Source organism: Mauremys reevesii, linkage group 9 (assembly GCF_016161935.1).
Source record: "Mauremys reevesii isolate NIE-2019 linkage group 9, ASM1616193v1, whole genome shotgun sequence".
Classification (NCBI taxonomy): domain Eukaryota; kingdom Metazoa; phylum Chordata; order Testudines; family Geoemydidae; genus Mauremys; species Mauremys reevesii.
The window spans coordinates 51,384,975-51,453,670 of record NC_052631.1 but is presented as its reverse complement, the minus strand read 5'-3'; the positions used below and the strand labels follow the sequence as shown (position 1 = coordinate 51,453,670).

Genomic DNA, 68,696 nt, shown 5'->3' with positions numbered 1-68,696 from the left:
AGCATGTGTCTGGTTTTAAATTCCCCTGGCTTGGCTGTTATGCTGAGCACATAAGTGAGGCCATTATAAATTAACCAGTCGGGTTATCTGGAGAGAGATGCAATCCCTTTTTACTTCTAACCTCTAGCAAAGGAAAGCAAATGTAAAAGGTTACCTAAAGAGGTTGTGGAATCCCCATCATTGGAGGCTTTTAAGAACAGGCTGAACAAACTATCAGGGATGGTCTAGCTATACTTAATCTTGTCTCAGCACAGAGGGTGGACTAGATGACCTCTCCAGGTCCCTTGCAGCCCTACATGTGGCTGGAACTGAATTCCTCTCACAGCCCCCTGGATGCCATGGTACTTAAGAAACAGAACTCTAAAGGACAGCCCAAAGTGGCACAAAAGGGACAGCAGGAAGAAGTGAGCTGGCCTATGTGGGGAAAGGACTCTCAGGGACTGTCAAAATAGACAGGCATGCATGAAATATGTACTAGTCTAGATAACAGAGTTGCAGTGAATGATACTCCAATAGAAAAGAGAAACTCAAATCCAGGGAACTGTTAATCCATCATCTCCCTAATTAGCCGTGTCTGCAGTTTAGGGAAGCTCTTCTGATTTAATTGTTGCATGAAAGGATTCCATGGTAGAGCTAGTAGGAGTAAAGCCAGTGCTGTTGAGGCCAGCACTCTGGGACTGCTTTTTCTCTTACCACCACTGGCTACAGCATTAGCAGAATGTTGCAAGACTAAAAAGCAGATGTGGTGCTGCTGCAACTGCTGCCCGTTATGAGCAGAAGTTTGGAAGTCCCATGGAAACAGAATGACTTAGAGAAGAAAAAAGAAGAGGTAATATTGATCATCTTCTACTTTCTTCACCTGGGAGTGGGCAGTTATTCTAAATATCTTGTATTTCCATTGGGCATAGGGTGCGAGGTAGCATATTCCAGACGCAAGAGGTGTGCCTTTGATGGTCACCACCCACTTAAAGTTGGTTGCATTTGATACAAGCATGACCCCACTCAGAGCCAGATTTCAAGTGGTGCGGTGTATATCTCTTCTCCCTGCCCCCATTAAAATCACATCTATACACTGTGAAAACAGCTACTGTAGATTTGGGGAAAATCATCTCAAAATGCTGAGGCATCCAGTGAGACCCAGCCTTCCCTCTGCGACTATCCTAACTTCAGCAGTGCCAGTGGCACAAGAAGAGACAGATGTTAGAGAGACAAGGTGCAGGAGGTAAGATCTTTTATTGGATCAACTTCTACTGGGGAGAGAGACAAGCTTTCAAGCTACATAGAGCTCTTCTTCGTGACAGCTGTCAAGGTCAGGGAAGTGTCATTTGCAGCAGGAGAGGTGCTGATAGTAATGGGTAAGGAAAGAGCAAGGGTGACCTCAGCGCTGACAACTAGCATACCTTTTCATTTCTGAGTGTGCTACTATTTTCCCTCCCAGAGGAGAGGGCATTGATGCTCGCAGTGGCTCTAGTAACTGGAAGACTTTTCTGATAGGAATAAGATAAGCCTGTAGGAGACTCCTCAGATATCTAGGAGAACATCTGAACCTACTGTGTGGGTGATGGAGTGGAGGTCAGCTTTTTTGGTCCTTTGGATGTGGTCGCTGTGGCCTGAAATGAACAAAAGTAAAGAAGAGATTTCTGCAATATTCTCACAAGAGGATCTGGCTGCTGAGCTTAATTGGCTTAATTGATTACAATCTACCTTGATGCTGTTGGGGCTGAATCGCTTTTAAAACTGAAAATCTTGGTTCTTTCTGGACCTAATTGTATGATGGGGATAGCCATGGCCCATCATACTGAAGCTACCGCAGTCCCTGCCTATGTGACAGACAGCAGTTGTTGCTGTAGCTGCTCTTGCACTTAGCTGTACTGAAGTAGCTCCTGCAGGAAGGTAGCTTCTCTTTGCAAGGTGTTACTATGTGTATGCTGTTGCTGGGCAGCTCAAGGGCTTTACACTATGAATAATGAAGAAAATTGGGTCTCTGAGATTAACCTACTTTGCTAAAACAATAGCCACTGTTGAGCTAGAGAACTGGCTCCTCAGGGGTTCAGAGCGATGGAGATCAATTCAATATGCAATATCAGCAGTCATAGGTGGCTGGTGCCTGCCACGTGGCCAAACTCAGAATAGTAACCAAGTGTGGAGGGAAAACCCACCAAGTAACACATAAATCACAATTTAAAACAATGGAACATCAGAAAATGTTATTGAAAAAATTATACGTTGGGAAGAATGTTGAAGTATTTTGGGGTTGTTTTTTATTTATTTATTTATTTTGATGGAAAATGTCTTTTTGATTAAGGAGAAATTTTCAATAAAAAATTTCAGGTTTCTTTGGAAAAAATGTATGGGTTGTCAAAAAACCAAAACCCTAGGTTTTCAGTTTCACAACAACCTTCCCTCCCACCGTCAGATGTCAGTGAAAAATCTCAATGAAAAAGAAGAAAAAAATCTTTTCATCAGATTTTCCGCCCCCCAGTTAGCTCTAGTTTTGGGCTCCATGGCCACAACAGTTATATTTTTCTGGTCCTCAATTCTTTCCTTTCCTATTTGTCATTGAAGTGACCACCCTTACACTCTGGGTACTCCAGAAGTGGCTGGGGGTGGGAAATGAGCTGTTGCCAGTGGTTGAACAGTTCACAAACTGAGGACCAGGAACAAGGAAGAGGAGAGAGGAACGATCCTGGGTGTGCCAAGAGACTTGGATGGAGATCAGGAGACAAATCTTCTGCTGATGTAACTCCACTGTTGTCAGTGAAGATATACTAGCAGAGGATTTGGCCCTAGGACCACATTTACCATCAGTGTTGCCCGCTCTCACAATTTTATTATGTGTTTGGTGTATTAGAGACCCAACAGGTTGATGCACAATCAACATATGGAACTCCTTGCCAGAGGATGTTGTGAAGGCCAAGACTATAACAGGGTTCAAAAAAGAACTAGATACATTCATGGAGGATAGGTCCATCAATGGCTATTATCCAGGATGGACAAGGATGGTGTCCCTAGCCTCTGTTTGCCAGAAGATGGGAATGGGTGACAGGAGATGGATCACTTGATGATTACCTGTTCTATTCATTCCCTCTGGGTACCTGGCATTGTCTGCTGTTGGAAGACAGGATACTAAGCTAGATGGACCATTGGTTTGACCCAGTATGGCCATTCTTATGTTCTAACTTCCTGACTCATTTGAATCTGAGAGAATCTCATTTTTATTTTGAAAGAAAGCAAGTTTCATGGTTGTGCAGGAAAGCTTGACAATATGACCCTAGAGAACCATAAAGTGAATCAACTAGAAGGTAAATAAAAATAACTTACTCTCTAGCTCCATCTCAGCCATATCCCAGTAATTTGAGTCATTCTGTTTTCTTAAAAAAACTGACTGTGTGTAACTCTTACATTGAGCATATGGGACTTCCATGTCAATCCACCAACATTGATTCATGCTTCCATGGTCACTCTCACCAAAATGATTCCAGACCCATTAATAAAGCATGAGATAATAAATGCATAAACCCATCCTGAGTGTATTCCTGCCACCTCGAAAGCACATAAAGGCATGTCATAGCAGTAACGGCCAATAATCACTCCCCTATTGATACACCATCACTTGTCTTCCATAAACTTCCTCAGTATACTGATCAACAGATTGGGATAATTAACTAAGGTTACATGAAACCTACCCCAAACATAGCTGTAAATGACTTCTAATTTTGTGTATATATATATATATATATATATATATATATACACACACACACACACACACACACACATACTATGCGCTAACCAATTGCACCACTGGAGCTCCTATTCACTAATTCATCCAGTGTTCCCCCCTCTCATTCTGAAAGTGTGTACACAGACCGTTCCTGATTAGGGCAGTATGCTAACTGCAGCTCTGCTAACACAACCAATAGCCTCCGTTGCAACAGCTTGTCTGTCTGAGCATAAATTGCTGTAAGTCTCACAGCCTTCTCACTCTGTTGTCCATAGAAAATAACACCTTTCACATATTATGCAAAATTCAGTCAGAAGATGTTTAAAAAGATACTTTAGCCACTGAACTCTTGCTATGGGTCATCAGACGTCTCTATTTTGCTTTCAGTCTCACACACTTCACCACTCCCCTGCACCTTTGGAGTGTGTAATTGAATCAGTCGCAGAGCTAGCCGGGAAACTGAATTTCACTTCCATGAAAAATGTCAAATATTTGGAATAATTTTCATCCTGAAACAGGCAGGCCAAAAAAAAAAAAAGGCAGACTCTCGAAATATTTTGTGGAAGTGAAATCCCCCAATATTGCATTTTAGAAACATTGGAATGTCCCCACAGTGGTAGATATGGTGCTTCTGAAACACTACATTCTCCCTGGACTCCCAGCTCCCTTGTAGCCTGGAAGCCCTGGCTTTGCAGCCTACCAGGTGAGCTGTGGGGGATCCTGGAGAACCCCAGCTCCCAAGCTCCTTGCAAGGCAGGCTGCTGAGAAGCCAGGGAAGCAGGCACGTGAACTGGCAGGAAAGTTTAATCAAAACTGACCCATTCCCATGGAACTTCTCAATTTTGACAAATCAGCATTTTCTGGTGGAAAAATGTTCAGTAGGAAAATTTCCAGGCAGCGCTAATCTCTGGGTTTGTGCAATCTGGCAATAGTTTTATTAGCCACGGTAAAAGTGGGTGTGTGGGGCTCTCCAGACTCACAGTGGGGATGGAGACATAATTAACACCAGTGTCGCTTGGTGGAAGCAGAGTCCCCCTTCCACCTACCCATGGAAAGTCCAGAGTTTGTGAAAATTCTAGAACCATGCACTATGCCCAGGGGAGCTCACCACCCTCATCCTTCCTCATTCAGAAGTTATGCAGCCCCTGGCTCCCACAACATCTCAGCCCTACTGGCCAGAGGTTGTGACCCAGACACAAAAGTGGTCCTCATGCATCCCTGTGTGCCAGCTGCACTAAGGTTACAGAGGGCATGACCCTTGCCACAAAAACTCCCTAGACTGCTGGTTTCAGTCTTTGACTCTGTTCAAGTACCACCATTACATGCTGCACTACCTCTTCTGAGACTCTCTATAATTGCTCTTAAAAGCTTCAGCAGAAACATTTCTTGCTGAGCAAAGAGTCAGAGTTAAATGTTCATCCTCAACTCTGTTTTGAGAGAAGCACTGGTAAATAGTATCCAAACTCCTGGGACTTCTGGGAATTTCCCAGGGATTGATCCATTCCCCTGGGTTCCTTGAAGTGTCCCAAAAGGCCTTTCAATTTCTCCCAGATGCTAGTGCATCAGGAAGCTATGCTGGGAATTATGTTATAGGCAACCAGACGGCAGTGCAACTGCAGTGACATGGTAGAACACAAGAATGACTGCAGGGCAAAACTGCAGCTGACCTAGCATGGCTCGTGTGGATGTGCTGCACCTTTTGACATGTACATGGGTGCTTCCCACCCATTTGATAGACAATGGTTCACCTCTCTAATATGGACATGGTGGTAGGATTGCCAAGCCTCATAGAGTCTCCAGGAATTAAAGATTAATCTTTAATTAAACATTATGTCATGTGATGAAGCCTCCAGGAATACGTCCAACCAAAATTGGCAATCCTATGCAGCAGTAGGCAGAGGAGGCCTGGAATTACTTCAAGTCAAAGTTCCAGAGACTATCAGAAACCTGCATTCCAAGAAAGGGGAAAAAAATTCATAGGCAGGAATTGTAGACCAAGCTGGATGAGCAAGCATCTCAGAGAGATGATTAAGAAAAAGCAGAACGCCTACAGGGAGTGGAAGATGGGAGGGATTAGCAAGGAAAGCTACCTTATTGAGGTCAGAACATGTAGGGATAAAGTGAGAAAGGCCAAAAGCCATGTAGAGTTGGACCCTGCAAAGGGAATTAAAACCAATAGTAAAAGGTTCTATAGCCATATAAATAAGAAGAAAGCAAAGAAAGAAGAAGTGGGACCATTAAACACTGAGGATAGAGTGGAGGTTAAGGATAATTTAGGCATGGCCCAATATTGAAACAAATACTTTGCCTCAGTCTTTAATGAGGCTAATGAGGAGCTTAGGGATAATGGTAGGATGATAAATGGGAATGAGGATATGGAGGTAGATATTACCACATCCGAGGTAGAAGCCAAATTCGAACAGCTTAATGGGACTAAATCGGGGGCCCAGATAATCTTCATCCAAGAATATTAAAGGAACTGGCACATGAAATTGCAAGCCCATTAGCAAGAATTTTTAATGAATCTGTAAACTCAGGGGTTGTACTGTATGACTGAAGAATTGCTAACATAGTTCCTGTTTTTAAGAAAGGAAAAAAAAGTGATCCGGGTAACTACAGGCCTGTTAGTTTGACATCTGTAGTATACAAGGTCTTGGAAAAAATTTGAAGAGAAAGTAGTTAAGGACATTGAGGTCAATGATAATTGGGACCAAATACAACATGGTTTTACAAAAGGTAGATCGTGCCAAACCAACCTGAGCTCCTTCTTTGAGAAGATAACAGATTTTTAGACAAAGGAAATGCAGTAGATCTAATTTACTTTGATTTCAGTAAGGCATTTGATACTGTTCCACACGGGAAATTATTAGCTAAATTGGAAAAGATGGGGATCAATATGAAAATTGAAAGGTGGATAAGGAACTGATTAAAGGGGATACTATAATGGGTCATACTGAAAAGTGAACTGTCAGGCTGGAGGGAGATTACTAGTGGAGTTCCTCAGGGATCGGTTTTGGGACCTATCTTATTTAATCGTTTTATTACTGACCTTGGCACAAAAAGTGTAAATGTGCTAATAAAGTTTGCATATGACACAAAGCTGGGAGGTATTGTCAATACAGAGAAGGACCAGGAAATTATACAGGAAGATCTGGTTGACCTTGTAAACTGGAGTAATAGTAATAGGTTGGAATTTAATAGAGAAAAGTGCAAGGTCATGCATTTAGGGATTATTAATAAGAATTTTTGTTATAAGCTGGGGATGCATCAGTTGGAAGTAACAGAGGAGGAGAAGGACCTCGGAGTATTGGTTGATCACAGGATGACTATGAGTCGCCAATGTGATATGGTTGTAAAAAAAAGCTAATGCAGTCTTGGGATGCATCAGGCGAGGTATTTCCAGTAAAGATAAGGAGGTGTTAGTACCATTATAGAAGGCACTGGTGAGACCTCATCTGGAATACTGTGTGCAGTTCTGGTTTCCCATGTTTAAGAAGGATGAATTCAAACTGGAACAGGTACAGAGAAGGGCTACTAGGATGATCCGAGGAATGGAAAACCTGTCTTATGAAAGGAGACTCGAAGAACTTGGCTTGTTTAGCCTAACCAAAAGAAGACTGAGGGGAGATATGATTGCTCTCTATAAATATATCAGAGAAATAAATAGCAGGGAGGGAGAGGAATTATTTAAGCTCAGTACCAATGTGGACACAAGAACAAATGGATATAAACTGACCATCAGGAAGTTTAGACTTGAAATTAGATGAAGGTTTCTAACCATCAGAGGAGTGAAGTTCTGGAACAGCCTTCCAAAGGGAGCAGTCAGGGCAAAAGACATATCTGGCTACAAGACTAAGCTTGATAAGTTTATGGAGGGGATGGAATGATGGGATAGCCTAATTCTGGCAATTAATTGATCTTTGACTATTAGCGGTAACTATGCCCAATGGCCCGTGATGGGATGTTAGATGGGGTGGGATCTGAGTTACTACAGAGAATTCTTTCCTGGGTGTCTGGCTGGTGAGTCTTGCCCACATGCTCACATGCTGATTGCCATATTTGGGGTTGGGAAGGAATTTTCCTTCAGGGCAGATTGGCAGAGGCCCGGAGGGTTTTTCACCTTCCTTTGCAGCATGGGGCACGGGCCACTTGCTGGAGGATTCTCTGCACCTTGAAGTCTTTAAACCACTATTTGAGGACTTCAATAGCTCAGACATAGGTTAGGGGTTTGATACAGGAGTGGGTGGGTGAGATTCTGTGGCCTGCATTGTGCAGGTGGTCAGACTAGATGATCATAATGGTCCCTTCTGACCTTAAAGTCTATGAGTCTATGAATAGGAGTTGTGTGGGGAGATCTTGGGACAGAGCTGGGTGAAGCGAGGCTGGCTTGTGTCTAGTTTCTGCCTTAGCAAAATGAAGCATCTTTTACAAAAAGAACAATCCTGGCTGGTTAATGAACAATCCACAGTTCACAATAGCAAAGTGCTGAGTGCCATCAAAGGCATCCTGAAGTTAAAGCTATGACTGCTTTAATAATCAATGACTGCAGAGCGTTTAAAAAAACAGCTAAGCTTTCAGGGGCTTAAGACTTATTGCTTGCATTTTCTCAGCTTTCTTAAAGAAAAAAGGGGTGTTGTAGAAAATGGTCAAATTTATCATTTATAGCAAAATATTAATGTAGCAGCAGGAGACATGATGTGGCCATCTATCTATAAGCATTCAGACTTCAAAGGAAGCATAAACACGAAATTAATGGTTTGTCTAGTGTAAGGGAAAAATAAATGCAAATGCAGCCTCATTAATATCAAGTGGGTGACTTCTTGGTTTATGGGGTTTGGATTGATTTTGTCAAAATCCAATAGATTTATTAAAAATGTCTTTTAAATTTAGCGTCCATATACCCATTAGTTGAATGAAATCAAACCCTCAGCAATTGCCACCATCTCTCCTCCTCCTCCTCCCCCGCTCCCGGATGTTGTTTTACCTAAATAAAGTTCTTGCATTAAGACTCACTTTCATACTGAAATATGTCTCTTGTAGGAGCTGCTATAAACGTCAGCATTTTCCACAACATTAGTTTATGGGCAGAATGAATTTTAATGGCATCGTAATCTTACTGCAATCAATTGTGGTGCGGGGGGTGGGGGGGAGCTATGGGAGTGTCCATTAAATAGAGCTTTGCATCACTTTTAATGTTCAAAAGCCTTCAAAGGTTTGGTGGAGGGTTTTTTTTGTTTGGTTTGTTGTTTTTTTCATCAATGTCTCTTGTCCAAATATTTGTTCTTGGGTTTTTTTGCTGTTTTTCGTGGCCAACAGTGGATAACGGTGGATAATTTTGTTCTTTTCTTTTTCCTGCCACCCGCTCAGTTTGTTTAAATGCCTCTTTTGAATGGGACTGTCCCTGGAACATAGGATCACACTCATCTTTGCTTCCTCATTCTCACATGGACAATGACGGTGGAAGAGGGAGATAAATTACTGGTCCTCAGGGGTGTTTTATCCAACTAAAGATTCTGGGATGGCCCCTGAAGCTTATTCAATTTCCTCTTGCCTGTCCATAAATCTCGGGACTTTCCCAAAGTTTCTGTAGGCTGATGTAACTGGACCATTTGCTGTGCTCATTGTGGCCTCCTCTGTCCATTGCTCTGACATCCCAGTCCTTCTCAGATCCTGTCCTCACACAGTCATGGCATAAATGAGTCTAGAATGTACGGTAATAAAATGTAGAGCAAAGCACACTAGATCGGCTGCTGACTGATAATCATTGAATGGGTTAGCAGAATGCTCTGGGCAGATGTAATGGCCCCAACCATGGGTCGTCAAGCACGGGAGTCTTCAACATGAAAGTACAGACTGCTATGATTTGAGTTAAGGGAACAACTCTCTTCACTGGTAGCAGTAGTAGGGCTTTATCCTCTAGTTGAGGGGAACATGGAAAAATAGGCCAGGAAGTTATGCATTCCCTCCGTCAGGTCCACAGAAGGGAAAAAAAAACACTGTATGAGCTCACACTATGTAATGATCCCTTTTCATCACATATCATTAGAGGAGCTGGACCTAGGACCTTTCTGCACCAGAGCACAGACTTCCATCAAAAGAGATAAAGGAGTAACATCAGTATCTGTTCCAAGTTTAGACTCTTATCCACTCAGTGGACCACCCACTAGCCAGGGACCTGGCAAGCTTTGCCAATGCATTACAGAGAGACTTGCTGGAGGGTGAGGGAAAGAAATTTTTCTGTGTCATGTGAAATTCCATTATTTCAATTTTTTCCCCATTCTCAAACAGAATGAAAAAAAAATCTATATTTCCCATGAGATGAAATTCTGAAAAAAAAATTCAGGTTAATTGAAAAGTTTTGTTTCAATATTAAAATATTTCATTCTGATTTTGACCTATTAAAATTCTTAAAATGTTGTTGTATAAAAAAAATTCAAAACTCATTGTTAAATGAAAAATTGAAATATTCCATGACAAAAATATCAAAAATGGGACATTTTATCATCAAAACACTTTGTTCCATTATTTTTTAAAACCAAATTTTATCAAAATCAGTACTTTTTAAAACATTTTGATTTAGATTAAAATTGTATTTTCCATCAATAAATTGTTTCAAGGAATAATTTCTGACCTGCTCTACTTAAAAATCTTTAGAAAAAAGTGAAAGTTGAACCCTGCAACACTGCAAATTTTCTGTTGTTGTGGTGCTTTATGCCACAATCTACAACTCAAATCTGCAGCAGAGTTATTTTTAAACACCACTTATTAATTCGAATGAACATATTCAGATGAGTTTGGAGTAAGAATTCACAATATACGCCTTATAATGTTGTATGCTTTAGCCCAAGCAGTTGGTATAAAATTACTGTAGAGGACAGAAGTGGGGAAGAAAAAGATCTTCAAGATATTTTGGGACCATTGTTATACCTGGTAGATGTAAAAGATGAGATAAAGATAGGGTCAGATTTTTAAAGTGCCTAAGTCAATTTTAAAAATGAGACTTAGGCCTCGGCTACACCTAAAACCTAGGTCAACCTAGCTACATCACATCCCTGAGTGATATAGTTAAGCTGACCTAATACACGGTGTAGATACCGCTAGGCCGACAAAAGCTGCCATCTCACAGAGGTAACAGATAAACCCCTTCTGTAACTGTAGCAAGTGTCTATACTACAGAGCACAGAGCTGCAGCTGTACCAGTGTATCATATATAGTGCAGACATAGCATAAGGCTCCTAAATCAGTTAGACGCTGCAACTCTGAGCAGAGCAACTCCTAACTACCTTTAAAAATCTGAGCCATAGTGACTAACGTTTGCCAGATTCAGGCTTAGAATAGGCAGTGAAAATGACAATGTAATTACCTGAGAGGAAAACAGTGATATCTTCTTCAGGCCACTAGAAAGTATGTCATTCTTGTGGTCAAATTTCTGGGTGTAGATAAGAAAGCAGTGAAAAAACAGGTGCCCAACAGCCTTCCGTAATGTTGCACTCTATATGATTTTATGAAAATATGCTAATGAGTGTGAATATAATGTAACTGGAATGTGCTTCATGCAAAGGGTCTCTTGTAAGGTATCATTACAAAGCTTATAATCTACTGAGTGCGGTCATCCTATTTGTATGTATGTATCATTCTTGTATCTGAAACTAGAAATATGAAATATAACTGAGGTCCTATTGTAACTATGCAAAATGTGGGCCATTAATGGTGGTTTGGAATCTTGATGGCTCCCATTAACCAGGACAATTCACTGTAGATGGCTCCGTTTACGTGTAAGTCTTCCTGAATACTTATGTGCTGGCAAGTGGGTAATGAAGTCTTACAGTGACATGTGTTCATGTCACCTGAACTGGAATCCATCTTTAACCTGGTGCTTTTCCATTGAGAAGGAGGGGTGGGAACCCAGAGAGGGACAAAGGATTCCCGCTTTGTGCAAAAGATATATAAGGGGGTGGAACAGAACAAAAGTGGTTGCAGTCATGAAAAATCCCCTAGCTACCACCTGAGCTGGAACAAGGGCTGTACCAGGGTAAAGGATTGTGCCCAGACTAGGAAGGCATCAAGTCTGTGAAAGAACCTTATTGAAACATCTCTGAGGGTGAGATTTTAATCTGTATTCAGTTTTCTTATTGTATTAGGCTTAGACTTGCATGTTTTATTTTATTTTGCTTGGTAATTCACTTTGTTCTGTCCGTTATTACTTGGAACCACTTAAATTCTATTTTTTTGTATTTAATAAAATCACTTTTTACTTATCAATTAACCCAGAGTATGTATTAATACCTTTGGGGGGGGGCAAACAGATGTGCATATCTCTCTATCAGTGTTATAGAGGGCAAACAGTGTATGAGTTTAGCCTGTATAAGCTTTATACAGGGTAAACCAGATTTATTTGGGGTTTGGACCCCATTGGGAGTTGGGTATCTGAGTGCTGGAGACAGGACCACTTCTTAAGCTGTTTTCAGTTAAGCCTGCAGCTTTTGGGGGACGTAGTTCAGACCTGGGTCTATGTTTGTAGCTGGCTAGTGTGTCTGACTCAAACCAGGCAGGGCACTGAAGTCCCAAGCTGCCAGGGAAAACGGGCTTAGAGGTAGTCTCATCACATCAGGTGGCAGTTCCAAAGGGGTTTCTGTGATCCAACCCATCACACCCTCCTGTTACATCCCTGTGTTAACTACATAAAACTCTCTATGGAACACTCCCATGCCAGCATCAGCTTCCTGGATATCACAATTAACTTCAGCAATGGAACCATACAGACAACTATATACAAGAAACACCTGGATCACCACACCTACCTTCATAGGTCCAGTAACCACCCCCTCTGGGTAAGTTCGGAAGCTTGTCTCTCTCCCCAATGTAAATTGGTCCAATAAAAGATATTACCGCACCCACCTTGTCTCTCTTAACTACATAAATGCAGAACTTCCTCAACTTACTTAAAAAAATTTACAAAAAATAGATAAATGAGGGGCATTCTGTTTAATTTACTGATTGATTTGATTTCTCTGACACCTATCTTGTGATCTGAGCACCCCCTATATTTTAAAAACACACAATGGAGAAGTCACTTTTTTATACTTTGATTCATATAATGTACAATTACAAATTTTGCAAACAAGAAGACAAAGGCACTCTACCCAGCCACCCTACATTAGCCTCAGCTAAATCCTCGTGATTTCCAGCCTCTTCATTTATGTAGCTATGTAAATGAAAACAATTTTTCACAACATATGCTTTGCACTGCATCTTTAAAAATGCAGGAGTCCCTGTTCTGCCACTGGGGCAGCCACCATTTTGTGTTTCAGTGCAGATAAATATGTTAACAGTGGGTTGGTTTGTTCTGTCTCTCATAGAGACTCTATATTTCTTCTTTCTTTGTTTTCCTTCATCTTTACTAAAAGTCACTGAGGGTATGTCTACACTGCAATAAAAGACCTGCAGCATGGCTGAGGCTTGCCTGGGTTAGCTGACTCGGACAGATGGGGCTCAGACGGCAGGATTCAAAATTGCAGTGTAGACATTCAGGCTTTGGCTGGAGCCCAGGATCTGAATCCCTGGAAGGAGGCTAAGTCTCAGAAACTGGGCTCCAGCCGGAACCTCAATGTCTATGGTGCAATTTTAAGCCCCGCAGCCTGAGCCTTGTGAGCCTGAGTCAATTGACCTGTGTTCTAAGACTTGATGCTGTGGCTGTTTTACTGCATTGTAGACATTTTGCTTTTTGGGTATCGGGAATCATAATGAAACTTGCTCAGAGAAATGATTGATGTGTCAAGTGGTCTACAGAGCACAGCTGGAGACCTGCAAAGCTAAAGTAATATTGTGGCTCATATCCCCTATTGACCAATTACTAGTAGGTGACATAGTCACTTGCACCTGAGCAGATATGATATTCTACCAAGCAGGTCACACACACACACACACGAGCCAATCAGAAAACAGCAAATATTTACCAGAACAAATTTTGAAAAAAATACCTAGAGGTCTTTTTTCAAAAGAAAACTGAAAACAGCACATTTGAGGGGCTTCAGATACCAAACCCCAAAAAACTTATTTTTCAGTTTCTGTTTTTAATTAAAAAAACTGGACTTTTTTTTCCATGCAAATGAAGGAATACTCAGCTGACTGGAAGGCTAAATTGTACTGAACTGATTCCTCCTTCAGCACACACCTTAAGCCCACCATCACCGTGTGAATACCTGGGGGTGACTATCAGGCAGGGGAGGGACAGTTAAAGGATTACAACTTCCACCTGAAAATCAGTTCAAAAACACATAGGAAACCTGCCTAACAGGCTGGAAGCTGAGGAGGAAGGTTCAAGAGGCAGTCTGCAACCTTACCCAAGTAAAAGTTGGCCTTTCTGCTTGTCTTGCTTCCATATACAAGTGCAGGAACGTTATTTCTCTAGGCCAGGCCGGAAAGGGGGCCGGGGTTAAAACAGAAATGAAAAACAAAAAAATAGAAAACAAAGCAGGAAGCAGAATTAAAGCAGGAGTCCTCTCTCCCTCTTTCCCCATCCCCTCTTCCACTGAGCCTCTTTTGTCCCAGTTTTGGAGGGTAGGAGATTTAGAGTCTCTGCTACTATGGAAGAATCCAGTAGTGAGGAAAATCTGAGTCTTTTCTGATATGCCAGATCTAGAGTTACCAGATGTCCCGATTTTACAGGGACAGTCCTGATTTTGGGGGCTTTTTCTTATATAGGCACCTATTACTCCCCACCCCCGTCCTGATTTTTCACACTTGCCCTCTGGTCACCCTAGCCAGATTCCTTGAGGTAACCTAAGCAAATTAACAAACAGGACAACTGAAAAATAGGTGGAACAATCCCTCATTTTAAGCAGGCTGCTTTCTGGGCTATGGGCCCACTAGAATGTCACTCACAGCTCAGTATGCTTGAGTTTAGCTTGGCTCAGTGAGGAAGAATTGGGCCTAATCTACAGTACTTTGCTCCTTCTCATTCTACCTCAGCAAAAGCCTAACTCATACACAAACATTAACACTATTCTTAGCGCTCCACTCTATCAAAACCTATGAGAAGGTGGCTACCTTGTTGGCAAGTGAGTGCAGCCAGCCCTTTTTTTTTTTTTTTAAACACCAATGCAGGCAATGCAGACAGAATGAAAATATGGGGGGGGGGGGGGTTTGCTGAGGGAGTTGGCTGATGTGATTACAGAGCCATTGGCCATTAGCTTTGAAAACTCGTGGTGAGGTCCTGGATGATTGGAAAAAAGTAAATAGAGTGCCCATCTTTAAAAAAGGGAAGAAGGAAAATCCAGGGAACTACAGACCGGTCAGCATCACCTCAGCCCTCGAAAAATCATGAAGCAGGTCTTCAAGGAATCCATTTTGAAGCACCTGGAAGAGAGGAAGGTGATCAGGAACAGTCAACATGGATTCACCAAAGGCAAGTCATGCCTGACCAATCTGATTGCCTTTTGTGATGAGATAATTGGCTCTGTGGGTATGGGGAAAGCAGTGGACGTGATATACTTTGACTTTAGCAAAGCTTTTGATATGGGTTTCCCACGGTATTCTTGCCAGCAAACTAAAAAAGTATGGATTGGATGAATGGATTATAAGGTGGATAGAAAGCTGGCTAGATTGTTGGGCAAAATGGGTAGTGATCAACGTCTCGATATTTAGTTGGCAGCCAGCATCAAGCGGAGTGCCCTGGGGTCAGTCCTGGGGCCGTATTATTCAACACTTTCATTTATGATCTGGATGATGGGATGGATTGCACCCTCAGCAAGTTCGCAGATGACACTAAGCTTCAGGGAGAGGTAGATATGCTGGAAGGTAGAGATAGGGTCCAGAGTGACCTAGACAAATTGGAGGATTGGGCCAAAAGAAATCTGCTGAGGTGCAACAAGGACAAGTGCAGAGTCCTGTACTTAGGATGGAAGAATCCCATACACTGCTACAGGTTGGGGGCCGAATGGCTAAGCAGCAGTTCTGCAGTAAAGGACCTGGGGATTACAGTGAATGAGAAGTTGGATACGAGTCAACAGTGCTTGCTTGTTGCCAAGAAGGCTAACTGTATATTGCCAGCAGATCAATCAACTTTTTTTTAAATTTCAAAATAGTATTTCCATTGAAAAAGAACTATCATTTCAAATAAACAGCATTTTACATCATGAAAAAAAAAAAGATTCAATGAAAAATTTCCAACCAGCTCTACTATTACCCTTCCTTTTTCCCAGCATCTTAGCTACTTCTCTAACGAAGCACAGGACAGAGTTCTGTCTTTTCTGGACATATCAGAAAAGTATTACACAGAGTTAAACCTCAGAGCTCTGGGATGCATAACCCTGAATGTTAATAACAGGTGCCAGTTGGACTCAGAGAGAAAGCAATGTAGAATTTCATAGTGAATGAGCATTTAATACCTATACAAACGTTTCCAAACAGTATTTGGAATACTGTTGAATAACGTCTTGCACAAAGCTATTAGATAAAGAATCTAGAGCTAAGTGGCTATTAGCCAGGATAGGCAGGGATGCAAAACCATACATCTGTTTGCCAGAAGCAGGGAATGGGCAACACATGATGGATCACTTGGTGATTACTTGTTCTGTTCATTCCGTCTGAAGCACCTGGCATTAGCCACTGTCAGAGGACAGAATGCTAGGCTGGCTGGATCATTGGTCTGACCCAGTATGGTTGTTCATATGAACTCAGTGGTGCTCTTCATTTAGATGGCCCCATTTTGTTGCTGTTACATACATTTCAGTGCCAGGTTTCAACAGAGCATGGGTACTTTTATACTTTAAGATATATATATGCAGACATCCACCCCTCTGAACATCTCCCGGAGCAGTTCCCTCTCCTTCTCAGTCTCTACAGCGTGGCCTCAATGTATGTGTGTGTGTCACCTAGATTCTCCAGAGCCTGCGAATGGCAGCCTTAGCTCCCCTCCAGAGACTTCACACTCTCCTTAGCACACTACAGTCCAAAGATTTTTGCAGCCAGCAGCAAATTTCAGTCCAAAACTAATAGCAAGCTGTCTCCTTGGTTTTGAGCAAGCCAGGAAATCAGCAGCCTGTACCCAAAGTGGTACAGGTATTGTACAGCCCTCACAGTGCACACATCCCTGAGTCTCGCACAGGGCCGGCTCCAGGCACCAACTTATAAAGCAGGTGCTTGGGGCGGCCACTCCGGAGTGGGGCGGCACTTTCAGCTATTCGGCGGCAATTCGGCGGAGGGTCCCTCACTCCTGCTCGGAGCGAAGGATCTCCCGCTGAATTGCCGCAGATCACGATCGCGGATGTTTTTTTTTTTTTTGGCTGCTTGGGGTGGCAAAACCCCTGGAGCCGGCCCTGGTCATGCATCAGTCAGCTGCTAAGTCCACAGGGTTGTCTCCAACTCCCATACTTATAACCATTGTTTCTTGAGCTCCAGTTGGCTCAGTTCTCAGATTATGAATGCATGGAACCTGCAAGACTGCTTGGCCTTAATGTAAACTTTCTGTACAGCTTCAGAAACAGCTATTCAGCATGCCTAGCAACTACCACGCCCCCTCTTCTAGATGTCTCTGGGCCCTTCAAACTAAATTGCCCAAAATTTGAAAATTTGAAAAGACAGACAACATTTTGAAAAATGTTTGCAAAATTTCCCCCTCTTCTTCAACCTAATTCTAATATTCACCATTCAGCATATTGAAGTAGCTGGAAGACTTGCTATGGAAAGCTCTTCAATAGATGGAGTTTGTGCAGTAGTTGAACCTTGGGTGCTGATCCTGTGCCTGCATAGAGCTGCTTGCAGGATCGAGGCCTTAATAAACAGCTAGCTGAAAGCCAGCTCTCTTTTTTCATATGGGGAGTTTTCCAAGTCCATAAGCCAGCTGACATGGCATGCTTCATGTGTCACATGAGGAGCAGATAGCCATGCTTTTCTTGACAGTGATGCTATTTTTATTTCCTTCTTCTCACTTGCATTTTGTGCTTACTGCAGGCAAGTTCAGTTCTTTGGAGCTAATGTACATGTGCCAGCTTTGTTTGAGATAACAAAGCTTTTTGATAAGCTAAGTACAGGTAAAAGAATCAAGCATAGAGCCTCTATTTACAATAGAAACCTACACATAAAAGGCATGTGATTCTTAAGTTCAGAGGGCTCAAGAAGATTTAAAAAAAAATCCTGTCAGGCTGTATGCTTACTAAACTAAGAAAAAACTATTCAATACACTAGAGAGAAAATGATCAAAATTCAGAATGATTAACTATCCAAGGTTCAAAGAAGTTGTGTTGAAAAGGTAGGGTGCAAAGTAAGGAAAAAGCATATGAATCATATTGTTAACATTGTTTTTTAAATGTACCTGGGAAGTCTACCTAGGTATCCCAGCACACTCATCATTAGCATGTTAACCTAAAGTGAGATCTTGCTTTCCACATTAATGAGATTTCTTGATCACAGAGTGTTCAACAAAGTCACTATGTGCTTCTACTGCTACCACTAGTAACATTCAATTTCTACCAGTTATGTCATGCAACTAGGGAGATCATGATGCAATGGGCATTGTTGGTTTTATAGTTCTTGCCCATGAAGTAATGGTTGTAGCTCGTGCTTCCACAGTATGGCTCTCTGTCTCCATCTAGTGGCTGGCCCACATAAAGAGTCCCCTTTAGTCTTTCAGATAACATGGCCTTTAGGCTCAGGCACTAGAGGCTTGTGATTTTAGCTCCAGAAGTCCCAAGTTCAATCCCACCTACTGATCACCCATCCGGGGGTGTCGCATTACATACTGATTTAAAGGGATTTTCATCATTCCCCATTTTTTTCCTGGAATATAGGGCTGAGTGGGGACTCAATAAGCTAGGATCTCCTTCTTCTCCCTTCCCAGAAAATAAAACTATACTTCTTTCTGTAATGGCAAGCCATATGAGTCCCCGGTATAATTTATAAGACTCACAAGGGACCAGTGGAACCTCAAGGAATCAATCTTTAATTAGAGATAAAGGAGAGGGTTATTCATGCCAGTCAAACCCACACAGCAGTCTACAGAGCCTAAATATATAAGGAACACAAAAAAAATTTTCCTTCCTTCCTTCGTCTTACCTGAAATCTAATTCCTTTGAAGTGCCTCTCCCCCATGCCCTCCGCTCTGTTATCCCCTGATCTTTCCTAACTAGTTAGAACTGTTCAAAAGGGTGACCCAGGACACCTAACCCACCACTAGCCCAGAACAGCAGGTCCACAGCCTGCATGTGTCAACATGAGCTTCAAATAAATAATCGAGGAACAAAAAGAAGAGAGAAATCATCAGGACTGTTAATTTGATACCAGCTCTTTTGATCTTCTCTTTGGATCACAAGGAAAGGGGAAGTGGGCCTCCTTTTAATCTTCACTCCTGCTCTTTAAAGGCCTTGATAATGTTCCCACCAACCAGCTCATTTTCATTTGCAACTCTAATTAATCTGTGAATAAATATACTTTGGAGAGGTGGAGTGATTTAAATGAGGGCTGTCTTCCCACCTTTAATCTATAACACTACATTTCTCTTGAGAGAAAATAGCTCCTAGCTCGCACTCTCTTTCTTTCTTTCACCAAGTTCATGCATGACTCTCTCTCCTCTTTTTTATTATTATAAAATAATGGCCTCAGTAGGTGAATAAAAGGTTAGGCAAGTTTTACAAAAATGGGAGGCTATTCACCCTTGCTACCTTTAATCTACTACATTCTCCTCCTAATGAGTGTAAATTACCCATGCTATTTCACAGAGTCTTTATACTGTACAATACCAGCTGGCAAGCCATTCTCAGAAGCGCATTCTTGTATTATAGGTATTAGTATTATCTTCAATCTTTTGTGGTGTGAAAAAGGAGGACAACACGAGGCTTGACACAAAGCAGCAGCCAGGCACAGATGAGTTCTGTAGGCTCCGGAGGGATATGTAAAGGAATGGTTTGGCATGGACCTCTGCCAGGACTGTACAGGGAGGTGCGTGCATTTGTGTCTATGTGGGGAACAGATATAAATCATGGGATGGGTGGACCAGCTGGGATCTAACTTGAACCTTTGCTCAAAGCTCAAATTGAACCCGAATGAATCTGATGTCAGGGTTTTGGTTTTGTTCACCTTTGTGCTTCACGGCTCAGGCCAGGATTGGGAGGGGAAGAAATAAAATTCTTCACTGTCTTTTCTTCTGCAATTTCTAGCCCAGGTTTGCACAGCCAAGATCTAGGCCCTGATACTACAGAGACTTACACAAGTAGGTAACTTAAAGCATCTGAGTAGTCCCATACTTCCACAGAGGGGGCTGAAGAAGATTCCCAGGCCTTTTAGCTGGTGATGCAAGGACCTTGCACAATAGCTGTGCCTGTGATCTCACCTGAAAGGGTCTGGGAGGGGTAGAGAGGAGTATTGGAGCCAACTCACCTGCAGGGAGCAATTTGCACCAGTCCAATGGCTGATAGAAAATGCAGTCCTCTTCTCCCTCAACTGCCTGCCAAGCATGGGAAGCAGCACCTGGAAAGACTGGGGCTGCATGAGGAACCCCAGGGCATAGTAGCTCTTCCACCTTCTCTGTAGAATCACAGACATATAGGGCTGGAAAGGGCTTCGAGAGGTCATCTAGTTCATCCAGCTATGCTGAGACAAGATCAAGTTAACCTAGACTGTCCCTGACAGGTGTTTGTCCAATATGTTCTTAAAAACCTTCAGTGAGGGGGAAATCCACAATCTTCCTTGGAAGCCTGTTCCAGAGTTTAACTACCCTTACAGTTAGAAAGTTTTTCCTAATATCTAACCTAAATCTCCCTTGCTGCAGATTACACCCATTACTTCTTGTCCTACCTCCAGTGCACATGGAGAGCAATTGATCACTGTCCTCTCTGTAACAGCCCTTCACATGTTTGAAGACTGTTATTAGGTCCTTGCTCAGTCTGCTTTTCTCAAGACTATACCCTGTGCATAGGGCAGGGGTGGCTCCAGGCCCCAGCATGCCAAGCGTGTGCTTGGGGCCGCAAGCCGTGAGGGGCGCTCTGCTGGCGCCGCGAGGGCAGCAGGCAGGCTGCCCTTGGCAGCTTGCCTGCGGAGGGTCCGCTGGTCCCGCGGCTTCAGTGGACCTCTCACAGGCGTGCCTGCGGAAGGTCTGCCGAAGCCGCGGGACCAGTGGACCCTCCGCAGGCAAGCCGCCGGAGGCAGCCTGCCTGCCGTGCTTGGGGCGGCAAAATCCCTAGAGCCACCCCTGGCATAGGCCTACTATAAAAGAGCCATGGTCTAGTCCCCCAGGGTAGAAGAACACAGCAGAGGCATGTACATAATAGTTTGAAGAAGAGTCAGTTGCAATTTATAAAACATTAACCTTGCTAGGCAAACTCAATAGCTTGGAGATCAGGGTTGGATTTTAGTAATGTGTCTCACAAACTCTTCACTGAACAAAATATTCTAATTGGCTCTGAAGGGAATACATGCCAGATGGACTGGAAACTGGCTAAAATACTGTAAAATAAATAGTTTTGGTAAATATCAAGGACCAAGCTGGGGGACATGTATAGGGAAGCATCACAGGGATAAGTCTTATTCATGTCTTTGTTAGTGAGCACCCTAAAAGATACCTGCTGATGGGACAAGATTGAGGAGGAGCTGTGTATACCAGTATGGGCAAAGAAATGAAAGGGACCTAAAGATATTGGGCAGAAAATGAGATCCTGCAAGGCACAGCAATATATCTGAAACACGGATATTCAATGGGAAAAGCAAGAAGCTTTGGGATTATAGTGTGCAGCAGATCAGACATGAGTTTGCAATAGGATGTGGATGCAAAACAGTTCTACACAGTTTTGGGCTGCACACGCAAAGGCATATGATCTTGCCATTGGAAGGTAACAGTCCAAGTGACCACAAGTGGAATATTGTGCTGAGCGAAAACTCTATGCAGAGACTTTTATGACCAATAAAAAGGACATAAAAGACCTTCAGGTGTTGTAACTCAGCATAGCTATATAGAGGTTAATATGCCAGCTCTCCAATTGGTTTAAATCCATGTTGCTCCACTGAAATCAATGGGCCAGATTCCCACCAGGTGTAAATCGATGTTGCTCCACTCAAGTCAAGGATCTAGCCCAGAGGCTCCATGAAATACACTAGGGACTTTACTGATTGACATGGAAGACACTCAGATACTATGATGATGGGTGGCAGGACACATCTCTGAAATAGATGGCTGATATCTTTCTGAAGTCTGGCTGGTCCTTTGTTAAGAGGTGAGAAAGTTGCATTTGAGACTATAGAAAGGTATCAAGTATCAGAGGGGTAGCCATGTTAGTCTGGATCTGTAAAAGCAGCAAAGAGTCCTGTGGCATCTTATAGATTAACAGATGTATTGGAGTATGAGCTTTCATGGGTGAATACCCACTTCATCGGATGCAAGAAAGGTAGTGACAAGCAATATATTTTGGGAGTAGAAAGAAAACCTTGATTTTCTTCTCTTCTCTGTAGGTTGTAACTAGGCTGTTTGCTAGACAAGGCCACTCTAATCCCCTCCAGTTATTCTCTGTAGTCACAAGTTGATTGAGGTCCCTGCGATGTCTATTATATTACATATCTTCCATTTTTAAAATTTGCCACTCGTGCTTATTATTCTCTGCTATAAGAATGCCTCATATTCAGGGATTTCTTTGTTTCATTCTTATTATGCACACCATCTATGTTCAAGGTCGCTAGTTACTCTATTATTCAGGCGGGCACTTTTTTTTCGTTATTTTTTTCAGAACAGTCTCAGTTCAAGGTCTTATATTCTCCGTTTTTTCCCCTAAGTTTTGCCATTTCTTCTTCTTATAAAAACATTTTCCCTTGCCTCACATTCTTCAGCAGTTTCCATTCAATTCAATCTCGCTGAGCACATATCCACAAGGAACTGAGGGCAGCCTCAAAGTCAGTTGCTTCTGCTATTTTAAACGAAACAAAGGCCACTTTTTATTTTCATAGAATCTTCAGCAATTTACTGAGTTACAAACTGATTTACAAAGCATTCTTAGAAGTAGCCAGGAGATTTTCATACTAATATAGCCAGCATGGGCTAAATCTCATTCTGTGCTGCATGGGGACTGAGGCGATAATCACAATAGAAATTGAGAACTTTAAGCCCATGCACTGCCTTCAAATTTAACCCTACTGGTGATTAGCTCATGATACAGTAGGTAAAATAATAATGGAACATCTATCAACCAATCAGGGTGAGGTTTAATTCTGAATAAATGACAAAAATAAAACTTTAGCCCATCAGAAACCAACATGCTTATAAAAATACAATGTACTTATCAAAAACTAGGCATGTCACCAGTCTTTTATTGGTAGTTATATGGGTCTATATTTATGTAGCATCATTCATGCAGAAAGGACCCAAATTGCATTACAAACTCTCTCAACAGTGCAGAGGACTGACAATATCCACTACCTAAAGAAGAGCTCTGTGTAAGCTTGAAGGCTTGTCTCTCTCCCCAACAGAAGTTGATCTAATGAAATATCACCTCCCTCACCTTATCTCTCTAGTATCCTGGAAGCGACACAGCTACACCAACACCACATCCAATATCCACCGCTGAAATGCAGCCAACTTTGGCAGGAGATGTGGCAGCTATTTCACAACCAACCACAAAACACAGCTGTCTAAGAACTGAAATGAGGATTGTCTTATCCAGCTGGAAGTCAAGTAGGTGCCAGATCCACCCCTGTTGAGGCAGGGTGGTGTAAACTAACCCACCACATACAAGCGGGAGTCACTGCACTTAGAGAGCTTTAGTTTCTGAAAGAGGCTCTATAGGAACCTCAATGGCAGAGGATACCAAGGAGATGCCTAATGGCAGAGGGGAGATGACAGCTGCATTATGCAGATTTGTGGAAGTGTTGAGTAGAGCTGGGTGAACACTGGATTCTTTGGCAATTTTGGAAAGTTGGGGAAAATAATTATTTTGGGTCAGACCAAAAAATAAAAGTTTTCAAAATTTCCAGTTAATTGAAAAAAGTTAAACAAAAAAAAAAAATCGTGTTGGGTCAAACAAAATGTTTTATTTTGACAAAAAATCACAATCTTGATTGCAACCATTTTTACACATTTTTTCAAATAAAATTAAAGGACATTTTGAAATGGAAAATTGTTTTAAACAGTGATTTCAAAATATTTCTTTTTGAAAATGGCAAAACAAAACTTTTAGATTTTGGGAGGGTTCAAAATGCACAATTTGCAAATTCGACATGATTTCCCAAAGCATTTCAGTGTCACCAAATCTGGATTTTTTTGTCAAATATATATGGCTGAAAATTTTCACCTAGCATGCACAGCTGCTCCTGAGGTTGCTGAGAGCTGGACTTTGAACATCTAAAGTACAATATAATGCTAAGCACTCTGAAAAATCAGAAACTAGGTGGCACCCAAAATTAGTGGATATGTCTGACCTTAATCTCTTTGTGCTTTAATCGCCCACCTGTAAAATTAGGATACGATTCCCCTTCATCTCACAGGGATATTGTGAAAATAAATTCATGAATGTTTGTGGAGCACTCAGGCCAAAATAGGTACTATTGTGATCATAGAATCATAGAATCTCAGAGTTGGAAGGGACCTCAGGAGGTCATCTAGTCCAACCCCCTGCTCAAAGCAGGACCAATCCCCAACTAAATCATCCCAGCCAGGGCTTTGTCAAGCCTGACCTTAAAAACCTCTAAGGAAGGAGATTCCACCACCTCCCTAGGTAATCCGTTCCAGTGCTTCACCACACTACTAGTGAAAAAGTTTTTCCTGATGTCCAACCTAAACCTCCCCCTCTGCAACTTGAGACCATTACTCCTTGTTCTGTCATGTTCTACCACTGAGAACAGTCTAGATCCATCCTCTTTGGAACCCCCTTTCAGTGATGAGTTCGAAAGAAAAGCCCCAGGGAAATTAGTGATTCGGTCTTCAGAGCAGAATACTTTATTTGGTCAAAACACAGCTTTCACTGACTTCAGTCACTGCTGTTTGTGCTCAGCACTTCTGTAAAATCAGACCCCAGGGTCTCAAGTCAGGCACCCAAAAAATGAAGGACACACAATTAGTGACCACTTGTGAAAAGTTTGGTTCAAGTGACTTGCCCAGAATCACAAACTCCATGGCAGAGGCAGGGACAGAATCCAGTTCTCCAGAGCAGCATTCAACTGCCTGAACCATGAGATCCTTCCTTCTCTTCCTGCAAACCCCTGCCTCGTTCACTACTTGCCTTCTAGATTCTGCAGTAAATGAGACAGGGTCCTACAGACAACAGCCTCCTTTACTACAAAACCCTGCTCAGACAGGTCCATCCTGCGCACTGAATGATGCTGAGATCTCATCATGATCATGTAATTAAAGTCTGTATCATAATACGTATGCACAAGAAGGTCAAATTATGGTTGCACATACAACCTTAGTCCTGGCATTGCCTAATGTTTGAATGCTTGACTTTGCACTTAATGTTCTTTTAACTTGGCTTTTAAGTATAATTTCCTAATTTTTCAAAAAGACTATCTAGAAAAAAATAGAAATTCTAGCATGTGGCATTGGACTGGAACCCACATCATGCATCAGCAGGGTTGGAATTTTTAGATCTACTGCCCAGACCTGAGTTTGAACTAATAGAGTAACTGATAGCAATAATAGGTTGTCATCTTTTAAGTGCACACTATGCTAGTGGGTTTCAGAGGTATTTGCTTTCACCTCAGGAATGAGGAGACTCAGGAATCAGGTTCTGGAGGGGAGTGTGCTCTAGTGGTCACAGATCCTTCTGCTTGTTTCCCCCTAATCTTGGTGTCTTCTGCCCCATTCCATCCAATCTGTCCTTCTCCCAGTCCAGTCTCTTCCCAATCCCTGGTTCTTTATTCCAACGCCAGCCTCCTCAACCACCCAGTCCGAGTCTCCCACTTTGGGGTCTCCATCTAAAGCCCAGTCTCCCCACAGACTCCATGTCTCTCCACCTCCCCACACCCAATTCCAGCCTCCTTGCCCAGGCAGTGTCAGTTTCCTCCTCCTGCCTCCATGTCTAATCCTTCCCTTCCCTCCCGCAGCCTTCAGTCATCTCCTCAAACCCCCTTGTCTCCTTATCTCAGTTTTCCCCTTCCCAGTCTCCTTGTCCCAGTCTTTTTACCCAGCTAGTCCAATTTCTCCTCCTGCCACACCCGTTCCTCATTAGATCTGTCTCCCTCTTCCAGACTACTGTTCCTTCCCCACTAGTCCACTTGTCTAGCCCATCCCAGTCTCTCCTCCTCCCCCTAACTCCTCATCTAACCTCACTGTTCCTCTCCCTGCCCAACTGGATCCCAGTATCCACCCCCTCTTTCTTTCACCAGCACCCAGGCTCAGTCTCTCCCCATCCCATCCCCAGACTCCTAATCCCATTCTCCTTGTCCAGCCAGTACCAGCCTTCTCTGTTCTCACCTCCCAGTCCCAACCTCCCCTCTGTCCCACCAACTCTCCATCCCAGTCTCCTTACCCTGTAACAGCCTCCCTTCCTGCCCCCAGCCCCAGTCTCCTTGTCTCACCTCTCCACCAGCTCCCAGTTCCCCCTCACATCTCCTGCCTCTCCCCCATCTCCCAGTCTTCCTGCCTATCACTCCAGCCCTAGTGTCACCTACGGTTGCCAGGTGTCCCATTTTCAACCAGAACACCCAGTCAAAAAGGGACCCTAGTAGCTTCAGTCAGCACTGCCAACCAGGCCCTTAAAAATCCGGTCAGCAGGGGCCCGGGTCTAAGGCAGGCTCCCTGCCTGCCCTAGCTCCATGCAGCTCTGGGAAGCGGCCGCCCGCTCCCTGCATCAAGTAGGCTCCCTGCATCCCTGCCCCTGTCCTGAAGACCAGCTATGCAGTTCCCAGTGGCCAGGAACCATGACCAATGGGAGCTGCAGGATTGGCACTTGTGGTTGCAAGGGCAGCATGTGAAGCCTCCCTGGCCACCCATGCGCCTAGGGGCTATAGGGACCTGGCAGCCACTTCCTGGGAGCCGCAGTAAACGCTGCTGGGACCCTGCTCCCCGAACCTCCTTCCACACCCCAACCCAGACTCCCCTCCTGCACCCAAACTCCCTACAGGAGCCTGCATCCTTCACACCCCCAACACCCTGCCCCAGCCTCCTCCTGCACCCCAAACCCCTCATCCCCAGCCCCACCCCAGAACCTGCACCCCCAGCCAGAGTCCTCACCCTAACCCTCTGCCCCAGCCCAGAACCCTCTCCTACATGCTGAACCCCTCGTTTATGGCTCCACCCAGAGCCCACACACCCCCTGCACCTCAAGCCCCTGCCCTCTCCCACGCCTCAAACCTCTCATCCCTGGCTCCACCCCAGATCCCACACCCCCAGTCAGAGCCTTCACCCACCTACTGCACCCCAACTCCCTGCCCCAGCCTGGTGAAAGTGGGGGAGAGTGAGCAACAGAGGAAGGAGGGATGGAGCGAGTGGGGGTAGGGCCTCGGAGAAGGAGCAGCGCAGAAACAGGGCCTCGGGGAAGGGGCAGGGCAGGGTGGTTTGGTTTTGTGTTATTAGAAAGTTGGAAACCTTTGTCACCAGGCTCCTGGACACAATCTATGCCCTTCTCTGCAATAACTCTAGTCCCCTCTGCATTTGAGTCAGGCAGCTTCCTCCTCCAAACTGGCATAGAGCTGCAATTACAGGTAAAGTCTAGCTCAGGGGTAGGCAACCTATGGCACATGTGCCAAAGGCAGCATGTGAGCTGATTTTCAGTGGCACTCACACTGCCCGAGTCCTGGGCACCGGTCTGGGGGGCTCTGCATTTTAATTTAATTTTAAATTAAGCTTCTAAACATTTTAAAAACCTTATTTACTTTACATACAACAATAGTTTAGTTATATATTATAGACTTATAGAAAGAGACGTTCTAAAAACGTTAAAATGTATTACTGGCACGTGAAACCTTAAATTAGAGTGAATGAATGAAGACTCAGCACACCACTTCTGAAAAGTTGCCAACCCCTGGGCTAGCTACTCCCCTCTATCCATAGGCTGGAACATGCTCAGTCACTCTGTGGGGATAGTGCACATGCTGTCTGGCCAGTATGAGTAGTCATCAGGCACTGTAGCAAGCTCAGTGAGGATGGAATCTTCAGAGAATTTAGCGACTAAATTTTAAGAAGTCTCTATTGAGTATGTGCAAACTGTGGTTTGTCAAAGGCTTATAACTGGCTGCATTTTGACAGATTTTTCAAAGAAATATCAAAAGGCACATCCCTGTCACAAAAGCCACCTCCCTGCCAAATTTCAAGGCCCTGTTACAAAGCATGGGGGCATTAGAACTTTGCAAAGAAAGCGTCGCCAGATTTTTTTTTTTTAACCTTGCAAAAACAATCCATTTTCTCAAGTCTCATTCTCAGAGATGGTGGAACACTTTTGGCTGAAACTTTCCAAAATCATTCAGCCTCAAGCAGATGTTTGGCATGGAAAATTTCATCTTAACAATTAAAGTTTGGCAAAGTTATAAGCAATTGAAAAAGGGTTTTACAGGGGGACATGTCAGGCAACCATAATTACAGATGGTGCTATCAGTCCTGCCTATTATGTATAGATAGATAAGATAGTGACAGATTCAGACCAGAAGAAAATGGTCCTATTGGGTACTGGGAAGTGGGTGGGCGGAAGCCTGCCCACAGCTAAAGGCCTCTCCCCCAGCCTGGGGAGGAGCTATTGAGCCCAGACTTCAACTGTAGTCGTGAGACAACGAAGGGGGAAAAAAACAAAACAAAACAGGGGGTCAAAGGGCCGTAACTAGAGAACTGGAAAGGGACACTGAGCAGAGAACTCCGGACAGTGCCCACTTCTCCTCAAAAGCATCCAAGGAGCCAGAGGATACCATCCAAAGGAACTCCTCCCAGATGCGTGAATGGATGAAAGAATGAAAACTGGCCCCACAGTCGCAGCCCCTCCCCAGCCAACCTTCTCTCCCTACTGTTATAAATGGCCACTTTGGCCATGGCTAGGAGGAGGTTGATGTGATGGTTCCACGACTTCATGGGGTCATGGATGGGGTGAGCATATAGAACAAGAGGTTCTGGAGGAGCTGGAAGAGAGGTGGCAGCCTAGCACACTGCAGATAGACATGCGCCAGGGTCTCCCTCACACTGCAAAAAAAGAGCAGGCATTGGGAAGAGGGGTCAACAAGGCCAGGTACACACCCGTGCTCAGGCTCCATGAAAGAGCTGCCAACTAATGTCCCTGGCAGGCCGTGGAACCAGGATGGAATACACGCTGGACCACCCGGTCCCTCATGCTCTACAGGTGGTAAAAGGTTCCGCCACTTAGTATTGGGGTGGGATGTGATGGTGGGGAAATGAAGAGTGCGGAGCACGAGTGTGTAGAGATGGTCCTGTGGCGTGGTTCGGAAATGAACTGGCTGCAAATCACACAGACAGCTCGGGGTACAAAGGGGTTGGGGTCTTGAAGGCTCACGGGGCAGGAGCCCGATAAAGAGATCCAGAGTGCCCGGGGTAAGGGGTAGGCGGGGAATACCCTCTTGCAGGACCCAATTGAGGAAACAATGAGAAGTGGGCAATAAGGCTATCTCCACCTCCCAAAGTATGCGCTGGGGGTGCCAAGGGCAGAGAGCCCCAGGCGCCTACCGAGCACATAGGAATCCACCGAGTCCCCCCGGTCATAGTCCAAGAGGTCTCTTATCCTGGTAGCTTCCGCCAGGACCAACATCTGGCACACCAAGGGGGACTCTACCACCTGCACACGAAAATGGGGATTGTGTAGCAGGGGAGGAGGAGGTCTGCCCCCCCCCGGTGGCCGTCATGGACCTGGTCACCAAGACAAGCTTCCAGGTCCGGAGGAGGTCCTAGTAGAAGACCGAAAGCTCAGAGAGATCTCGCAGAAGACCCCTCAGGTGGAGATAAAAGATCTGCCTGTCATATCGGAGCCCTCTGAGGTAGTGGAGGAAAGCGTGCGCCAATGTACTCCACGCCGAGCTACCTCTACCCAGCAGAGACCCAGTGCAGTCCTAGCCAAAAGAACTCCAGAACCAACTTCTGGAGAGATTGGCCAGGAACCCCGGGGCTGGGCACAGGGTGTTGAGCTGGTGCCAGAGCATAGACAGGACTAGCTGGTTCAGCACCAGTTCCCTCCCCTGAAAGAGAAGGCACTGGAGCAGTCCTGCCCATCTCCGCAGTTGCTCAACCACCCTGCACTCCAAATCATGCCAGCTCTCCGGCGGCGAAGGATGTGTGGCGTTTTATCTTTCTGCCAAGTTAGAGCAGTGGACCCACACCCCACCACATGGCCTGAAGCACGGGTGGGAGGAGCTCGCCTGCCACCCAACCCCGACCATCAGGCCAGAGCTCTTGACCCAGTTGGCCTGGGCAGAGGAGGCTGCCAAGTACACAGCTTGACAGGCCTCCACCCGCAGCAGGTTGCCCGGGTCCTGGACCATGAGAAGCATGTTGTTGGCGTATGCTGACAGGACCAGCCACATCCTTGACTCACAGAGCACCATCCCCAACAACCTCTTCCAAAGGAGACGGAGGAAGGGCTCAATGGTCAGAGTATACAACTGGCCTGACAGCAGCCAGCCTTGATGCACTCCTCACCTGAAGCTGACAAGTTCAGTCAGGGTCCAGCTGAGCCTGACCAAGCACTTGGCAGAAGCGTACAGCACCTGGAGAAAGCCCACAAAACTGGGCCCAAAGCCAAATGCCCACAGTGTGCCCAGGAGATACCTGTGGTCCATCCAGTCAAACGCCTTCTCCTGATCCAGGGAAAGGAGGGCAAATGACAGAACATCCCTACACCCAACCTCAAGGAGATCCCGGACCAAATAAAGATTGCCGAAGATGGTATGGCCTGATGTAAGTATGGTCAGGATGGACCACGTCTGCCAGCATGGACCCGTTGCAGCGAGATGGCCTTTGCCATGACCTTATAGTCCATGCTGAGGAGCGAGATGGGACACCAATTCCTAAGGTCACAGAGGTCCCCCTTTTTCAGAAGCAAGGCGAGCACTGCTCACCTGCATGATAGAGGGAGGATCCCGCTCCCCAAGGACTTGGCCCAGACAATGGCAAGGTCCGGGCCGAGGACGTCCCAGAACACGCGGTAGAACTCCTCGGTCAGCCTGTCCATGCCCGGAAACTTATTAGTGGGCATGAGACAGAGGGCATCTGAGAACTCAGCTGGAGTGAGAGGCAGCTCTAGCCGGTCCCAGTCACCCGCACTGACCACTGGGAGTTCGTCCCAAAGTGCCCCACAGGCATTCGCTTTGGTAGGATCCAGAGAGAAAAGGCGAGCGTTGAAGGCCCTGGCCCTCTCATGCATCTCCACCGGATCTGCAAGGTGGGTGCCATCCTCTGCCAAAAGGCAATGGACGTGCTTTTTCACCCCCCTCTTTTTCTCCAGGGCATAGAAGAAGTGGGAGCTGCGATCCACCTACCGGAGGAGACGGATGTGAGATCAAACAAAGGCACCCCAGGCCCAGAGATAGTCAAGGACCCAGCATTCCTCCTGCTTCTCCCGGCACACTCTGCAGAGGGATGGATCCCTGGGGCAGGCGGCCAGATGCCTCTCCAGCTCTAAGACCTCCCGTTCCAACTGCTCTATTGCCACATCCTTCTGCCCGCTGGCGTCCCAGGTGTAGCTACAGCAGAAGAGTCAGACGCGAACCTTCCCCACATCCCACCACCATTGAACCAAGGGAAAGGCCTGCCTCTGTCCATGCCAGGCCAGACAAAACTCCTGGAAGAATACCACAAAGCCCACATCCTCCAGCAAGCTGTTATTAAAGTGTCAATAGGCCGGCCCTGGGCTCTCTGGAGTAAGAGAGGCCTTCATGGCCACCAGATGGTGGTCTGAGAATAGGGCCAGCCGGATGCTGGAGGAGTGGGCCTGCGAAAGATGGTAATGAGATAAGTAAATGCGATCCAACCGGGAGTGGCATGACTGAGCAACCTCAACCGGGTCACACGTAAAGGTGGAGTCATCATCTGGGTGGTGGTCGTGCCAGACTCCACCAGGAAGTGATGATCTATAATCTCCCAGAGGACATCTGTGGCAGTCTGACACTGCTTGGTCCCCATGCAGCCCTGCTCCTCGAGGGTAGCATTAAAATCCCCACCCAGGACCAGACACTCGTGAGGATCTAGAGATCGAAGGAAGGCGGATGCCTGCTGGAAAAAACACACCCGCTCCGTGCCAGATATCGGGGCATAGACATTGACTAAGTTCAATGTCAGCCCTTCCACCTGAGTCTGGAGGTGCAGCAGGTGACCTGGCATGACCTTGGCTGTCCCCAGCACCTTGGGCTGTAGGTCGGGGGAGAATGGGGTAACCACCCCCACCTGACAAGATGAAAGGTGGCTAAAATATACCCTGTCCCCCCACTCCAGCCACCAGCTAGCTTTGGCAGTCAGATCCATGTGGGTCTCCTGTAGGAAAATTACTGAGTACCCCCCTACCCGAAGGAAGGAGAGCACCTGATACCCGCGAAGACCCACCCTACAGCCCCGGGTGTTCAAAGTGGCAAAGATGGTCATCGGCATAAGGAGGGCTGGGGAAGATCCTCACAGGCAGGCACACTAGCAGTCCCCATTGTTCCCTGCAGCAAACCGTGACCTACCCCGAAAGCCATCAGGGAGTCACAGAAGCAATAGGTCCACTGGTAGGCCCTTTGCCCCCCCGCCCCCCAAAATGGCCCTCACTGCCCCGAGGGTAAGATGAAAGTCCCCTCAGCACTGGAGAGCGAGCTGCACTCTATTTCTGGAACCACGGGAATCCAGTAAGAGCAAGTGCAGCTCATCTCACAGTTCCTGGGGGGCAGTGGGCAGAGATACCTGACTGTCCCCCAGATGGGTCCCCGTACCAGCCCCGCAGCTTGACCCCAGCACAGGGGACTGCGATGGAGAGAGAACTGCAGCCCCAGATGGGCCAGGAGAGGGAAAAACAAAAGCCGCCTCCCAGGGGCCCTCATAAATGGAAAATGAGGCAACCCTGGGGGCAGCAGCAACAGGAGGAGGGAAGGAAAAAGGGTTAAGGACAATAGCAGGGGCTGGAAAGGGGTCAGTGGCAGGACACAGACCAGGGACAGGGTTGAGGCTGGGGTCAGGGACAAAATCAGGGACCCGAGTGGCAAAGCCACCGGGACACAGCCCCCCTCGACAGAGCACGGTGGTTAGAAGGGCAGCAAGGGCTCAGGGTGCCCCCACAGCACTAGGCTCAGGTGCCTCACTAAATGAAGCACCTATGATTACAGCACTGGGGGGTGGCGAGGGCTGCTGCCCCACCTCACAGGGAAAGTCACCTTTGGGTTCAAAGCCCAACCGCTCGGCGTCAGCCATTGCCACACTGGGCACAGTGGCCTCCGCCGGAGTACTGATTGTGGCCAGGCAGATGGTCAGGTCCCGGGGCGCCACAGAGGCAATAACAGGGGCAACAGCCTGAGGCAGGGGAGAAAGTGGGGGGGGGCGACAGATTACAATCGCCCTGACTGAGGCCCTCTAACAGGGGGGCATCCACCCCCTTGGCGATAGGGGTCAATCCCAGGGCCTCAATCTCATCAAAAATGGAACCAAAGTCCCCACCCACCTCTACAGGGGCCCCCTCAACAGTAGCTAAGGCAGTAGCCACCTCGGCACCTACAGGGGGCACAGATGGCAAAGGGGCGGGGGGGCACCTTTCAAGACCCCCTCAGGCAGGGACTCCATGAGAGAGGTGGTACTACCCACTGCCGCAGCTACAGCAACTTCGACTGACTCCAAGTGGTGAACATCAATAGGGGAGACAATGGAAAACCCAGCATCAGCAACCCCCTTCATAGTTTTACAGGGGGTTCCTTTCCCCTCGCCAATGAGAGGGGGGTGCTGGGCCAGCATGCCTCCTCCCCATGGCACTTCCCTCGCACAAGCTCCCAGCTCCATGAGGAGGGGGGCTGGCCAGCCGGATCAGAGCCAGGGAGATGACGGGAGGGTAAGGGAAGACGAGGGCAGGGCAGCGGGGAAAAGGACAGACTCCCCCTGAGGCAAGCCCCACTTGATTTCCGCCACCAGCCCTGCCACCCTCTACTCCATGGGCCCTGGTCTACTACCCACCACAGCGGTGGGGCCCGCTCACTCGTCTAGGCACACTAGGGGGGGCCTTCCCCAGGAGCCGAGTGGAGTTGACAATGGTCACAGATGGAGGAGGGGCGACCTCAGGGACCAGGCAATCAGGGCCGCCAGTGATGAAAAAGCCAACATCCTTCCTGGTTTCAGAGGTCCCAGACACCCCTCCGGACATGCCACGCCACCCGGCAGAGAAAGCACTGGGCCTCCTCTGAAGAATAGTAAACCCGGTACTGAGCCCCTTGGTGGGACACCAGAAAGGACCCTCCAGAACCTCCCTGTCACACACCGCCTTGAATCTGCACCTGCCAGCGGAACGATAAAACGTGGCGGAGGGTGGAGTCCTTATAGCCCAATGGAAGGGGGCTGAGGACAGACAGGGGCTTCCCCAGGGTGGAAAGGAATGGCAGAAGGGCGGCATTGGGGAGGAAGAGAGGAACAGAGAAGACCACCACCCATTTGCCCAGGTCCTCCAAAGCGTCAAGGGGGACATAATGCCCCCCACCACCAACCCCCTCTCCACCGCCTCTGGGGAAGCAGCCTCCGATGTCAGGAAGAACACAACTTTCCCAAACATCTTAGAGGCTGCCACCACGGCCATGGGCTCCACCATCACTGGCATGGTAGGCTTCCACGTGGAGCGAGGCCGACACCAGGAGGCAACGCATCCCGTGCTCTCTGGTGAGGGTGGGAAAGGGTCCCTGGCCACCAGGAATGGTATTCCAGGGGGCTGCTGGAGCAGATGACAAGACGGCGAGCAGAGGGGTCGCAGCCACCTGGGCGTACACCCTGGGGGCTGAGGGAGCAGCACTGCTAGGGCTGGTGGAGGGAACAATGGGTCAGGGAAAAAGTGGGGCTGTGGCAGTTGATGGGGCCGCAGCAGGAGAAGGAACCACTGCTATGGGGAGTTTCACCTTCAGGGCAGGGCCCTTGCCCTTCTTTGTCCCCCAGCCCTTCCCACCGGCCAAGGGAGCAGTCTCAGAAGTGGAGGCGGCAGAAGTTGCGGCAGCAGCAATGGAGTCTTGGGAGTCCTTTCCTGTGCTGCCACCAGGGCAGGCAGCAAAGGGAAAGGGGGCAAACAGCTGCAATAACAGGATAGTGAGCGAGGCAGAGGGGAAGAGAGCCCACTAGCCAAATGCAACAGGGGAGGGAGAGCAAGTCCAAGGAAGGGGAAAGGGAACGTGCACCTATGGGGACCCGAAAAACAAGTGCCTGCTCGCTGCTGCTACTGTCCCAAGATGGGAAAAAGGACACAGCAAACTGCTGGGCTGGGGAGTGGAGAGCAGAGCCAGATGGTAATTGGGAAGGTGGTGGTGGCAATAGGGGAGTGGACAAACCAAGGGAAGGGCTCCATGCCACTCTCTCAGCTCCCCACTACCACGGCACCTACCACTACAGAAGCAAGGATGTTACAAACCCCCTCCACAAGGCAGAGCCTTCTCCACTCCCTCCTCAGCTCCAGCCACACTAACAGGCTCCCTAGCAGCATCAGCAAGGGCAGCAGCAACCCAGCCAGGGAAGGCCCTAAAAATGATGGAAAAAGGGGGGCTTACACTCCTCTCTGAGGGTCAAACCAGAAGGATCCTCCCCACAGCAGCAGCAGCCAGTCAGGGCAACTAGCCAGCAGGACAGCCTCAAAAGAGTAGAAAACAGGTAGATCAGCCTTCAGAATGAGCAAGTCCCTGTTCCCTGGGTAGCCAAACAAAGGCTACTCCAGACCAATTAAGACACCTGACACCAATTAACCACTTAAGGCTGTTAGGCTAATGGAGACAGCTGGAACCAATCAAGGTCCCACTTACACTGTTTAAAAAGCTCTCCTTCCAGTACCTAGCAGAGGTGAAATGAAATCAGAATCCTGAGGCAAGGGTGAAGTTAGGAAAAGGGGGCCACAGGGGAAGTAGCCCAGGGAATCAAAGCGTATCAATGGTGAAGGGAAAGCCACCAATAGCTGCTACTATGAGGGTCCCTGGGTGGAACCTGGAGCAGAGAGTGGGTCTGAGTTCCCTCTCCCCCACCCCCAATACTCTGTCAGAGATCCTCTAGAGAAGGGAAGTAGGACTTGGTCTAGTCAGGAGGCTGAACTGTGCCTAGTGAGCTCTGTGGAGCAGCTGACTCTGGGGTATCCCTCCTTCCCATCTCCCATACTGGCCAGGGATGAAAGTAACTCAGTAGGCTGTGGCTCTTGCCACTACACTGAGAAAGGGGGGGTCATATTGGGGCCTTAATGAGTTTGAGGCCACTGAATCTGCCCAGAATCATGGGACCCACCAATATAGGCTTGGAACTTTGTCACAATATATATGAAGTGCAGTGGGTTACTCCATTAGCTTTCCCACATGGAGATCTTGGGTCTCATATTAGACTAGAAGTGACTGTAATGGCAGTGATTTTATCCTAGTCCTCAGCTGGCCACATCACTGGACTATCACACACTTTGGCACAAATCAACATAAGTAACCATCTCTGAATGAAAGAGCCTTGGTAATAAGCAACAGGTGTGTTTCAGGATTGATGCAATGTGCACTGTGTGGAATTTGCCTTGCACCTGGCTCCAGATGGTCCTATCATTATCTCCAATTCATAAATACTAAACTCACCCACAAACCTCCTTCCCCTTCTCTCACCCCTGAAATAAAGCATAGACTTGAACACAACAGACCTGAAAATCTTGTTGGACTGAACCATAAATAAGATTTTATAGAGTCAAAGAAATGTAGGGCTGGAAGGGACCTCAAGAAGTCAGCAAGTCCAGCTACCTGAGCTGAGGCAGGGCCAAGTAAACCTAGACCATCTCTGACAGGTGTTTGTCCAACATGTTCTTAAAAAACCTCCAATGACAGGGATTCCACAACCACCCTTGAAAAACTAATCCAGAGCTTAACTACCCTTATAATTAGAAAGTTTTGCCTAATATCTAACCTGAATCTCCCTTGCTGCAGATTAAGCCCATTTCTTCTTGTCCTACCTTCAACTGACATGGAGAGCAATTGATACCTGTCCTCTCTCTAACAACCCTTAATATGTTTGAAGACTATCAGGTTCCCCCTCAGTCTTCTTTTCTCAGGACTAACCATGCCCAGTTTTTTTAACCTTTCCTCATAGGTCATGTTTTGGAAACCATTTTTGTTGCTCTCTGGACTATCTTTAGTTTGTCCAAAGTTTTCCTATAGTGTGGTGCCCAGAATTCAGCACAGTACTCCAGCTGAGGCCTCGTCAGTGCCCAGTAAAGCAGTCTTACATTCAACACTCCTGTTAATACACCTGGGTCCTCTTTGTTCCACTTTTTGAGAATAAATACTATGTTTTTCCTTCTCCAGTCCTCTGAGACCTCACCTGTGCTCCATTATCTCAAAGATAATTGTTAATAGTTTCAAGATTGCTTCAGCAACTTCTTTAAGTACCTTAGGATTAATTTCATCAGGTCCTGCCAACTTGAAAACATCAAACTTATCTAAATACTCTTTACCCTATTCTGTTCCTATTTTGGTTTGTGTTCTTTCCCCTTTGTAGTTAATATTGATTGTGTTGAATATTTGGTCCAGTACCGGATTTACCATGGTGCCAGTGGCACCATAGCGCTGGGCCCAAGCTCAAAAGGGGGGCCATAACATTCTTTTCCTCCCCTCTGCAGAGATGGAGCCTCAGAGCAGCCCAGATCCAGCATGGGAACTGAGACCTCATGGGGCCCTGGGAGATGTAGTTCCATGGCCAGCTCCCTGCCTAGAGAGCCTGCCCTGGAGCAGGGAAGGAACTACATTTCCCAGCATTCCCTTGGCCGCTATCAACAGGAAAGGGAGGGGGAAGCTGAGAGACTCCATGCGCTGCAGCTTGCTGTGAATGGAGAGCTGGCTGCTAGAAGGGGGTGGTAGTGTGAATGGGGAACAAGAGTGCCCAAGAAGTAGAAGGCTTTGGACCAGATAGCACCCTCGGAAGACTTCCCCAGACTGGCTTAGGGATGCTGGTGTGACCTTGCCTGGCAGCCCCCAAAGAAGGAACTGGGTAGACTAAATGGACAGTGCACCCCTCTATCTGAAGCCTAGCAAGGGAGGTATGTGGATCTCAGTAGAAGTTAAAATGAAAAGTAAGGGATGGGAGGCTTTACTAGAGGACCTGGGCAGCTTCAGATACAGTACAGGAGGATTTCCACTAATGAGCCATTACAATAGAAATTGACTTTTTCCTTTCCAGAGTTATCTAATATTCAGAAAGGGAATCTAGCACCTGCCTTCCAGATTTGAACACCCTCAAAATTCAGGAGTGCTCATGCTCAATTTGGGCAACTGTTACTTCATTTTTCCCAAATCAAATATGCTGATCCACGGTAATTTGCTGTAGGAAAAAGTAGGATAAAATTGAGCAACAAATGTTGGGGTCTTCCCAGTGCTAACTAGGACTGGAATTGCTATTTTCCACAGCCATTACCATTTTTTTGTTAGTTTTGTTTGTTTAAAAGGAAGACAGTAATATTGCACTGGCAAATTCCCCATAGAAACAAAGAATGGAACAAAAAAATAATAAAGGCACCTCAACTTTTCCTGATTTATATAGGACAGTCTTATAATATGGATCCAGATATCTTCCAATCACACAAGCTGAAAATTGTTCCACTTTACTGCAATTCTGTAACCATGCAGGAACCAGTCCTGTCTGTGTTCTGTGCAAATCCAAAATTCTTACTGAATTCAGAAGTGCCTTGCTTTTGTGACCATACTACCTGATATTTTCAGCCCTTGTAAGCGAAGCAGGTTTACATTTAGTAATTGGGTGGGAAGCCTCTCAGAAAAAAGTTAGGTGCTGTAGGAGGTGTTGCTTATTCACTAGGTAATGTGAGACCTTCCTGTTACAATAGCAAACCAGTGCCGCATAGACTGCACTTTGCTCCTAGAGTCTAGAATGGGGTCCTTTGCTTCTATACCCAGCCAATTAAAGACAATGAAAAGACTCCCACTCACTTCAACTGGCTTTGGATAGAACTGATTATACACAGGGTAACTCCACTGTCTTCACAGGGTCCTTCCTGGTCTCACAGCGGAGGAGGGGGGCATGTGAGCTTGTTGCAGAGCTGCTGCTCAGGGATGGGAACCTCCTGACACCCCAGCCTCCAAAATCATTCAGGCTGCACTTTCTGCACGGCTATGTGCTAGCTGAGGGGTGCGTGGGAATTGGTGGCCTCTGCTGCAGGTGATGGGAATCTCAGGTACTTAAAGCCATGGCCTAAAGGAGAGAAGTGCCTAACTCCAGAGTCTGCAGCTGCCTAGGGCCAGCGCTGAGGATTTAGAGTCCCTAGTGCTGCCGTTGCAAGGTTCAAGCATGCTCAGACTTGGCATTGCCACCCCTCCTGCGGCTAGTAGCTGCAGCTGTCTAAGGCTATCTCTGGCAATTGGCCCCATGGCTACAGCCAGAGAAGCTACAAGTGACTCTGTGACTATGGGGGGCCATTAAGCTAGAGCAGATAAAGAAACTGGAGTTAACCTCAAGGAACAGAGGTCACCAGTAGAAAAGGAATGTCAAAGGGAGCAGGGAAACAGGAACCAGGTCAGTCTTGCAGAGGGAGCTTCCAGCTGGTTGGGGAGCATGTCCAAAGTAGAAAGGAAACAAGTATGGGGAGAGGTAATGGTGATCAGGTAGTAGACTAGCATGTAGATGGAGAAAGGCTGGTGTCTTCAGATTCCCAAGGCATAAGTCCTCACTTTGGGGAAATGGTGCTTGCAGGTGGCTTGCTCACATGGCAGGATGGGCGCTGAGGGAGGGATTTGTCAGAATTGATCAGGTATCTGCTGGTTTTAGAACTTTGAGCTGAGACTAGGACCACATGCAGTGACTGGTGACGTAGGGTGGTACTGGAGACATGGCTATAGAAGGTCTGAATGAGGAAGGAGATAAATCTGTGGGGAGTTTCCTTGATCACTATGAAACTTCTACTCACTGAGGGCACTGGTAAACCCACATGGGTGTACAGCTCAATAGGAAAAACTGGGGGCTGCTGGAGCTGTGTAAGGCAATGCATATAGTCATGTAGAACTGTGTAATCAAAACGAAAAATGTCTCTGAGATTCAGTACCGGGTATACTATGGCACCAATGGCACTGCCACACCAGGCCCACACTCGGAGCCCATAGTGACTACATAGGGGCCCACAAATATGTTCGGTGCCGGGGCCCACAAAAGGTTAATCCGGCCCTGATTTGGTCACCACTTACCAAAGAAAAATAGCCATTAAACACCTCAGCCTTCTTGACGTTATCAGTTATTAGTTCTTCCCCACTATATAGAGGACGTACACTTTTCATCTTTCTCCTGTTCCTAACATGTTTAAAGAACCTCCTCTTGTTGCCTTTTATGTCCCTGGCTAGATGTAACTTATTCTGTGCCTTAGCCTTTCTGATTTTGTCCCTACATACTTACGTTATTCTTTTGTACTCCTCCTTAGCAATTTGTCCATTTTTCCACTTTATGTAAGATTCCTTTTTGGTTTAATGGTCCTGCTAGAGCCATCCTGGTCTCTCACTATTCTTTCTATCTTTCTTTCGCATTGGGATGGTTTGCAGTTGTGCTTTTATTTTCATCCCTTTAAGAAACTGCCACCTCTCCTGAACTCCTTTATCTTCCCAGGGACCTTACCTACCAGTTCTCTGAGTTTGTTAAAGTCTGCTTTTTTGAAGTCCATTTTCCTTACTCTGCTGCTCTTACTCCTTCTTTTCCTTAAAATCATGAAATCTACCATTTCATGATCACTTTCACACAAATTTCATTCCACTGTCAATTTTGCAACCAATTCTTCTCAGTTAGTGAGAATCAAATCTAAAATGACTGCCCCCCGGCTAGTTCCTCCACTTAGAATATCAGAGTTGGAAGGGACCTCAGGAGGTCATCTAGTCCAACCCCCTGCTCAAGGGGGAACTAATCCCCAGACAGATTTTTGCCCCAGATCCCTAAATGGCCCCTCAAGGATTGAACTCAAAATCCTGGATTTAGCAGGCCAATTGTCAAACCACTGAGCTATCCTTCCCCAATTGTGGCATTAATAGTCACAAGCATCATCTCAGTGAACTCCACCCACAATAGTGCAGATGATTCCTGTTAGCATCCAATAGGGACCACCTAAGAAGTATGGTAAGAGCAGGGAAAACATATATAGCAAATGATATGGATTTATACTGACTGACACGGACCCTACACCTGTGTGCAGGTATCCTCTCCTGCTTTATAGTGTCATGACACATTCCTTTTCTTTATAGAATTATTATTGCTTATTACTAAGCACCCACAATGTCTGTATGCTATATCTGATTTCCCATTGAGTCATTGTGATTTAGTTGATGCTAAGTGTTTCTGGAACCCTGGCTTCTGCACTGAGATGTGTAGTGCTAAGCTTTCCTGAAAATCTGACCCTATATCCCGGTACACTGTATCTGTGTGCATTTGTATCAATATGCCTGATAAGATCGTCAGGCTATAATCTGCATTCTGACCTCTCTTACACAATGACACATCCTTAGTTTGAATTCAGGACCAATATAAATTACCTTCCATTCTTTTAAACAATTTTCCATGCTGATTCTCAAGGCTCTAGTGCCTCAAGTTGGTGTAACCACAGGGAATGATGTTTATTTTATTTTTAATCTTTTTTTCCTTTTATTTCTTTCTCTCTCTCTTTTTTTTTTGTTGGGTTTTTGTTTTGTTGTTTTCTGGTTTTGGTCACAAGGACATGGGGAAAAACATTCTTTCAATTCTTCACGCATTGTGGCTCACTGAAATGGGAAACAAGACAAAGGCAGAGAAGAAAAGCTTTTTATGGGCAGCCTAGTTGGAAGAAAATGAATCACCTAAGCAGATATGTTTCAATGATCTCAGGCGAACCACACTCTTTATTCTGCACACCCGCAGCTAATTGTTCAAGAAAATGTTCATCTGCTTCATAATCACAGTCATAAAGGAAGTTATGTGAAATAACTAAAAAAGTTTATTCAAGGGCCTCCTTCTGAAAGTACAACTATAATGCACTTTCTTCTGGAGATTTAATAGAATTTCCTCTCATAGAAATTGGATGGGTAACAGGTCATTTTTCTTTTAATTTGAAAACTATGTTAGTTAGAAGCCTTTCCTGCTGTTTGATAGGGACTTGTGGTGAATAGAAATAGGATACTCTGATAGATATTAAAAATAAGGTAGAGGGGGTTAGGATGGGAAGAAGCAATAACATGTTTAACCAACCATCCAGTTGGATTCAGATTCTAATGGTCACTTCCTTTAACGCTTCAATGGTTTATTTTTAATGGTCTTGTTTTTATGTAAATGTTTGCCTGGCACACAGGGAAGGTTTTTAGAGGATCTACCTTTGACAACTCACATTTCTCTTGGAACTGTTGGTGAAATAGAAGTTTATGTCTGAATGAGATTCCCCAGTCCCAGACCCATTATTGTTAGTACTCTTAACGTGAGTGCCAAGGAACCCTAACCAAGGATCATAGAATCATAGAAGATTAGGGTTGGAAGAGACCACAGAAGGTCATCTAGTCCAACTCCCTGCTCAAAGCAGGACCAATACCAACTAAATCATCACAGCCAGGGCTTTGTCAAGCTGGGCCTTAAAAACCTCTAAGGATGGAGATTCCACCACCTCCATAGGTAACCTATTCCAGTGCTTCACCACTCTCCTAGTGAAATAATTTTTCCTAATATCCAACCTAGACCTCCCCCAATGCAACTTGAGACAATTGCTCCTTGTTCTGTCATCTGCCACCACTGAACAGCTGAGCTCCATCCTCTTTGGAACCCCCCTTCAAGTAGTTGAAGGCTGCTATCAAATCCCCCCTCACTCTTCTCTTCTGCAGACTAAAGCCAACTTCCCTCAGCCTCTCCTCATAAGTCATGTGCCCCAGCCCCCTAATCATTTTCGTTGCCCTCCTGTCATAAACAGATAGTTAAGGGTTAAGGTCTCTTTTACCTGTAAAGGGTTAACAAGCTCAGTAAACCTGACGGACACCTGACCAGAGGACCAATCAAGGGACAAGATAATTTCAAATCTCTGTGGAGGGAAGTCTTTGTTTGTGTTCTTTGTTTTGGGGGCTGTTCTCTCTTTGGATCTAAGAGGGGCCAGACGTATATCCAGGCTCTCCAAGCTTCCTGAAGTATTCTCTTCTATTCAGTATAGTGAGTATTAGAAAGGCGAATTAGTCTTTTTGATTAATTTCTGTATTTGCAAATGCGTGTTTTGCTGGAGAAATATTTTATTTTTGGTTGCTGTATTTGTACTGATGCTAGCTCTCTAGTTTTTATAAGCTGTATACCCTGTAAACTTCCATCCGAATTTTACAGAGCTAAATTTTACCTTTTCTTTTTTCTTTAATTAAAAGCTTTTCTTTTTAAGAACCTGTTTGATTTTTTTCCCTTGTTTGAAACCTCAGGGGATTAGTTTGACTCACCAGGGACAGGTGGGGGGGAGGTGAATCCCTCTTTGTTTAGATTCAAGGAGTTGAATCAAGGTAATCTCTCCCAACGACTAGGGGAGGGGGAAGAAAGTGGGGGAATGGTTTATTTCCCTTTGTGTTAAGATCCAAGGAGTTTGGATCTGTGTTCCCAGGAAAAGTTTTGGGGGAACAGAAAGTGTGCCAGACACTAAAACCTGGCTGGTGGCAGCAAGTACCAAATCTAAGCTAGAATTTAAGCTTAAAAGGATCCATGCAGGTCCCCATCTTTTGGACGCTAAAGTTCAAAGTGGGGAATAAACCTATGACACCTCCACTGGACTCTCTCCAATTTGTCCACATCTTTTCTGTAGTGGGGGCCCAAAACTGGATGCAATGCTCCAGATGTGGCCTCATCAGTGCTGAATAGAGGGGAATAATCACTTCCCTTGATCTGCTGGCAATGCTCCTACTAATGCAGCCCAATATGCCGCCGCACGCTGTTGACTCATATCCAACTTCTCATCCACTGTAATCCCAGGTCCTTTTCTGCAGAACTGCTGCTTAGCCAGTCAGTCCCCAGCCTGTAGCAGTGCATGTGATTCTTCCATCCTAAGTGCAGGACTCTGCACTTGTCCTTGTTAAACCTCATCAGATTTCTTTTTGCCCAGTTCTCCAATCTGTCTAGATCAGTGGTTCTCAAACTAGGGCCGACGCTTGTTCAGGGAAAGCCTCTAGTGGGGCCGGGCTGGTTTGTTTACCTGCCACATTCACAGGTTTGGCCGATCGCAGCTCCCAGTGGCTGCGGTTCGCCGCTCTAGGCCAATGGGAGTACAGAAAGTGGCGCGGGCTGAGGGACGTACTGGCTGCTGCTTCCCGCAGCCCCCATTGGCCTGGAGCGGTGAACCACAGCCACTGGGAGCTGAGATCGGCCAAACCTGCAGACGCAGCAGATAAACAAACCAGCCCAGCCCACTAGGGGCTTTCCCTGAACAAGTGGCGGCCCTAGTTTGAGAACCACTGGTCTAGATCACTCTGGACCCTATCCCTACCCTCTAGTGTATCTACCTCTCCCCCCAACTTAGTGTCATCTGCAAACTTGCTGAGGGTGCAATCCATCCCATCATCCAGATCATTAATGAAGATGTTGAACAAAACCGGCCCAAGGACTGACTCCTGGGGCACCCCGTTTGATACCGGCTGCCAACTAGACATTGAGCCATTGATCACTACCCACTAAGCCCGACAATCTAACTAGCTTTTGATCCACCTTGTAGTCCATTCATACAGTCCATACTTTAACTTGCTGGCAAGAATACTGTGGAAGACAGCATCAAAAGCTTTGCTAAAGTCAAGATATATCACGTCCACCGCTTTCCCCATATCCACAGAGCCAGTTATCTCATCATAGAAGGCAATCAGGTTGGTCAGGCATGACTTGCCCTTGGTGAATCCATATTGACTGTTCTTGATCATCTTCCTCTCCTCCAAGTGCTTCAAAATGGATTCCTTGAAGACCTACTCCATGATTTTTTCAGGGACTGAGGTGAGGCTGACCAGTCTGGTCACCTGCCATATTTGCTATTCTTTTCTGCACATCGGGATGGTTTGTTCCTGCGCCCTCAATACGACTTCTTTAAAATACAGCCAGCTCTCCTGGACTCCTTTCCCCCACATATTAGCCTCCGAGAAGATCCTGCCCATCAGTTCCCTGGGGGAGTCAAAGTCTGCTTTTCTGATCATGGCCCACTTGTGTTAAATGCTGTGCAGATTAATAGCAAGCAAGACGTTCCTGTCCCAGAGAGCCGAGGTGTCAGACACGATTGCCACAGACAACTGGAGTGAGGATGGGTTAGGAAGATAAGATCACAAAAGAGTTTAGCCAAATAATACAAGTCAGAGCTTGCCACTTGCTTAGCTAAGTCCAGACAGAAGTATTTTATAGGTTTCACGGCAGAGGTAAGTTTTAAGGAAGGATATAAAAGAGGATAAGGTGCTAGCTTTACAGTGTCTGCCCTGATGACACGTCTTGAAACTGTTCTTGGACTTTCCAGGTTGTATTTCTGTAGTGCAAATTCTCCAGCTTGTCTCTGAACCAAGGGGCTGTGATTCAAACATGTCTTTTTTTCCCTGCTCATGAGGATCAGCAGACTTTCCTGTAATGGAGATGTGTTGATAATATATCTTCCAAAGAGGTAACCAGAAACTGCCTTAAAACACAGTGTAGACCGAGATGAAAGAATAGTGTTGATATAATATATTTTACACTATTTCACCAGACAAAATACAAACAGGAGTGTGTCAAAGTGCACTAAAGAACCTCTTGTGTGTGCAGGCTGACCAGACATCCTGATAAAATTGGGACTGTCCTGATTTTTAGATGTTTGTCCCGCGTCCCGATCGATGTTTGGTTGGGACGCAATTTGTCCCTATATTTCACACTCCACTTTCTTTTTCCCCCCTCTCTCTCTCTGCCGGAGGGACTATGTTTTTTTTTTCCCCTCTCTGCCAGCGGGACTCCGGGACTCTGCGCTTTTTTTTTCTGCTGTGCCGGAGGAAGTCCACTTTTTTTTTCCTCCGCCAGTGAGACCTTCCCCCCTCCCCCGTGTCCTGATATATTCTTCATCCCATCTGGTCACCCTAGCTATGCTTTAGATTCACATCCTGGCTTGGCATGCACTCACTCACCATGCAGACAAGCCTGTAAGTATCTGTTTACATACTTTACTGAACTGAGTCCTTAGACATCAAGGTCAACATATAGAAATGTCAAAGCCAATGTATACAACTGTATATGTGTATGACCTTTGGATAGAGAAAACATTCTGCATGGGCCAGAGAAAACATTACATGATCCATTTTTACATAGAAAATATTATGCATAAGTCCCTTTGACTGAGAGCACAATATGTGTATTGTGTAATATATTTACACATGCAAGCCTTTATGAAGGAAAGACAATAGCTTCTCACTGGTTAAGACTGAACCAGGCCTACAATTGAAATATTTCTCCTAAACATATGTTATTTCCCCCCCCAGTTTCATAATGAACTTTACTGAGTTTTATAATGATAGCTCAAGCTGAGATTTTCCAAGGAGCCTAAGGGAGTGAGGCACCCATTTCCAGAGGCGTATGGAAGAATATTTTAGGAAAGCAGATTCCTGGACTGCAAGCATCATTTTTGAACAAGCTTGACAAAAGAGATGTTTTTCTTATCATGTAACATGGCACCCTTGCACAGGTTCTTGGCAGCAGTGTCAAACTCAGAAGCCTTTGGATCTAAATGAGTGAGCTTCTACTGTCCAAGCTAAAAGACACAGCTCTTGTAGCCATGGCTGTAGCAGGCTGGTCAACTTCTATCTCTGTCCCAGCCACCACTAGTGGAGAACAGAGCACCACATGGCATGAGTGGGTGTTATAATAGTATAAAAGAAGTTAGTCAAAGTCTTCTCAACTTTATTTGCATATGACAGACTTCAAGAAAGTGTGGGGCCAATAAACTAAGGCTTTCCTCATATAACTCCACCCAAAGGAAGGTTGTAAAGTCTTCAAGGGCAGGTCTTACAATCTCTTCATGCACCACTAGCACAGTGGAGCCCTGATCCTGATTTGGGCCTCTGGGACTTTTGCAAGATAATTAAAAAGAAATCATAGGCTTCAGTGAAAAACTGATGTAGCACAGAGTATTATAGTGCATCTGCAAACTGATACTCAGTTAATCTCCATCAGGAACCTGTAAGAAAGGTCTTCAGTCAAGAAATGTATCTAGACAGGGCATCCATGAGGCCAAGTCTCTGGACATAGCATCAATGAGAAAAAGCATCATCACAGTGTCTTAAAAAACACAGCTCTGCAGCTTCAGCAGTCAAACCATGGAGTCAAGTTTTGTGGGTTAGAGCACATTTGCAGAAAGGGCTTCGTTTGTCTTTCTCTATCTGAAGCAGGTATTCTGGAGAAGGCAAGGAGCAGTACCAATTATCCAGAGGAGATGCAGCTACCATTCCCTTTTCCCCAGCACTGTCTCCAACATTTGTCACCTTTTTGTGGATCACTGGCAGTTGCTATTTTAGAAGCCCACTAACAGACTAGACTAGATAAAGGAATCCTCTGGTGAAATTCTCTGACCTGAGTTATGAAGGTGGTCAGACTAGATAAGTGGTCCCCAACCTTTTTTGTCTGGTGGGCACCAGACAATGAGCCACGGAGGACTGTGGAGGCTGACGAGCATCCGCCAAAATACCGCCGACAAGCGGCGTCATCCAGAGGCGTCGCTGCCGAAATGCTGCAGAATTTCAGTGGCATTTCAGCGGATGCTTGTCCGCTGGCCAGTACGCGGGCGCACTTAGATGCCCCGGCGGGCGCCATGGCACCCGCAGGCACCGCGTTGGGGACCCCTGGACTAGATGCTCATAATGTATCATCTCTCTGCTATGTCTTTCATGTCAAGAAAAATAATGCATGTTTTCCTTTTGTTGAGACACTGGTGGTTCAGAAATAATTTTCCTGGAAGGCTGATTTCCAGTATTCTCTAACTCCAGAAATTAAAATACCCATGTTCCCCAAATGTCCTGGTAAATTCTACGGCACATAGATTTGCAGAAGATACTTCAGAGTGGCTTCTTTTTTAAATGCTTATTTAAAAATGTAGTAAAAGTATAAATCAGGAATCATCCGGTAAATACTTTCCATCTTCACCATTTGCTTAGACTAATTTTCAAGCAATGAAATTGCCTACATAAATAATTGTTGGGTGTCCCTCATCTTGAGTCTTTGTCCCATATTATGTCCCATATTTGGGCCTGGGTTGATTGAAAGGACAGCCTACAGAAAGGCATCTGAGAGCCCTCTGAGAGCTTTGATGCCTGTATAATCCATTAAAATTCAGTGGGACTGCACAGGTGTCACAGACAACATAAACTGAAGGAAATGAGGTTGCACAGCCATAGATGAAGGCTTAATTTGGCTGGCAAAACCTCTGTTGCTGGGATGATATACAAGATGGGGAAAAAAAACATGGTGACTCTCTGGGACTGGCAACTGGGAGTAAGGAAGTAAAAACCCTTTTTGCTATGTGATCTGAGAATATTTAATAAGGAGATCAGTGAACCACAATGAACATGGAACCCCATGATGCAATTTCTGCCAGGTCACTTACAGGGTGAAACCACATTTTAAGTAATTTGTGACAAGCAGTGTGGCAGATGGAGACAAGTGATAGAGAATTGGAGGCTAGTACATTCAATGGATAACTATGGGTTTCTGAATCCACTGTGTAAGGCACAGTTATGGAATAGGTCATGCATTTGCACAAAAGACTTGGCCACAATTCTGGCATAGAGGCAGTCAGAGGAGCAAGACAATTATCTAGCCATCTCTTGCACAGCTAGGCATACACATGTATTCATATTTACTATGTGTGAATGTGCTGGGAGGACTTCCATTTTAGTACTGAGCTCTCACAATAAAGATCGCCATAGCCATATTTTTTTCCAGCAGCGACATCTCAGACAAGGTCTATTTGACTCAAAATGGAAAATTAGTGTTCTTAAGTTCACTAGTACTGCCTGCCTCCTGTGAGCACTGCATAAATTACTCCCAACTCCCATCTTCTGTCTGAGATATTTGAAACCCAGTCGCTTACACCCTAGCCATCTCCACTACAGGTGCATTCATGAACCAGTCAAGGAGCAGAAGCCAAACCACCAGAGTAAGAAGATCAGTCACATGGGATGAATATCAAATATCAAATTTTTGAAAGAACAGCTGTAGCTAACTTTTCCTGAGCAAGCCATAGACTTCGGGTTTGACTGCAGTGGAGCTATGCCAATTTGCACCAGCTGAACATCTAGCCTGTATTTTGTCAACAAACATTCTCATTAAATAATTGTTCAAATTTGCAGAATCATTTGCTCAGATTGAGAAATTTCTCAAACAAGTCCTTCATTATAAATAGTTCACCCAGTCCTAGACTTAATACAATTTAAGGAGGGTTTTCTGAACTGTAAGATTAAATTAATTTATTTTTTGAAGGTCCTCAGATTCTAAATGTCATGAAAGCCCTGATACAGCAAGGTACGTAGGCATGTGCCTAATTTTAAGCATGTGAGTAGCCCATGGATTGTAATGCATACCACTTAAAGACATGCATATGCTTGAGTGCCTTGCTGAATCAGGACCTAGACGTTTCCATTGACTTCTGAACTAGGGCTTTGGGCCTGCCAGTTGATTTTAATGGGCTTTCAATCAGGTCCTTTAAGGGGAGGTGGCAGCTTGGATGCTAAATTTTCAATTTTTCTTAAAAGCCATATGTATACATATGTTTGTGGGGGGTTGTGTGCAAATTGTACATACTTATCGACAGGACTTTGTTCCCAACTCAATAGCTCTCTTTTTGTGGGGACTATAGAAACCATTTCAAGGCAAAGCCCTGTCTATCGCTTTTGTTTTTCCCACCTAGTTTCACAGAAGCCTTGGCCCAGGCATTCACCACTAGCTTTTGCTCAGGTCGCTTCCATTGTTCCTTCCCCCGCCTTCTGCTGAAGGCCTGACAGAATGCATGGAAGGTCAGTTAGAATTGAAGCTTCTTTTATCTGGAATCTGCCACCATCCCTAAGCTGGGTCCCCTTCTTCACACTATGGCCTAGCCAAGCATGAAGGAAAATAATTTTACTCAATCTCTCTGCTCTAACGCGCACCAACCCCCGCCCTCTCTTTCCACAACTCCCCACCAACTGAAAGAAAAAGACCTTGCCACAATGAAAGCACAAGATAGAAATCTTTTAGGTGCTGCTCTAAATGTGGTTGCAGCCTTCAATTCATCCCCATTCAAATATCATCATATCCACTGTTTATCCCTTTGCAGCAAAGCAAAGAAAAAAAAAAGAAAAAGAAAAAAATTAACCTGATCATTAGGCATGTTCCATATAATTGGAATGGACATAGGAAAGAGGACTTGATTAATTTACCTCATGAATTATGCATCACTTTGCCATTCCTCCTTCGCCACCCGCCCCCATGCCTCTCTGAAGCTTTATTATGTATATGTCTTGAATATTGTCACCTCTCTTCTCTTTTCTCTGAAAGCTGTTTTCCAATAAGTATCAGTTAAGGCTTGGTGTTTAATCCGCTATGAGCATTTACACTAAACTGCTGGGTTTGCTAGATTCAGGAGGGAAACATTCAGCATGGGGGGGAATGACATGTGCCAGTGTATGTAATTCCTAAATAACAAGCACAGGATTTACTGAGCGAGACAAAACTAAGTTGTACTAATGAAACAGTGACACTTCAGACGTGACTGTAATGCCGCCATTTAAATTTTAAAGTAATGAAAAATGAAAGGACAAGTTTCCTTTTCCAGCCCACAGTTCAGCGAAACGCTTAAGCGCGTGCTCAGTTTTGACATCTGCAGGACCAGACATGCATGTAAATTAAATACGTGCTTAAGTGCTTTCCTTAAGAAGTGACATTTTCCTCAAAATCATGAAGTGAATTTAAGAGGAATATTGCAAATATTGGTGGGCCAAAAGTTGGAGCTACCTTTTTTCATAGGAATATGTGAATTGCCAGACTGGATCAGACCCATGGTCTGTCTAGACCAGTACTTAGTCAAGAAACCGTAGAAATAATATCTGTTTGTAAAGTTCACACCTCTCTTCATACATGTGTTCCCCCATCCTCACTTCCATTTTTAATGAAAGAAAAACATCAATGGAGCATTTCTGTGAGGGAGAACAGTAACAAGCAGTCAATAACCCAACACTCAAGAATAACTGTACTACAACAAAGCACGTGCACAATAAGCAAAACGTGGATATTGGCCCAAAATAGTGGGGGCCAACATTTGTTAGAAATGTGAAGTTTATAAATGAGAAATTTCAATCAATATTTCAAATCTTTTAAAAAATGGAACATTTTTGAAGAAATCTTAAAGTGTTTTCTCATTTTTCTATCAAGTGTAGAGCTGGGGAAAATTGTGAAAATGTGGATGAAATTTTTTTTAAATTAAAAATTTAGTATTTTTTCCTGGATTTTGACCAGCTTTAAAAACGGATTCAGTTGGAAGCTTCCAAAGGCTAAGCCTAATAATGAGCAAAATATATATTTTAATAATGGAAGTAATGCATCGTACTTAATGCTGATTAACTAATTTTGTTCTGATTAGCAGGAACATAACTATTCCCAAACTGTTTTTATTAAGGTACTGGTATAGGAGTCTGACTCTGTTCAGCATAGCACTTAAGCACATGCTTAAGTTCCACTGAAATCAGTCTTTTAGGGACTAGACAGTTTAGGGTGGCAATAGAACTGATCTGAAAATTGGTTTTCCTCCCAAAAAAAAGTCAACAAAAAACACTTTTTTGCCAAAAATTTCAGTGGAAATTTTCTACTTTTTGGTGAAAACCCAAACTCCCCCCTCCCCCGCCCCCCAAATTAGGGAGGGAGGGGTATTTTTGGCAACTGAAAACTAAAAACTTTAATCTGAAAACTGAAGTTTTTCATTAAAAATTGCTGGGGAAAAGACTGTCCACCAAACCCCCACCAAAATTCAGGTTTGGGCCAAAATTTTCAGAGTTCAGGTTTTCAGCTTTCTGGGAGGGAAACAAATCAACAAAACAAAAATAACCCTGAACACTTGAGGAAATGTTTCAATGAACATTTTCATTTAGTCAACCCCGCAAATTTTCCATCCCTCCCCAACTTGCGATCAGCTCCACTTGGTCATACTTCTGACTGGAATTCTATACAGCACAGAGTCACTTAGTGGTTGAACAATATATTACAAGGAAACATATCCTTGCCACCCCCAGCTCCCTCATCCTGTTTCTTGCTGATCGCTCTGGTACACTGTTTGCAGCTATGTGACAGTTCATCTACTCCAGTCTCCGCTGTTTATGCAACCCAGTTTACCCTGTCAGCTTCTGGTGTGAAGAAAAGGTCAAGAACCCCTGAAGGAGAACCACCTGGAGGAGAAGAATACAGCCTGGGAGAGGAGCAGGGAGCCTGGCAAGGAGAGGAGGGTCGTGACTTGATGTCAGAAAGCCACAACTCAGCCCTGCCTCCCAAAGACTAGACACTATCCCCACTTCCTGGCACAACATACCCTAGTCCTGCCCTCTTGACCCTGGGCACTGTCTAGCTCCGAAGGTCCCAATCCAGAAAAACACTTAAGCACCTGCTTACCTTTTGACATCAATGGCTCACATGCCTAAGTGCTTTCCTAACCCAAAGCCCAGCAACCAAAATCCTGCATACATTTGTGTGAGTATCTCTAGTTGTTTCAGTGATCCTATGGAAAATTAGCAATGTCTATACACTGCAGTCTATTTACCAAAAGTATCAGTGGGGTAGCAGGTAGTGTTTTACAAAATAATACTCTACTCGGTAGGAAAGGGAATGTGGAAAGAGAGGGAGATATGGCTTGATCAGGTTCTCCATGGTTTCTGATAGGTCATAGAAGTACCCAATCACTGAACTGTTTGAGGTTACTCCGTCACTAATTTATGAGGTTAGAGTGTGGTTTATGAATTCATAGATAAAGCTTTTCTCCTCTACCCTGGAAAAAGTGACTTTTTGAGGGTGGGGAAGGAGATGTCAAAATGGCAAATTTCCCAGGGCAACAATGTATTTCATAGATATACTTTACTGGCTGGTATCAGCCAAACAATCAGACTTGCAGAAAGAAGGCAAAGAATTCCCACTCCCTTTTTAGCTGGTTGGAGCATAACTTTGGAAAATTCCAAGAATCAAAGGATAACAGGTATAGGACTCAGAAATCATAAATAGAAGAAAATAGCAATGAGATGTCTAGGTACCATTCCTAGGTCCCCCAAAGTAGGCCACTCTTGCAGTCCAAGGAGGACTCCAAAAAAAAATGCTATTGACTGCGAATTTCTGGGGATACATGGAAACAGGAGACTTTCTACTGCTGGTTCTTTGCAATATGCTATCTAAATTCAAACTCTCAGCCTGGAACTCACTGAGGGCTCAGTTCAGCAAAATACTTAAGCATGTGCTTAAGTCCATCCATCCCTGTTATGCATGTATTTCATTGCCTTGCTGAATAGGAGACAGACTGAATCTGGTCCCTACTGTAAAAACCGACCATGTAAACATCTTCTTACTCAGCAGGGCTTTGCCCTGTTTATTTTCAGACTCAGATCTGTGCTGACTTCAGTCACAAAAAGGTTTTGTTACTTTTTATTCTAACTCTTTGCCATCAGAGCAGAGCCAGTACTGCCATGGGAGAGAAATCTGGACTCCAGTGTGGCTCACACATCACTGACAGAATTGTTACCTAAGTTCCATTTGTGGAGTCACACTGCACTTCCTAACACCCATGCAACTCCTGTGAGGATAACTGTAAAAGAGCAGAGTTTGGCCAGCAGAACATTTATTACTGGTGAAATTGCATGTGTCAGAAAAGACATCTTGACTTTGAGATTCCAAAGTAAGGAAAACAGTCTTCTTACTGTAAACTGAGTATGTTTGATCTGGAATTTACTAAGAGCCTGTTTCATGTACCATGTGCTAGGTAATAACATGAGAGGACTCTATGTTGCTAAAACAAAACTGTCTTTTTATTAAAGAAACTATTTATAGAGGTACTGCAATTGCACCTAAAATTCCAGCCATGTGCACACAGACTGTCTTCCAGGTACTCCTCCAAACTCTTCCCTCCTGCAACCCTCCAACTTCTATGCACACCATGCCCTTTTAACCTCATCACATTCAGTAATCTTGACAGGACTGGCTGCAGGTACATGTTTTGTGCAAGAACAGGACCATACCTTAGATCAGAGTCACATTTTTCGAAGGCGAATCATGCTTTCTGTCTCAAATCAAGTGCTTGAACTAGGAAATACTGAGATGTCTCTTTTGGCTCCTGTGCTGCTCTTGAGAGCTGCAGGAACAGTTCAGTTGTGTCTTGTTTCTGGTGCTCCTTAGTTTCAGCAGGCTCATTAGTTTTTCTCACCAAGTAATTCCTGAGGCACCATCCTGGGAAAACTGCTCTGATTTTAGTGTCCATATCTCTCCCTCAATGTACCCCTTTTGAATCCCACTTTTCATTTGGGTAAGCCTAATTGTTTACACTTAACCTGTCCTTTTGCTGGGAGTTCCCAATCTGTCCTGTTTGAAAATCTTTTTTAAAATGGGTTATCTTTTCTAAGGAGGGGGTGACAGATTTTCCACAGGGGGTTGGCTTTTAATTTCCTTCATTCTTTCTTGAAACTGTTTCAAGCAACTTTAATTTCTTGGCATATAGTTTGCGAATTGTCTCTATTTTAGTTCCTTCAGTTTGCTCCTCTCTTGCAAGAGCACTGTTGTGTAAAATCTGATCTTTTAACTCTAGCAATGTAGACAATTCCTGATCTTCTAACTCTTTCAGCTCTTCACTCTTTAAATAGTCTCTTATATAGCTGATTAAAGCAAAGGGGCTTTTTACTGCAATTTTACTTCAACTTGTCCCAGGAAAGTACAAAGAGTCAGACTTCTCTTAAATGCTCATCCTTTAGCTGGTATAAGAGTCCTCCTGCCTCCATATGACGGCCCTCCAGCTCTCTAATGGCCAGAGTGTTTGCAAATGAATCTTTGCTGGCAGCTTCCCTCAGGGCTGCCAAGGCCGGGGGGGGGGGGGGGGCAAGTGGGGCAATTTGCCCCGGGCCCCACAGGGGCCCCCAGAAGAATTTAGTATGCTATAGTATTGCAACTTTTTTTATGGAAGGGGCCCCAAAAATTGCTTTGCCCCAGGCCCCCTGAATCCTCTGGGCAGCCTGGCTTTCCTTGCAACAATCTACAGCACCTTCTGGGTAGGTTCATCTCAGAGGGGTCAGATCACTGTAATTCAGTGGCTGGCCTAATGTTACACTCCTAGACATGGGGCAATTTTAAAATTGGAGTTCCATTAAACTTGGTATCCAAAACCACCCATACAGCTTGCACAAGTCCCATTGTGCTGAGTCCTTTCAGAGAACACCACACTTTGCTGCTGCAATCACCCTCTGCTCCCCAGAGAGGTCCCCTTTGATTGTTTCAGCTGAGCTCCAATCTTTAAAGGGACAGTAAATATAAACCTTGCATTCTCTAAAGTGCTACAAAGGCCCCCTTAAGAGCAAGACAAACTAGGGTTCTCACGTGATTAAAAAAATTAATCATGATTAATCATGTGATCAATCACACTGTTAAACAATAATAGTATTTAATTATTTAAATAAAAATTTAAATAATACCATTTAAATATTTTGGATGTTTTCTACATTTTCAAATATATCAATTTCAATTATAACACAGAATACAAAGTGTGCAAATCACTTTATTTTTTATTTTTTATTTCAAGTATTTGCACTGTAAATAAAACAAAAGAAATAGTATTTTTCAGTTCACCTAATACAAATACTGTAATGCAAACTCTTTATCATGAAAGTTTAACTTACAAATGTAGTATTTTGTACAAAAAAACTGCATTCAAAAATAAAACAAAGTAACATTTTAGAGCCTGCGAGTCCACTAAGTACTACTAATTGTTCAGCCAATTGCTCAGACAAACAAGTTTGTTTACATTTGCAGGAGATAATGCTGCCTGCTTCTTGTTTACAATGTCACCTGAAAGTGAGAACAGGCATTCGCATGGCACTGTTGTAGCCAGCATCGCAAGATATTTATGTGCTAGATGCGCTAAAGATTTATATGTCCCTTCATGCTTCAACCACCATTCCAGGGGACATGTATCCATGCTGATGACAGGTACTGCTCGATAACAATCCAAAGCAGTATGGACCAATGCATGTTCATTTTCATCATCTGAGTCAGATGCCACCAGCAGAAGGTTGATTTTCTTTTTTGGTAGTTCAGGTTCTGTGGTTTCCACATCGGAGTGTTGCTCTTTTAAGATTTCTGAAAGCATGCTCCACACCTCGTCCCGCTCAGATTTTTGGAAGGCACTTCAGATTCTTAAACCTTGGGTCAAGTGCTGTAGCTATCTTTAGAAATCTCACATTAGTACCTTCTTTGCGTTTTGTGAAACCTACATTGAAAGTGTTCTTAAAATGAACAGCATGTGCTGGGCCAACATCCGAGACTGCTATAATATGAAATATATGGCATAATGTGGGTAAAACAGAGCAGGGGACATACAATCCTCCCCCAAGAAGTTCAGTCACAAATGTAATTAACGCATTATTTTTTTAATGAACATCATCAGCATGGAAGCATGTCCTCTGGAATGGTGGCCGAAGCATGAAGAGGTATACGAATGTTTAGCATATCTGGCATGTTAATACCTTGCAATGCTGGCTACAAAAGTGCCATGCAAATGCCTGTTCTCACTTTCTGGTGACATTCTAAATAAGAAGAGGGCAGCATTATCTCCTATAAATGTAACAAACTTGTTTGTCTTAGTGATTGGCTGCACAAGAAGTAGGACAGAGTGGACTTGTAGGCGCTGAAGTTTTACATTGTTTTGTTTTTGAGTGCAGTTTTGTAACAAAAAAAAATCTACATTTGTAAATTGCACTTTCAAGACAAAGAGATTGCAGTACAGTACTTGTATGAGGGGAATTGCAAAGTACTATTTCTTTTATTTTTACAGTGCAAATATTTGTAATCAGAAATAATATACACTTTGATTTAAATTACAACACAGAATACTATATATGAAAATGTAGAAAAACATCCAACATATTTAATAAATTTCAATTGGTATTCTATTGTTTAACAATGTGATTAAAATTGCAATTAATCACAATTAATTTTTTTAATCGCAATTAATTTTTTGAGTTAATCGTGTGAGTTAACTGTGATTAATCGACAGCCCTCATGGAAACCCTCCCTAGGCTATAAAGACCAGTTTTACCAGAAAGAACCCAGTGAAAAGCCGATAGAAATTTAAGGGATCACTGACTAGAAAGAGCAGAGAAGAAGATTGTGTAGGAACTTAAGGGACCAAGATGCTGATTAAAAACCCACTGAAGTCAAATGGCGCCAGATTCAGGCACCTAAGGTATTGCTGAATTCAGTGTTGATACCTAACTGAAATAGGAGCCTAAATCTCATTTTCAAAAGTGATTTAGGCACTTAAAAATCCCATTGACCGTCGATTAAAAATCTGGGCCCTAGGCACTTCTGAAAATCTCACTAGGTGACTATATGCATCTTTAGGAACCTTTGAAAATCTGGCCGTTAATGCCTGGTTCTGCACCAATGAAGGCAAAGTGAGATGAGCCAATGAATATAGTGAGAATAGGAGCAAGTTCCTGGTGCTGTGATTCTGGCTTGCCTTGTGGATTCCTATTCTTTTGTGTGTTTGTGTTAATCAGTGAGCACTCTTGTTAAAATTGCAGCCCTGAGTCAGTGCATTCGATGCCTGGTTCTCTGACCTTGCATCACAATCAGGTGCATTTTAAACGGGGACCCCTTCAAAAGGAGGAGGAGAGCTCTAGAAAGCTAGAAGGAGATTATAATATTCCAGGGGGAGCTTTTTTGCGTAAAATGAAAATAAACTGAACTGAAGGATTACAAAACCAAACATGGAACATTACATGAAGCAATAATTACCTCCTATTATTTCTCTGCACTCACCAAAACAGCTATTTAGACAAACAAAAGAGCAAAGAAAGAGAGAGACCAGCACTCAAAGTTGTTTTATCTCTACTAATCCCAGCTGCTTTGATAAGTCTGTAATAGGATCATCTGGTCTCTCCAAAGTGCAGTGTGTCTGAGAAAATGTTTCTTAGCATATGGTTGTTGCTCAGGTGTATGTTTTGGCACCTAAGCAATTATGCGATATTGTGCCTGTTTGGTTGTAGACATGCTGTATTCAAAATAAAAATCACCTGTATTTGGCATATATGAATGAGAAGAACCTTGTATGGTAGCTCTGGTGGAAACTGCTTCTGAAAGATGTTTTATTACAGTTTCATTTGTCTATATTTTTTATTTATTAGCTGTGTGGTTAATTTCAATCCAAGGGCCAGATTCTGATGTTTTTACTTATGTCTAGAGTATCTTACTCACAAGTATTCACACTGACTTCAATGGGACTGTACACGGAGTCAGATACTACATGATACGAATGAGGTTTGTGGGGTCTGGCCCTGCATAAGCTCCAAGAATTAGGAGCCCCTATATTAAACAATTGAAGACAGCTGGAGTGTTGCTGTGGACTTCAATGGGGACAGGATCAGATGCTAAATGGTACTTCAGGACCTGAAGTTTGTGGTGTTTGTTAATCACTCTTGGCCCAAGGCGCTTGAAAGAGATCCTCTTTATTTGGCCATCAAGTTCCCAAATGCCTCTGCATAACAGAACATGGGCTTCTGCAGTGCTTATCCCTGAGACCTCCTATCTGGAAAGATAAGTCATTTAAAGGTGCAGTCACCAATACCACAGAGCTTCTTCTATTGAAAAATGATGCAATTGATATGAAAACTTAAGGTAGGGTTGAATATAATCTGAAGATGCATTTTCAATCTCCTGTCTAAAACTGATGTTTGAAATGAACTGCTCAGCTTTTGCATTTCCAAGTGCTTGTAGTTAAATGTCTTCAAATTTACCAAGCTTTTAGAGAGCTCTGATCATTAGAATGATCAAAACAAAAATTGACATTTCATTGACATTTTCCTCCTCTGGGTAATCTCACCTCTCCTCCAAAACGGCAACAGAGTTGCTTTAACCTATTTTAGAGAGTTTTACAGTTTTCATTGGAACTATTTATCCTATTCCTCTGCTTGGAAAGCCAGATGCCTTAATTATCATGAATCCAACTGTGCAGGGCTCATGGGAAGCCATACGAACCTCTAGAAAGAACCAAAATTAGCTTTTCTGCACATAAACATTTCATGACTTTAAAGCAGCACTAGTCAAAAACTGAAAATCTATTTTCACAAAAAAATCAAATTTTGAAAGGTTGTTATTTCAAAGTGTTTGACATTAACCTATTTTTAATATTTTTGCATCTTTATTGACTTTTAATTTAATTTTAATTGATAAAAGTATTGAAAACATAATCACAATGATTCTTTTCATTGACCAAAACCCCAGCAAGCCAAAACTTTCAATATGTATTTCAATAACATTTCTGAGCATGTTTTCAGTCCAAATGTTGAAAAAATATATGGGGGAAATGGCCTGAACTTTGTCACGAAAAACAAAAATTGTCCATTTTGGCTTTGAAAAACAGGCCATTTTTCAACCAATAAAAATCTTCATATATGAAAAATTCAACCAGCTCTGTTTCAGTCTGTTATTATGGGTCCTTCCCTCCACGGCTAAAAGTGAGTGCTTCGCTCACTGGGGGTGCTGGGAATCTCTCAGTGTTATAAATGTCTTCTCCAGGGTTATGAGCTATTTGAAGTCATGCCATGGTTATATGCCAAAAAGCTGTCATCTGTCCAAGTCTGAAAGTTTCCCATCCTGTGCCTTGGGAAGGGATGATTTTGGGGAAATTATACATAACATTTACATATCACATGGGTCTGCAAATTAACACATAGCTATCACTGCTAAATATGGTGCGTATATGTGTGTGTGTGCACGCGCAATGGAAGCTCCTGTTAGTGACTCTGTAGTTAGGCAGGGCAATGGGGGCATATATTCCTGGTTTTGAACAGGGTTCAAAAGAGAACTAGATAACTTCATGGAGGATAGTCCATCGATGGCTATTAGCCAGGATGGGCAGGGATGCAAAACCATGCTCTAAAGTATCCCTATCCTTTATTTGACAGAAGCTGGGAATGGGAGACAGAGGATCGATCACTTGATGATTATGTGTTTTGTTCATTCCCTCTGGGGCACCTGGCAATGGCCACTGACAGAAGACAGGATACTGGGCTAGATGGACCATTGGCCTGACCCATTCTGTCCGTTCTTATATTTTTAAGAGAGGTGGCCTATGGATGTGAGATTTCATACAGTTTAGGGTTTTATTCTCTTTGAATGTTCTGTGTAGATTTTGTTTCGTTTCTCTTCACAGATTTTTTTATAGGAAGTCTTTGAAATTGGGCTTTGAGCAAAATTTTACCATGACAGTCCTACTTTTCATTGATTTTCATAGATAGGCAATGTCAACATGAAACTTGATACAGAGGTGTGCCTGGCGTAAATCTTGTGCAGTGTGCGGGGTTTGAGGTTTTTTTAATACTGGATTTTATGGTCCATTTTAGTTGAATTTTAAGATCATTATTTGTAATATTATGTGCTGTGCACACTAACCTGGTCACTTTAGATAAAACCTTTCCTGTCAGATTTTATCCTAAGTGGCGGATGGTTCATGCACAGCTGCTGATGGATCAAATCTTCTCCATCAGCAGCTGCCCTTCTCCCTGTGCATAGGACTCCCACCATCACCATGGGGGGGTGGGGTGGGAGTAGGGGTGGAGCACTGCCTGCTGCCAGAAGTAACCAGCAGCCAGAATTGCTACTCGTATAACACACCTCACACAAACTCACAAAAAGAAAATGAAAGATAAGCTGCCTACCAGCATATACGCCCTACTACTCCAGCCCCAAGAACACATCTTATTATGTCCACAACTGCCAGACATCACAGACCATGCACTACAACCTGAGCTCTGGCCCCTTCCCTGGCATGCCAACCTTCCTCTTTTACCACCTTTCTGCAAACGGCCCTTTGCCAGACTCTGCCCTTCCAATACAGCCAACTAGTATACCAAACAGTCACTACTAATAGCATTAGTGAGAAATAACCTAGTTAAGGAGTGCGTGCAGAAGGCTGAGGGGAGCAGAACTCAGGTTGCAGTGCATGGTCTGTGGTGTACGGTAGTTGTGGTAATGATAAGTTGTATTAGTGCTTCACAACAAAGTTTATTGTGTATACACACACACACACAGTCCAATATAGGTAAATATTTACTAGACAAATCTAATCCTTAATTTTCCTTTAAGAGGATCTTTTCAGTGGTATTGGAGTGATTTGTTGTATTAAAACTAGGGTGATCTGAGGTGATCCAAGCTCCTTTTCAGTTTTGAAAGGTAATAGAGTGATTGGTTCAGATACTCCCATTATTATTATGACTACTAGCACCTAAAGACCACAAACAAGTCAGGCCCCATTGTGCTAGGCACTGTACAAACAGAAATGACATTCCCTGCCCCCAAGGATTTACAGTGTCAAATCCCAATTGTTCATTCCTTATAGGAATTATAGAGGAGACCTTCATATGTTCTGCTTGCTATTCAAAGGGAATGCAGTAGCTGGTGGGTTGTTCCTAAGGATGTATTCCCTGTGGATATCTCAGAAGATATATGCCAGTGACTGTTCCTATTCATAGCAATAATATGAATTAAAATGAAATATCAGCAACCCATCTTATTCAGCATATCTCTATTTCAGATCTGTATTTTGAAAAGAATATTGAAAGCATAATAGGGAGGCCTCGGTAACCTGTTCTGTTTTATTATACAATCCACACTAGTTTTCCATTTTTTATTGAATTGGTCACTCAGTCATACTAAAAGTGGCAGAAAAATAAAATGAAATAAATGAACCAATAAATAAAATCAGAGTTCCCAGAGCTTTTCTGACTGGGAAGCTAGAGTATTCTCCGAAGTTTATCAGAGAGCATACTGCCCTGGTTAAAATAACATTGTGCAATGGAACAGAAAATAAGATGTTCTGGTGAATAAAATATATTCTTTCACTGTAAAAATCAAAGATGTCTTAGATGAGATTGGATTTATACCCAGCTCCCTCAATTATCCCCTGTTGGCAATACCAGGATAGCTGTGCCTGCCTGGTTTCACCCATCCATCTAGTACCCCAAGAGGACAGGTGAGTTCTTTCACCACCAGTCCATCTCTGCTAACCAGAGAGCTTTTTAGTATGTTGTGAAAGTGAAGCTGTTTAGTTTGCCGTGACATCTTATTTTCTGTTCTGCTGCACAGCGTTCTTTTAACTACAGCAGTCTGCTCCCTGATAAACCCAGAGGAACTTAATACCAGCAAAAAATCTTGCATTCAAATGTGTGTGTGCATGTTGGGCAGAGAGAAGAAATAGATACTTGCGGGGGTTGGGGGAGAGATCCACAAAGGGACATAGGCATTGCAAAGCCTCATCCTTAGTTACCCTGCCGCCCACTGAAATGGACAGCTCTGAGGTAGGTGCCCAGGCTCACTATACAATACATGGGAAGAGCTGGGTGCCTAACAATGGATTCTCAGAAACTAGTGCTCTGAATGTGGAACCACCTAAGCTATCCAAGGAAATGCCAGGGAAAGCGGGGGGGTCTAAGTTCGACCCTTCAAAGGTAGGTTGGTGCCGAAGTCCCTTTGTGGATCTAGCCTTACTGTAGTAACTGTGCTTCTTTGCAATACTTGCCTTCTTGGGTTTCCACTGTAGATGATGCAGGTGAACTGTGAACTGGAGGAAAGGCCCTTTGTGGCTGCATGTGCATCTCTGCCTGTGTTCTCCTGTCCCTTCCACCCTTGCATATATAAAGAGGCACAGCCCCAACTGCCATTCAGTTTCATCCATTAAATCAACAATCTGTTGTGAGACTCTGAAACAGTAGGGAAGGAACATGTGCATGTGAATCCCGCCAGGCCATCACCTTGAAGAACCTCCAGGGAGGTAACCTTTCTTTTCCATCTGAGTCTGGTTTGCATGCATCTGCGCTGTAGGTGATTAACTAAGAGTCTCCAGACCAAATCCAGGTATGTCCAAATAATCTTATTTAAATTAAGATTATAGGCCTGTTCTGCTGAACTGACTGCCTGTTGTGGAGACCAATTCCAGGGAATAATGCCATGTGAAGGTATGGATGGATCTCCAGATAGCAGCCTTGCAAATATCTCCAGATCAGACCAGACCAGTGGTCCATCTAGTCCACTATCCTGTCTCCAAAAAGCAACAAAGAGTCCTGTGGTACCTTATAGACTAACAGATGTATTGGAGCATAAGCTTTTGTGGGTGAATACCCACGTCACCCACGAAAGCTTATGGTCCAATACATCTGTTAGTCTATAAGGTGCCACAGGACTCTTTGTTGCTTTTTACAGATCCAGACTTACACAGCTACCCCTCTGATACTATCCTGTCTTCAAAGTCACTAGAAACAGATGATTCAGAGGATGGTGTATGAATCCTGCAGTGGGATCTGCCATCCCACCTTGGTTTCATCCTGATCTCTTGCAGTTAGAAATTTTCTTAAGCCCTAAAGCATGAGGTTTAAGATCCCTTCCAAAATGTTATTGTCATTAATTATGATAATTCTGGATATTCTTGATAGCCATATAAATATCCAATCCCTTTTAAAAAATCTTGATAATTTCTTGGCCTCCACAACTTCCTGTGGCAGTGAGATCCACAGTCTAATCATACCTTGTGTGAAAGAAGTATTTCCTTTTATCATTTTTGACTTTTCCACTTTTTACTTTCATTGAATGTCCCTTTGTTCTTGTGTTAAGAGATAGGAAGAACAGAAATTCCTGATATATCTTCCCTAGATCATTCATTATTTTATATATTTATATCACGTCTACTTATTTGTCCCCTTGCTAAGATAAATAATCCCAATCTTTTCTTCATAAGAATATCCAGCCCTTTGATCATTCTCATTGCTCTTCTTTGAGTCCCCTCCACTACTGCAATATCCTTCTTGACATGGGGTGTCCAGTCCTGGCACACAAATGAGGCAGCACTAGTGATTTGTATAAAGACATTAGATAGGCTTCCTTCGCCTGGTGGAATGTGAGCTAACACCTGTCAGTATCAGAAACTCCACAATTTAATACTAGAAAATATGCAGTCTAATCCACTTGGACAGTTTCTAAAAGGAAATTGACAGACCCCTAGCATTATGTCTGTGAGTTACAGACAAATTAGGTGTTCAGCAGAATGGCTTACTCCTGTTCAGAGAGCAGGTTGGAGTCTTCTTAATATCAGTCTAGCCTACCCTGGTAGTGAGCTGAATTTTGGATCCAATAACCTGGGGTCAGCAACCTTTCAGAAGTGGTGTGCTGAGTCTTCATTTATTCACTCTAATTTAAGGTTTCACATGATAGTAATACATTTTAACATTTTTAGAAGGTCTCTCTCTATAAGTCTATAAACTATTGTTGTATGTAAAGTAAACAAGTTTTTTAAAATGTTTAAGAAGCTTCATTTAAAATTAAATTAAAATGCAGATCTTATCAGTTTAGTGCAGTGGTTCTTAACCTGGGGTGAATGCACCCCCTGGGGCAGGGCCGGTCCAAGGATATTTTGCGCCCTCCTCCACACCTTGCACATCGGTTCATTGAGGGGCAAATCTCAATGAGCCTTTATAGACCCCAGGGGCCAGCCGTGCCCAGGGGCTGCTCCTCAGGTTCCCCCCTCCCCAACCCCTGAACTCCCCTGGAGGGTGCACAGCCACCCTGTGAGCCCTCCCCACCCAGGTGGCCCCCGCCCTGAGTCCACTCACTGGCTTTGCCAGGCTTGGGTCTCTGCAGCAGCTCAATGGGGAGGAGCTGCCTTCCGGAAGCACTGGAGAGCCAGAGTGTCCTGCTTGCGGCAGCAGCGAGCCCCAGCCATGGAGTAGCTGGCGCGGTGCACGGGGGCATCAGCCCTGCAAAGGTGGCGGTGCCGCTAGCGGGGAGCATCCGTGCCCCACCCCGCCCCTCCTGCCCAGGCTGCGGCCCAGCGCCCCCTCGGGGGCTCCTGCAGGCTGCAGTGGATGTATACAGGCACCAGCCCCCATGCGCCCCCCGGCTCCCCCTCGCCTAGGGTTACCATATTTCAACAATCAAAAAAGAGGGGGGAGCGCTGCCCTAGCCCCGCCCCATCCACTCCCTCCCACTTCCCACCCCGACTGCGCCCGTCAGAACCCCAAACCCCTGCCCCTGCTCCTTGTCTCCTGACTGCACCCTCCTGGGACCCCTGCCCCTAACTGCCCCCAGAACCCCACCCCCTACCTAAGTCTCCCATCTCCTTGTCCCCTAACTTCTCCCTCCTGAGACCCTCCCACCCTAAGTGCCCCCCTAGGACCCTACCTCCTACCTCTCCCCTGATGCCCCAACTCTTATCCACACCCCCAACCCCAGACAGACCCCCGGGACTCCCTTGCCCCATCCAACCACTCCTTGCCCCCTAACAGGACACCCAGAACTCCCGACCCATCCAACCCTCCCCCTGCTCCCTGACTGCCCCCTGGGACCCCCCTTACCAGGCCCATGCCGGTCAGACACAGGCTCCATGTGGAGGCAAAACACGCTGCCGGGCTGCCGTGCGCACAGCCCCTCCCCCGCAGAGTGCTGAGGCAGCGGTGGGGGGGAAGCTGCAGGAGGGGCAGAGGTGGCTCACGCTTCCAGGAGCCGCAGAACCTGAGCGTGGTGAGCAGGGAGCTGGGGGGCGCGCCTGCCTGGGCTTTGGCCTGGTGCCACCCCCCAGGGGGTCCTGCAGCGGATGCATTCAGGCGGCAGTCCCCGTGCAACTCCCGGCTCCCCCCTCGCCGTGCTTGGGCTCTGTGGCTCCTGGGAGTGTGAGCCGCCACCGCTGCCCCTCCCACACCAACCTCAGGGTCCCACGTCCTGGCAGCTCACACTCTCAGGAGCCAGAGAACCCGAACTCAGTGAGGGGGGAGCCGGGAGGAGAGCCTGCCGCCAATCTGGGGTCCCAGCCGCTGGCCCCGCTTAGCCTCCTGCCAGCCTGGGGTTCGGTTCACTCAGCCAGCAGTGGGCTGAGCGTGGCCGGCGGCTGGGACCCTGGCTGGCAGCCGTGTGCCACCTTTGGCATGCATACCATAGGTTGCCAACCCCTGCAATAGACTGAGCAGAGGGAATGAAGGAGAAGGAAATATTCCCTCTTTTGCTGCATTCACCAGTGCACTGAGCCCTGGGGTAGATCATATCCCAACAGTGGCCTAGCTAGGAGTGGAAATTTGGGTGGACCACGACTTTTGGGCGGGCGAGCAATGACAGACAGTGCTAGCTCAGCTTCTCCCCTGATGCCATGTCCACTCCCTAGCCCTGGTGCCCCACCCCACCACATATGTCTGCGCCTGCCAAGCTGGGCACGCGCATGGGGTGGCTCAGAAAATGGCAAGGCAGAGCTGCCGGAGCGTAGCTTTCTGAAGGGCGGGCACATAGCTCCGTCCTGGATTTCACATGCCCAAGTGAAGCCTCCAGACTACCGTGATAGCACTACAGTCCTGCTCAGATTTGGGTGGGCCTGGACAGTAAATGGATGGGCAATGCCCCATCCAGATCCCACCGTGGCCACACCCCTGCATCCCAAGAACCCAAGAGTGGCAGCTATGGAGCTGTCTAGTTAATAAGACATATTTTAATTAAACAAAAGATTGACTCATGATGCATTTTACTTACTTTTCCTATCAAAAACAGATGTATTTAAACATTAATTATCTTCTCAGAAAGAGGGAATAGTAACACATTTGTGATGTTACATAATTCAAAGTAACTTTCACCCACATCTCCTTTACACAACTGAACTGAATATGGAGACCGACCCGATGTAAAAAAGGACACAAAGAAATAAAGCAGAAACAATGAAATACACTTTATCTCTGGCTAGTAGCCAACCTCCTTCATTCTCCATCTTGCTCTTTTTCAAATTCTGTTTTCCCAGCTGTCTAGGTAACAGCTTTTTCAATTGCTTTAAGGTTAAAAGCCCCACCAAATAAAACATGTTCAGCTTGCTTCATAGGGAGGATTGAGGCACTTACTTGAGACAATGATGAAATATCCAGCTAGAGAAGACTGCTGTCATGCCACCGGGGGAGGAGGATATGTCTCTGGTACAGGGAGAACACTGGCTGCTGGGTACTTCTGAGTGCTCCACCTCTACTCCCAATCCACCCCCCATGGTGACGGAGAATTGTTATGCTGCCCTGGCAATGAGTGATGAGGAATCACCCCCAAAGGTTGAAGAGGAGAAGCCATGTACCCCCAAGGCTGGGATGATCGCAGCCACCACTCCCAAGAGGAAACATAGGGTAGTGGTGGTTGGAGACTCTCTTCTGAGGGGGACGAAGGCACCCATCTGTTGCCCTGCCATGGCATCTGGGGAGGTTATGCTGCCTGCCAGGGGCCCATATCCGAGATGTTATGGAGGGCCTACTACCCCATGCTACTCATCCATGTGGGCACTAATAATACAGCAGATCAGAAGTGACTACAGGGCTCTGAGAGTAAGGGTGAAGGAGTTGGGAGTGCAGGTGGTGTTCTCTCCAGTCCTTCCAGTCAAGGCAGAGACAGATGCATCTTGGAGGTGAATGCCTGGCTGTGAGGATGGTGTCGCCAGAAGGGCTTTGGCTTCCTTGACCATGGGATGCTGTTCCAGGAAGAAGGACTGCTAAACAGAGATGGGGTCCACCTAACGAGGAAGGGGAAGAGCATATTTGGCTACAGACTGGCTAACCTAGTGAGGAGGGATTTAAACTAGGTTCAACAGGGGCAGGTGACCAAAGCCCACAGGTAAGTTAAAAACATTGAGACCTGGGAGAAGGGTCGGAATCTGCGGGGAAGCACAGACTGTTATAGGAGAAATAAGGGAGAGAGAAGACAGAACTGGGGTGGTGAATCAAATCAGTATAGACTTGGTGGGATAATATTCATGATTAGAATATTATTATAGAAGGAAACAGCTTGCTCAGGAAGGACAGACAAGGAAAAAAGGGAGGAGGTGTTGCCTTATATATTAAAAATGTATACACTTGGACTGAGGTTGAGGTAGAAATAAGATATAGACTTGTTGAAAGTCTCTGGGTAAGAATACAAGGGGGAAAAAACAAGGGTGATGTCATGGTAAGGGTCTACTACAGACCACCAAACCAGGAAGAAGAGGTGGATGAGGCTTTTTTTAAACAACTAACAAAATCATCCAAAGCACAGGACTTGGTGGTGATGGGGAACTTCAACTACCTAGACATCTGTTGGGAAAATAACACAGCAGGGCACAGATTATCTAACAAGTTCTTGGAATGTATTGGAGACAATTTTTTATTCCAGAAGGTGGATAAAGCTACTAGTGGGGAGACTGGAAAAGGGCAAATATATTGCCCATCTATAAAAAGGGAAGTAAGGACAACCTGGGGAATTACAGACCAGTCAGCTTAACTTCTGTACCCAGAAAGATAATGGAGCAAATAATTAAGCAATCAATTTGCAAACACCAAGAAGAAAATTAGGTGCTAAATAACAGTCAGCATGGATTTGTCAAGAACAAGTCATGTCAAAGGGTACATCCACACTACCCACCGGATCGGCGGGTAGCGATCGATCTATCAGTGATTGATTTCTCGCGTCTCATCCAGATGTGATAAATCGATCCCCGAACGCTCTGCTGTCGACTCCGGAACTCCACTAGAGCAAGAGGTGGAAGCAGAGTCGACAGCGGAGCTGCGGCCATTGATCCCACACCATGAGGATGGGAGGTAAGTCGATCTAAGGGTATGTCTACACTACAAGACTATTTCGAATCAACTTAAGTCGAATTTGTGGAATCGACCTTATGAAGTCGAATTTGTGTATCCACACTAAATACACTAATTCGACTGTGTGAGTCCA

At 44.9% G+C, this 68,696-nt stretch overlaps 1 long non-coding RNA gene across 2 annotated transcripts; it reads right to left on the bottom strand.

Annotated features, from left to right (window-relative positions):
• Nucleotides 1–8,620: 8,620 nt before the first annotated feature.
• On the bottom strand, nt 8,621–35,449 carry LOC120372455. 2 transcript variants are annotated; one of them, XR_005584977.1, is made up of 3 exons: nt 35,321–35,449; nt 15,016–15,082; nt 8,621–9,640 (listed from the first exon to the last, which is right to left on the bottom strand). It is a non-coding gene; the product is annotated as an uncharacterized LOC120372455 (long non-coding RNA). The 2 variants fall into 2 exon arrangements; XR_005584978.1 differs by lacking the exons at nt 15,016–15,082; nt 35,321–35,449 and adding exons at nt 11,088–11,153; nt 14,068–14,131.
• Nucleotides 35,450–68,696: the final 33,247 nt, after the last annotated feature.